At 37.2% G+C, this 59,085-nt stretch overlaps 1 protein-coding gene across 1 annotated transcript; it reads right to left on the minus strand.

The window, feature by feature from the left end:
- Positions 1-1,053: 1,053 nt before the first annotated feature.
- LOC113058015 (actin-binding LIM protein 3-like) lies at positions 1,054-36,457 on the minus strand. Its single transcript, XM_026225685.1, has 21 exons — positions 36,358-36,457; positions 32,710-32,893; positions 28,288-28,403; positions 27,402-27,528; positions 26,705-26,798; positions 23,245-23,332; positions 20,919-20,977; positions 20,751-20,822; positions 18,229-18,384; positions 16,918-16,947; positions 16,561-16,690; positions 15,094-15,192; positions 9,892-10,029; positions 8,038-8,108; positions 7,608-7,761; positions 3,036-3,065; positions 2,660-2,715; positions 2,503-2,563; positions 2,369-2,376; positions 1,725-1,805; positions 1,054-1,208 (listed from the first exon to the last, which is right to left on the minus strand). Exons 1-21 carry the CDS (start codon positions 36,455-36,457, stop codon positions 1,095-1,097), a joined length of 1,968 nt encoding a protein of 655 aa, XP_026081470.1. The 3' UTR covers positions 1,054-1,094.
- Between the last annotated feature and the right edge of the window lie 22,628 nt (positions 36,458-59,085).

Here is a 59,085-nt window from a genome sequence, read left to right on the forward strand (position 1 = left end):
AGGGTTACAGCTTGTTATTTGTTACTTCCTTCAGTGGTGTGATAATGTGTTTTTCATCCAATAATATGACTGCGAACATGTTATCCATTTTATTGGCCATACAATTCATGTTTACTCCCTCTGCATTTATTTAATTACTAAATCAGGTGACGTAATCGCCCTGGCATGACCCAAAAATTTATTAAACCCACTTAAGGTATCACAGCATTTCCTGATCCATCCTTACAAGAGTGATGAAAGTAAACTGGTCTAACCTAACCAACAGATCTCTTTTAAAAGAGCATAACATCTCAGAAAGAAAGAAAAACATTGCACCTTAATTCTTTCCTAGTATCTGTTTTGTCTTCATCATCTGTATCAGACACAAGCCATATGTATTTCTACCATCACAATATACAATGTGTGTTTCAGCAATATTACTCTAATAATCCTAAAGTCTTCTTGTGAGAAAAGTGTACATTCAGTATGAGTTACTCAATGGAAATGACCTGAACAAAGTACAGCACCGTAGTGCTCAGTTTCGTCTGCTTACTTCACAAATAACAGTCAGACTTTGGTATTCTTTGTCAAGCACATCAGCTCTTATTTCAGTCCACCTTAACTTATGTAGTCCTTGTAAAATAGTGAAATAAAAGGACAGAAAAATATCATTTTATAACCTTTCAAATTAAATATTACTTAATAATGTACTTGATGGGTGATTTCAAATGATTCATCCACTCTCATTATAGTTTTATTAGTCATATTTACATTCTGTTCACTCACTTTGCTGGTGCATAAATGAATAGAGAACATAAGGCAAAATTCAAATCCTTACAAATCCTGATTCCTTCGTCTTGTCATTCAGAAACAAAATAAAATGTGTCCTAGAACCACTTTACACTCAAGTAAAACTAAAATGTTCCCACCCTTCTGTTTATGTTATTTTTTTCTGTCTTTCTTTCAGTTTTTTTTTCTTCTAGCCTGTCTGATCATATATATGCATCTGTCACAAAGAACAGCAGCACTTTTTCTAGGTACAGACCAGTCATGACTATATGTTAGTTAGACTGGAACAGGTATTCAGGTCTCTGTGTGCGTGTGGGACAGAGATGTTAGAACAGCCGGGCTTGTTTCTTCATCTCGTTCCTCTTCCACAGTGCCAGACGGTCAAACTCAACCATCGTCATCCCAAACACCTGATAGAACTCCTCAGGGGAAAGATGTCGCTAAAATGAAAAGGAAAATTCAGTATGTCCATCTAGTCGTCCATGTGTTCATTATTTGTAAGCAATTATTAAATATCGTTATAATATTACATATTTACTATATATAGAGATAGCTAGATAGATCTTATGTTCTCTCATGCTGACCAAATCTACAATAATTTAATAACAAAAACAGTAGAAATAATAATATTGAGAAATATTACGGCAATATAAAATAATTGTTTTCTGTATATAATATATATTTTAACATGTCAATTATTTCTGTAGAAGAACAGCGTTCGTTTTAAAAAGAAATCTTTTTGTAACATTGTAAACTTCTTTACTATGAGTTCTGATCAATTTAATGTATCTCTGCTGTATAGTAATTACTTATTGGGTGGTAAGTATATTAAGAATGATTTTTCTTTCAAACAATCAAACATTTGAACAGCAGTGTATTTATACAATATATCGTTTAGAATTTATATAATACAAATATATTAAAACTGTTACATGCTGTAATAATACATAGTTTACCTCCAATCTGGCCCGGTCTACATCCTTTGGTAACCTGTTACGCCCCCTGGAGGTCACAAGAAGTGCTTCATATGAGTAGATCTGTAATGAAAGTTAGCCATGCATTTAATTAAATTCAAAATACGTAAATATTGAAACTTATATTCATTTATTTACAAATAACTGTCCTGGCTCTGTGAAATTTTCTTTCATAGATTGGTAATGGAAAGCTAAGCATTGTTCTCAGAGCAAGCTGTGCATTGGTGGACCTCCTTTTCCTCTCACTTTCAAAGTATCTGGCACAGAAGCTATAACTGAGACAGGAAGCAGAACAATATATTCCTGACCAACCAGAAGCAAACGGGTCAGACAAACTCCTGCCCTCTCCATGCCCCCTGCAGTCTCCAACTCACTAAGGGCCAGCTGGGGAAATGACACTGTGACCTTATGACCTGGAAGCATTAATTTTCCATCCTCTGGTTTCTGCATGCTTTGACCAGCATTGCTTTGACCTATCATGATTCATTAGACTGACATACTATGGCTAGGTTTTCCTCTGGAGTGGACAGTGGGCTAATGTTTCAGAGGTGCCTCTGTATCAGGATGTTTTAGTGTCTCTCTGGGCCCTCTTGAATCCTCTGGTAATGCTAAACCATCATCCTTACCTTGTACTCTGTTGGGAAAGAAAATAAAAAGCTTTTAATGTCAGAACTCATTTCTGTACAAATAATTTTATTCTCAAATATGTCAGCAAAATAAGCATTTTGTAAAAAGTAGGGGAAACAACTCCTTTACTTACCTCTGTTTCCCCAGTTGACTTCATTGCCACTGTCATACTGATAGTAGTCTGCACTTTGTGGCTGGGAGATAAATAGACAGGCAAACAAATTGTGGCTAAAGGTTTAAATGACATTTCCAACCCATCTGCTTTAAATGCTCTGTTTAGTGAAACTTACCCTGTGCAATCCATTCCTGCCATATCCAGGCAAAGAAGCTGACTTGGATATGTAGTCTTCAAATAGAAATAATAATAAGACAGAACAATTAACATACATTTATGAAACAACCTCACTATTTAGGAAAAGGTTTGTTAAATTTTGACTGCTTTGTCCATAAGTGCACAGTAGAGGGCGCTAGCGACCAGGCTGGAATCTGTGTCGACAACTGCAAATATTTATCTGTTTTTTTATTTATGCAAAATAAATTAACTACAGACTACAGACACAGTCTCCCTGGGGTCAAAAGCCTTGCCAAATAATTATGAGAATCACATATCTTGCCAAAACCATAATATGAGCACCCAGCAATTCTCAGGAGTATATGGCCACTCACCATTCTCAACTGCAAAGTTTGTCCGAGGAGCTGAAGGAAAGAGAAATAAATATTATAATCTCTTCACTAATCTGATAATTAATTCTATGTTAATAATAAATTAAAATCACTAAATTGGGTCAAGTGAAGCAATAGCAGTTCACTATAAGAAACATTTCCCCTTAAACAAACTAACATGTGCATAGTGTGCAATAGGCCAAATATGCAGTTATTGGTACATAATGTGCTGCTGTGTAGACTGGTACTAAGCTCCTTATGTCTGCCATCAGGTCAGACCTCTGTGTCTGAGTCCGCTGCGTTTTAGGACCACAGAAAAAAACCATCGGAAAAGTCTCAAAACGATCACAAATAGAGCAGAGAGTAAGCTGCTCACGAGTCTCACTGAAACACGGCACATTAAAGCGCTCAATGAGCCTGAAGAATGCTGATGAATGGAAAAAAAGCCATGGCAGTGTACAGAAAAAAAAGAAAAGGATAAAGCAAGGGTAACAAAAGGAACGTTACGGATGAAAAGGAAGAAACTCAATTAGAAACTTGACATGAAAAAGTGTGAATATATATTTAACCGAAAAACTTTTGGTAGCATAAATAAATTAAAACATATACATATTTCATGCATATACAAATTAAATATGAGATTAAATGTTCATATCCTGCCTGTCTTAACCTTCCAGGATGTCACCACTGTAATAAAGTGTTTTACCTCAGTTGTATGAATTGGATCTACAATGTTACTCCCAAACTTCCCCTTGATTTATTTCCTGTGCTGTGCAGTAAATACTACCCATTTCTATTCATGAATAAAAGAAGACATGGGACACCAGCATGGGTTGCACCAGGCATTGTGAAGTGTAGCGATGGATATGGGGGAGGGCAAAGCAGGAATAGTGAAGCCAGATCCATGTACAGACAGGGGAGGAAAACAGGGAACTAAAGAGAGGGAGGGGATGAAGGGATAATTCCAGATGCATCATGCACTTCCCCATGAGATACACAGAAATAGAATTAAGGAGAGCAACCCGCTCACATGCACATGAGGAGGGATGAAGAAAGAGGAAAAGAATAAAATGAGATGAAAAAAGAAAGAGTAGGGGTGAAAGGTGGGTTGTAATGTAGGAAAGTTATTAAGTGAAGACAGATACAGTTATCAACCCCATTTATCAAATAAATATGGAAAATATTTCACCACACACACACACACACACACACGTTTGTTTTTAGTGAAAAGTGGGGACATCCCATAGGCGTAATGGTTTTTATACTGTAGAAACTGTATATTCTATGGCCCTTCTCCAACCCTACCCCTAAACCTAACCCTCACAGGAAACTTTGTGCATTTTTACTTTCTCAAAAAAAAACTCATTCTGTATGATTTATAAGTGTTTTGAAAAATGGGGACATGGGTTATGTCCTCATAAGTCACCCTCTCCTTGTAATACCTTTGTCATACCCATGTCATTATACAGAGTTGTGTCCTGATACAAGAAACACAAAAACAAGAGCACACACACACACACACACACACACACACGATGTTCATTTAACCAACTTATGGTGCTTTTGGCAGTGTGGGCAGGTGCCAAATTCTGCTGGAAAATGAATTCCGCATCTTCAAAAAGCTGGTCAGCAGAAGAAGAATGAAGTGCTCCAAAATGTCTTGGTAAATAGGTGCAGTGACTTTGGTTTTCAAAAAATACAATACATTTCATCCCAAATCATCACAGACTGTGAAACCTTAACACTCGACTTCAAGCAACTTGGGCTATGAGCTTCTCCACCCTTCCTCCAGACTCTAGGACCTTGGTTTCCAAATGAAATACAAAACTTGCTCTCATCTGAAAAGAGGATTTTGGACCACTGGGCAACAGTCCAGTTCTTCTTCTCCTTTGCCCAGGTAAATTCCTTGACACGTCTGTGTGTGGTGGCTCTTGATGCCTTGACCCCAGCCTCAGTCTGTTGCTTATGAAGTTCACTCAAATTCTTGAATCGATTTTGCTTGACAATCCTCATAAGGCTGCGGTTCTCTTGGTTGGTTGTGCATGTTTTTCTTCCACACTTTTTCCTTCCACTCAACTTTCTGTTAACATGCTTGGATACAGCACTCTGTGAACAGCCAGCTTCTTTGGCAATTAATGTTTGGCAACCTCCTAGTGAAGGGTGTCAATGATTGTCTTCTGAACAACCGTCAGATCAGCAGCCTTCCCCATGATTGTGTAGCCTAGTGAACCAAACTAAGAGACCATTTTGAAGGCTCAGGAAACCTTTGCAGGTGTTTTAAGTTGATTAGCTTATTGACATGTCACCATATTCTAATTTATTGAGACTGTGAATTGGTGGGTTTGTGTTAAATGTGAGTCAATATCATCACAATTAAAAGAACCAAAGACTTAAACTACTTTAGTCTGTGTGCACTGATTTTTTTAATACATGATTTTCACAATTTGAGTTGAATTACTGAAATGAACTTTTCCAAAACATTCTAATTTATTGAGATGCACCTGTTATATATATATATATATATATATATATATATATATATATATATATATATATATATATATATATATATATATATATATATATATATATATATATATATATTAGTGGTGGGCATAGATGAACTTTTTTAATCTAGATTAATCTCACTGTAACCTTGGAATTAATCTAGATTAATCTAGATTAAAATGGCTCATTTGAGTTCTGCCTAAGGCATTCAGAATATTTATGCTACCCAAATAAAATAATGACTAAAAGTAATGTTAATTCTTTGAGAACGGGTTTCTCAAGACAGGTGGTGCATTAGACCAGGGGCTCATCTCCTGTTTCCAAAATGCATCACAAACTGCTTGAGAAAGCTGTAAACTAATTCCACAGTGCACAACGTGCAAACAACCTTATGCCTGTTTCACACATCATCCGTCTGCAGTGCGTATGCGTTTTGTATTTTTTTATGTACCCATGTTAACAGATTCCAGCGCTCACACAGTTGCGGTCCGCAGTGCGTTCCAGGAGCGGTGCGTCTGCAGCAGTGCAGCGATCGTTCACGTACCGAGTAGCGGACTGCAAACGCATCCTGTGTGAAAGCACAATGAGTAGGAGTCCGTGCTGCTTCTGCACCACATACACAAAAACGGACTGCATACACACTGCAGACAGAGTATGTGTGAAACAGGCGTGCGTCTTGTTGAGGTTTCTATTGGGAAGCTTCTTAAAAAAAAAAAAAAAAAAAATCCCTGAAGCAAACCCGGCGACATCTTACCACGTCACGTTTTCACAATAATTTCACAGTAGGCATACACACAGGTTTTAAGACTCATTCTTGCTCCCTACAGATTCGGCTAGGTATACATCTGTTCTAAAATATCAAGGTGAAAGTCATCATAGCTTGCCTAGTATAGACCCAGCTCCTAACCCAATTTTGAGAATAGATTAACGGCCATATTTTTTTTTATCGCCCGATAAGAGTCTCACGTTAACGGAGCACGTTAACGGAGCACGTTAACGCCGATAACGGCCCACCACTAATATATATACATACATACACACACACACACACACACACACGCATTTACTAAAATATTAGGTTGTTGGATATAGAAAGGTCAGATTGAGTGTTAATATAAAGCAACAGGGAGAAGTGTGTGTGTATGTGAAAAAAGAGCTAGAGACAAAGAAATAACCAGAACAGGTGCACCGCATTGCTGTAGTGTTGTAATATTTTATTTAATTTTTGCTGTGTCTGCACTATTCCTTAAACCCTTCAGAATTCCTTCTCCCAGCATCACAGTCCTACAGTATATCATCATATGCTGGCCGTGTCACCATTAACTAAAGTCTGCCTTCACTGTAAAGCGTTCCACAGCTCCACTGCCTTAATTAGATGGCTCTGTGCCAAACCTTCATTGACCATGCTGCCCTACGCTGAATAATGACAGACATACTGAAGGCAAGCAAAGCAACTCCCATACTGCATGCAGTCAAAACCACACCGGACCTGTTGCTGTCCAGATCAAATGTAGGCCTGTGCAATTAATCGAAATCGAATCGCAACTGCAATTTAAGATGTTGCAATTTGCTAATCACAAAGCCTGTGATGTGGACACGTTATTACTCTGTTCCAGATGATATGCATGACTGCCAGCCTTGAGTGACAGACTTACTAACCAATAGAGTGAGCACACATTCGTTCTCCCCAATCAGCTCTGCTCTAGCCAACTGCGTATACGCCCACCATAAAAAAGAAAAAGAACACAGAAAGCTGGAGAGAGACAGAGTGGGATTATGGTGTCTACAGGGTCAAATCGATAATTAGAATTAAAGAAATTAAAGAAAAACGTATGCAACTTAAGCTTCGAAATGACAGACAACGAACAAAAAGATAGTGATAAAAAAGTGGGTAAGTATACTACAACAATATTATATAACAATATCAACAATATATAATAAGTCTTAATCAAATGCAGTGACCAATATAATATGCCATGCTCTGTTACTGATGACCCTTTAGCAACCCCCTCCGAACACACATCTCTATAATCTGCGGTCATACAGCATCTCAAGTGAAGTACTTACAGCCGTTAACTGTGTTGTTGTGGCCCATGCTGTGCAACATCTCCCTGCTCCCACTGCGGGAGTTCCGTGCGCTGCCCCAGGGGTCGTTGTCATAGGAACCGGAGCGGGCTTTCATCTCCTCCTTCAAGATCATCCTACCGATACCACCCTGAATCTGAGACACAGAGAGAGAGAAAGAGGAAGACAGAAACAAATTAAATAATGAGTGAGCATCCTGCGATACTAAGAGTGATCAGCACTTGATGCTTAGTGGCTAGATTTAAAAAATGGTTAAATGTAAATCTCAGTAGACAGATGGGCTTTAACTTTATGACAGATCATAGATTATCAAACCCAGGCAAGTTATATGTAATTATTTAATTAACCCAAGCTTTAATTACTGATTAGAGGGCACTGTGAAAGTAAAGAGACGGGTGCCTTATTGGCTTACTCTTTGAAGACCGTGACTCCAGCCATCCTCTTCTCCACCTGATGAGTACCTTCTCCGAATAGCACGTAAAGCTGAGAGGGAAAGATATTATGAGAGAAAGAGAGAGTGAAATAATTTGTCTTGGTGAAGAAAAAAAAACAATTGTTTAAGCATCTAAAGGGAGAATGACAGTAAAATATGCTATACAATGTGTGTGTGTGTGTGTGTGTGTGTGTGTATATATATATATATATATATATATATATATATATATAGTGGTTGGAGGAGCAAATGACAAACACAGTGGGTGTGGCGTCAGGCCTCGGAGAGGCTTTTATTAACAGAAAATAAAACAAAAAGAGGTAATAAACGTGGCCAAAGGGGAAGAGTGTCCAAAATAAACAGGGGATCTGGTGTCCTCATCATGCTTTGGGGCTTGTGTGGGTTGGACAGTGTTCATGAAGGAAGGGTCCAGGTAATGGGTGGAGTCCGGTGGCCAAACGCGCTCCCCTCTTCGGTCCGGGGTTCGTACGGTGGTGGCTTCTTCTAGCGGCCGCGTCCTTGCACTTCTCTGGTGGCGTGGGAGTCCTTCAACGCACCCTTCCTGGACCCACGAGGACACCAGTGTACATGCACGGGGAAGAGACCGGTCTCCTGAGGCGAGGGGCGTTGGGCTTTCAAACAGCGGCAGTGATGAGGCTCCATTTACGTCAGGTGTGCCCCATCACAGGGGTGGCGATTTAGGACGGGATGCTGATGATTATCAGGGAGAAGGCAGCTGACTCGTCACAATATATATAGATAAACACCATTTAAAAAAAAAAAGTTTCCGCCGAAATCAGTAATGTATCTGGTCGGTATTGAAAAGTTTTATTTTATTTTACGCAAAATGGTCATGTTTTCTCCCTTTTTTCCTCATGTACTTTGTACTTTGTGTTCAACAAACAAAAATCTGCGGTGATACAGCATCTCAAGTTTCTGTATTATTCTTTTTTTTTTGGTAAATTAATAGTTTAGTTTGGCTTCAGGTTTAGTATAATACATGTCCTTGTCAAATTAGATTCGCACAATTTTTTTATTAAAATTGAATTTTTCTGTAAAACAATTCAATAAAAAAAGAAAATTTGCTTTTGTGTGTTTATTTAGATGTTCTTGATTAGTTTGAGTATTCCAAATTATGGGTATTTATAAAGCATTATTTAGTGGAACAGGTTAAGCAGGTTAAGATATTTTGTATTAAATCACTACTATGCATATGGGACTGCTCAATTGGAAAAGGAACTGCTCTGCAATATAATACTGTTACGGCCCCTGTTTAGTTTCTTTGCCTTTTGGTTTTCCTTGTTCCCGTTCGCCTGTGTTTATGCAAGTTAGTCTCCTTGGTTGTTAATTAGTTCTCCAAATCTGTTCTGTTTCAGTTAATTATCATCTGTCTTTTTAAGCCCTCAGGTTTAATAATTTTGCTGAATCTTTTGAACAGCTTCGCGTGAACCGTTTGGGGATCTCTGAGAATTGAGGTAATTTTAAAATGATATTTTGACAAAATGACAATGTTTTTTAACCTTGGATGGATTTAAACCTAATGTACAGGACTTATAAACAGTGATAGGAAGCTTAGAATTTTCATCTTACTGGCTCTTTAAAGACTGTGTGTTGGGATTCTCCTATGTTGTGCGCTTGATTATCAGCAACACATAAATGCATTATTATTATGACATACTTAATGTACTCCATATTCAGAGACTATAGGATCTTTATTGACGTCCCTGTATTTGGAACATTTTGGAATGATTGTGGCAGGTGGGAGGGACAGGAAAGCGCTGTGAGGCCAGTGAACTGAACACATAGGACATAATGAATACATTCATCACTTACATTTAGGAGAGCTGGTGTAATGGTAGTTATCAGACTCTGAGTGCTGGTAGTGTTCAGGCGAGTAGGCTGATGGTAATTTGGAAGAATGGACAATGTCCTCACTGGTCTTGCTCTTGGTTGCTGGATTGCAGTGATTGCCTGTGGAGAGAGTGTGTCAAGATTATATCTTTGAAAAAGCTTGAGATATAACAGCACATAGTACAATCAAGCCCCCTTTACATCTAACATTAGTATGCATTTCAGTGATCGCACAATCCACATCAAAAACCAGCTGTAAGTGCAACCAAAATTTTTGGTGATCATGAACATGACCTACTTTTAGAAGGTCCTAAAAGTATATCTCATCACCTGATTTGAACATTATTCAATGCATTACTCTGAACTGCAATTGGAATCTCATTTTGCTTCTCAAATCCTCAGTGCTTTTTCTAGTCTATTTTCACACGGACACCACACTTTTTTCCCCCTTCTAGACAATATTAACGTCCTTTATTGGTGAAATTATTTAATATACTGTAGGTAAACAGTAGATAAGATAATTTTTTTTTTCTGTTCAAAAATAAAATAATGCTACAGTATACTGTTTTAGTTTTTTTCCTGTCAAAATCATTGTTTTGCATTTTTAATTATCCGTTAAAAAAATTCTGTGTGGGAGACTAGGGGCCCTATTTTAACGATCTGAAACGCAAGTGTCAAAGCGCGAAGCGCAAGTAACTTTGTGGGCGGGTCTCGGCGCTGTTGCTATTTTCCCGGCGGGATAAATGGCTCTTGCGCCCGGCGCAAATCTAAAGTGGGTTGGTCTGAAGTAGCTTCATTATTCATAGGTGTGGTTTGGGCGTAACGTGAAATAAACCAATCAGAGCGTCATCCAACATTCCCTTTAAAAGCAGGTGCGCAAGTTCCATTATGGATTGCTATTATTATGGCGTATTTACCAGGCGCACGCCAGGAGCGGTTCACAGCCGAGGAGACTGATGTTCTTGTAAGAGCAGTGAAAGACAGAGAAGTTGTGTTGTATGGGGATGGGAGAAACCCACCCAAAATACACCACAATGATTTCCGTCATCTCATGTGTTAATATTTTTTTTAGTGTAACAATTTATGATTTGCAAAAATAACTGTTGCATCTGTGTAGATTACATGAGCAAAGTGTATGCGCGTTGTGCACGCTATACATTATGGTCAAGCATGCGCCCTTAAAATAGCATAATGAACAACGCGCAACGCGCCACTGACTTTAGACTAGGTTTTTTCTGGTCAGTGGCGCAATTGTTTAATGGAACAGCAAAATAGCACCAGGGATTGTTTGCGCCGGAACACGCCTCCTTTTTTGCGCTGAACCGCCCAGGGAGCGCAAGTTCATTCACTAGTTTAGCGACGTGCTTCTGTGGAGGGAAAAGCGTGCTTTGCGCGGGTGCAAAATAGGAATGACACATGCGTCTGTGTACAAAGTCAATTGCGCTGGGTGCAAGATAGGGCCCTAGATCTCTATTCAATCATTAAAGACAAATTTGGAACTCAACCTACATAACGCTAATGCTAATGCAATGCTAGGCGTTAAGGGGGCATCAGAAAAAATAAAGAAAGAAAGAAATACAACGCTCACAAAATGTTAGGAAATAACTTTAACACAGTCCACAAAACTCAATATTAAGCATCTGTATTCATAGAAATGAGATATTGAATAAGCACAGAAAACACTTTATATTGACACATACATTGACATATTGCCTTTCAAATCTAAAGCAACACCAGTCAAAAACAGCACTGAACTCCCATCCATATATAACAACACACACAAGAAGATTCAACACAAATACAGAAGCACAGGCCTCACAGAATATTACCAATCCCTAATGGAAAAGACTTCACAGGGATGAGAAACGGAATGCAAGTGAGGGACTAGAGAACAAGCGAACAAACACACAACCCAAAACGCAGACAGACAGATGTGCAGGGAGAGAGAATACTTACAGAGTGAATGGTGACCGAGGAAAGTAGAGGTGGAGGGAATTGTATTTAAGGTGGTGTGGGGGAAAAAAAACAAGGGAAAAAAGAATAAGGGAAGAAATATTTGAATCCCAAAGAGTCTTCAGTGAGATTTTAAGTTTGGTACCCACATGGCAGAGAAGCAAAAAATCTTCTGCAGAAACACAGCTAGACATCTTCAACAATACAACACTTTTCACTTACACATGCACATCCACCATATGGGTAGCAAAATATTCCTTGTAAAGTGTTCATTACAGGCTTGTGACACGAGGATACACGCAAATACACACAGAATGTAAACTGAGCCAACAAGCTCAATTCTGACCTTTCGTAGAGATAACTTGATGGACTGTGCAAGTATCTGAACTGGCAAGTAAATAAATCTGCAGAATTAGTGCAGCTCTGGGCAAAACTCTGAAACAAATTAATCTCCCTTATGCCTTCTAGATCTCTGTGGTTGTATACTGTCCATACTAACTGGCAGGCCTACACAGAATCTCGGCCAGAAGCTTTGAAAAACTCAAACAGCCATCATTCAAAAACATTCTATACATCCCCTGTCCTCCATGTGTTTGTCTTTTAAACATTTAAGCTAATTTGATGCTGTTAGAAACCAATAAATGTCTAGTCTGCTTCATTCCATTTAACTCCATTTAGTATACTTCAACTCATTCCACAGATTTTATCCCTCAAAAAAGGTCAGAACTGCACAGAAAACTGACAGTATTGCACACCCTACCCTGTTTAAAGCAATTTCATAATTTTCCCTAAAGAAAATGTGGACAGAGATTATAGCTGGTCCTAGATACAGTATATATTACAGGACTCAATAGTTTCAAGCCAGCTGATTGCCGTGAAAATTTGCCTTTTGATATTTGCCAACATAAAACATGTTTCATTTATTATCATTATTTGTATTATTATTAGTGTTGGAGAAAATCACTATTAAAAGTAATGCATTATTATAATGCGTTACTCCATAAAAAGTAACTAATAACTTGCATTACTTAGTTATTTTTATGCTAAGTATTGCTCTACATTGCTTTTGCGTTACTTTTTGTCATCTGGGTTGGGCGTAGTTATTTGTTTTTTTAATAATAATAATAATAATAATAATAAATAAATAAATAAATAAATAAATAAATAAATAAATAAATAAAATATATATTTTGTGTACTCTTAGAGCTTTCACACCAAAATTGATATTAATAAGGTATCAGTGAATAAATGGGAAAACAAAGTAACTTGCATTTACTTATTTCAAAAAGTAATTAATACATTTTTGTTCCTGACAAGTATGAAATAATATTTTTTGGATTACATTAAAATACATAACTTTTTGGTGGTGTGAAAACATTGGCATGACAAAAAAATCTGAACTGCTGAGCCCAGAAACAATCCTGAATATTGAACCGTTTATTACCCATTAACCAACTTTATTATTTTTAAAACATATCAAGTATAATGTTATCATTTTTTATTTTGTTATAATCAAAAACAAGGATCATAATTAATCATACGTAAAATGGCACAAGCCTGTAATGCACATTTGTACAGAATATACACACATAAATACACACACACAGACATGCAGTTAAGGGAAAGATGTACTATTACTATTGTTGAGTTAAAGGGGGTTAGAGTTCATGGCATTTTGAGGACATACCAACCAATGTACTTGACAAAAACTTGTGAGATTGTAAATGTATAAATAAACAGACAAAGATATGCACATAAACAAAAATCTATCAAAGGATTGCCACCAAATAACTAACAGAAGTAGTGTAGGTACTACCTAGTCCTTACAGTACATGTAACATACAGTGTGTTATCAGAAACAATATTGCTGCCATTTGAACTCTGTGAACTACCATAGGATGTTTAGACTTTCACGCTTGCTCATGTCATGCTTAAACAGGTTTGCCTTCCTAACAGCGGTTTCTCAACAGCGTTGAGTATAATTCAGTGGGGCTTCTCTGTGGTATCTAATGTGGCCACTTCCCCATTGATCTTCAGCAGAGGGGGTCATGTCCACTTTTAACCATGCCTCAAGCAAGTCTCATCCTTTTTTCATCACCCTCCTATAGAAGCAAGGATGCGTTCGTGCCAGTTCTACAGTCTTCTGTCATGCAAGAAACGGAAAGCAGGATGCACTCTGATACTTAAGCAGAAAGGACAATTTATTTTTCCTTTTTTTGCCTAAAATATACAGTTCCAAGAAATAAAGAATGTGAATCCTTTTGATTTCTATGGACTTCTTAATATATTGGTCATAAAATAGTAGATAAACACAGTTTGCTTAAACGAATAGGCAAAACTTATTTTGACCATTGCAGGTCTGCAATTATAGAAGTTGTGGTAGTTATATAAGAAGCATTTATTATATATTTAAGTATTTACATACTTTTTAATTTTGCACTGGTTCGCTGAAGATGTATAATAGTTGGTCTACTATTTGTTTAAGCAGACTGTATTCATCTATTCAAATTCAATGACCAATTTATACTGAATACTAGTTGAATCTAAAAAGGTTCACATACGTGTTCTTGCAACTGTATTAGGCTTCTTCTAACGTGTGTATCATGGTATATACTTCATTTCTGCCCGCCAAATCTTCTAGTAATTTAAAATGAGCTGTTTTTCTTCCTCATTTGCTCACTACTTCTACTACTTACTTCGCTTAAAGTATTTTAGACTAAAGGGTTTGCTGGAGGACAGCTATGGAGGACACTAACACTAATCAGACACATCTTTCCCATGAGCTCACACAGCCTCAGGACTGAGCGTGTGGGAAAACAGGCCAGAGCAGGCCGAGTACACTATACCATGTCTCTTATAGATGGGAGGCTTCCTGTAGATGTTGGGCTCCCCTGTTGCTGAGAAGAAAGATGGGAGAGATTAGAAATAAAACGTGGAGGAGATGTAAGTGACAGGCAGAAGAAAGCAAAGTAAACGGGGCAGGAAATGCTTTTTTGTTCTTCCTTTTCAGGCTTCCAGGGACCTTTAGGGCAAGGTGGAGGAGAGTGGAACGGTTGAAGAGAACACAGAAAAGGAGCACAGCCACACTATAGATGTATAGCATAGACAGATTCAACAGTTACAGAGACTTTGATTCATTAAAGACACTTTAAATTATATTCATATATACTGCTGAATGAATATGACAATGTAGACTGCAGCCAATGAGGTGAATGACGAGGCCTGGCCTACCTGGAACATGGAAATGCTTGGGAGCTTGGTTTGTGGTGGGCGTGCCGGACCGGGCATCTAGCTGATTGTAATAGGGTGAATTTCTGCCACTCTCAGTGCCTGCAGCAAGCCCAAAGCCAATGACAGTAACAGAACCAGAGCATGAGTGCACTCTTCCTGTGCGCCCTAACCACACACACTCAATCATCACACCGGCGATCATTAGATCAATGATCCAAGATTAGCCAGGCAGGGACAGTATGCATTTCAAAACAGAAGAAAAGACATACTGTGCCAGACAGAGGGGTGCATAGTATGTGGGTGGAATGGCGGGACACACTCCCAAATAACAGCCAAACATATCCCACATAAAAAAGCCTATAAAGCTAATTTTGGTTAAAGTCAACATGAAATCCCTTACTGAGCTCTTGTTGTAAATAATTAATCACAATCTTATTATAAAAAATGTATTGCATCAAAATTGAATAACATTTGGGGTGACATCAAAACTTTAAGATCCAATCAATTCCAGATGAATAAAGTACCGTCTTTCGCAGTGTTGATATTAACAACTAAATTAATTTAAATATATTTCCGTTGATTTAAATAAAGCTGATTCAAAATCAAATAATAACAAATGAGAATGGAATTGAGAAACGTTGCATTGGTGACTAAATAAAATAAGTTGAAGTACTAAAAGTACTAGAAAACTACAACTGAAATAAAATAAAATTAAATAGAAATATATAAAATATAAAATGCTAAAAACAAAAACTAAAATTTAAACTGAAAATAAAAAACAAAGCTACTTCAAAATATGAATAAATACTATAATAGTATATAAATAATATGTCCATGAACATCCCTTTTTCTTGTAAATAAGTCACATTACAGAGGTAAAATTGGTTGTGAATATCATTTCATGTTGACTTTAAAATCACTATCAGTACTCAACATCAATCAATACACTCTCATAAAAAAGTTACAAAAGCTGTACTGGAGTGAAGATAAACCTTCATACCTTATTTACCCATAAAGGATGCATACTGATACCTTAAATGTACATATCAGTGCCTAAAATGTACAGTAGCCTACCTATTAGTACCTAAATGCAAAGGTACTGCCCCATTAACAATACTCTTGCAGAAGGTTTTGCACTTTTTTTCTGAGAGTGTTTGCTATGTCCTTGTTATATAATGGCAAACCACAATTTTATATATACAGACAAAGCAAGAATCATGAAGTATATTTTCCACTATACTGCATATTCAGAATAGTTCTCAAGCCATTCCAGCTGAAAAGACCAGCTTAGACCAGTACGCTGATTCAAGCTGGTTAGTGCTGGTCCACTATCCATGTTGTTTACCAGCAAGAAATGCTGGTCAACTTGCATAGTTTTATGATGAAGCCGCAAGCTGGTTACCCCAGTATCCCACAAATCAGAGATGAAAGAGTATTTTTTGTTCCTGCTCAGCAGCAGTGACTCACCGTATCTGTAATAGTGCTGTGGAGAGCGGGGCATGATGGGAGACATGCCCTGTCTGCTGTGAGTGGGGGAGTCTATGTACCCCGGACTGGAGGATCTTCTCATCCTCATGTCCATACTGTCATACATGTCCTAGTCACATAAAATGTCATTATTCATAACTATGTCTGAGAATATTTTCATATCATTTTTTTTTATCATTTACTCAGTGCCCAAAATGATTTATAGAGCAACAACAACTGTCAATTTAACACACTTAATCACACACTTACATGCTAAACCTATTTTAGACAGATTGATAACTTGGTTGCAAAATACATTGCTGTGGAGTAACAGTAAATTTGACTCAAAACTTTTACCTGAGAATAAGGGGAGAGTGTGCCCAAAGACTGTGGAGACAAAAAAGGAGAGAGTGAGTACAACAGTAAATCAGAGATAAACCTTAAGCCTCTTTCACCATGACATCTAATGTGTAAGGGGAGTGAAAAGAGCAAGAGGACAGAGGTTATTAAAGGGTTAGTTCGCCCAAAAATGAAAATTATGTCATTAATAACTCACCCTTATGCTGTTCCAAACATGTAAGACCTCCTTTTATCTTCGGAAGACAGTTTAAGAAATTTAATTTATTAGAGATGCGAACCATTTAAAACGATTCAGTTCGATTTGGTGAACTGAACGATTCGTTCGCGAACCGGATATCCAGACTGCTTTGATTTGAACTCTCTCTCACACAGACACGGAAGAGAAGACAACGCTGAATAAAGTCGTCGTTTTTGCTATTTTTGGACCAAAATGTATTTTCGATGCTTCAAAAAATTCTAACTGACTCTCTGATGTCACATGGACTACTTTGATTATGTTTTTCTTACCTTTCTGGATATGGACAGTATACCGTACACACAGCTTCAATGGGGTGACTGAGAGCTCTCGGACTAAATCTAAAATATCTTAAACTGTGTTCCGAAGATAAAAGGAGGTCTTACGTTTTTGGAACAGCATAAGGGTGAGTTATTAATGACATCATTTTCATTTTTGGGTGAACTAACCCTTTAAGGAGCCACTGTGATCAGACCAACCTGTTTTGCATCTCCTGCAGAACTGTAGAACTCACCATTATCTACTCAGCAAACATAAATTCAAGAGATAGTTCACCCAACTATACATGAGTCTCATGTCATTTAAAACTCTATGATTTTTCTTCTATCTACCACAAACAAAATTATTAAGCTGCTTGTGGTCACCGTTTGCTTCAAATTAAAAACCAGAGCAGCATCGACATTCTGTTCAACATCTTCTTTTGTGTTCCTCAAACATCATACAGTTTTAAAACAATATGAGGGGGAGTAAATTATAGAATTGCACATTTTTGGGTGAACTGTCCTTTTAAGCCACATCACACAAATCGCTAACATTTTTCAGAGAGCTTGCCAAAAGCAAACTAAAGCAAGGTGGCTCAACCAAAAGCACTCATATTCACTATTAATAGTGGGAGGAAGTCACAACATAGTGCTTCAGCAAACAAATGCATACAGCCAGCCAACGGATGCAACATAGATGAGAAACTCAAAGCTAAGCTCGGCTAGGGCTAGGACTAGGACAGTAGATCCGGTAACAGGGGGAGACATGCTAGGTTGACCCAGAGTGGCTCTAGTGGTACTCTAGGGCAGTACCTCCCCATAGCTGAGACGCTCTAGCTTGTCATCGGAGCTGTATCTGTGACTGGGCTCATAGGACCAGAAGTCTGGCCTCTGCACTTCATAAATGGCTTTAACTTTAGGTAGTGCTGCCAAGTCTTTGTAATCAAGGATCTCGTTTTCCATTTTAGCCTGAGGAGGAGGGACACATGACAGATAAACACACTCATACGTCAAATGCAATGACAAGGCCTGCAAAAACAGCAATGATTACAGGCGACGACAACATTAACAACACAATTAAGTTTAAGAATAAAGTTAAGTAATAAAGTTAATAAGTTGGCGCTCTTTTAAAGGGGGGTGGGGGGGGGGGGGGGTGGGGGTGAAATGCTATTTCATGCATACTGAGTTTTTTACACTGTTAAAGAGTTGGATTCCCATGCTAAACATGGACAAAGTTTCAAAAATTAAGTTGTACGTTTGAAGGAGTATTTTTGTTCCCAAAATACTCCTTCCGGTTTGTCACAAGTTTCGGAAAGTTTTTTTCGAGTATGGCTCTGTGTGACGTTGGAGCGGAATTTCCTTATATGGGTCGTAAGGCCACTTCTGCCGGAAGAGCACGCGCTCCCGTATAGCGAGGCTGAGCACAGACATTTCACTGATCAGAGCGATTCAATGATCAGAGCGAGAGCATCGCGAAAAGTCACAAAAGAAGTGTGTTTTTGGTTGCCAGGGCAAGACAACCCTGCACAGATTACCAAAAGAGAAACAGCATTAAGGGACCAGTGGATGGAGTTTATTTTTACAGAGCATCAACGGAGTTGTGCAAGTGTTTTTGTTTGTTCCCTGCATTTGAAGATGCTTGTTTTACAAACAAGGCCCAGTTTGACGCCGGATTTGCGTATCGTTTATTTCTTAAGGATGATGCAATCCCAACGAAAAAGGGTCACGATCATGTGTTGGAACCGCAGGCGGTGAGTAAAACTGCTTAAAATATCTCTGCCTCCTTGTTAGTGCGTCCGCCTCCCATGCCGGAGACCCGGGTTCGAGCCCCGCTCGGAGCGAGTCGTTGCTGCTGCTGCTCTCGTTCAGTTTAAGCCTCGGGATCTGATTCTGGATCATAAATAAACGGCTGAATCTGACTGTAAACCATGGTTTGTTTTGGATGATGGTTTTTCCCTCACGGTAATTTCACAGCTTCCACATGCTCTCAACGCAAAAGCCTACTGGCACTCGTGATTCTTTAGCTCCGCCCACACGTCACGCCTCCAGTCGGTCGTGTTTTTCTGGGAAAAATCGGTACAGACTATCTTTCTCTTATGAATATAATAAAACTTAAGACTTTTTGGAGTTATGAAGGATGCAGTACTACTCTATAGGTACTCAAGATTAACAGGATATTGAGTGAAAACGAGCATTTCACCCCCCCCTTTAAGCAAGAGCCGTTAGAATACAATTGAGCTCATGATTGAAACTATATATAGCACATAAATATAAATGTCAAAGTGGATTTGATAGGCTGTTTATGACATCATTTTTGTGGGCTAAGTATAAAGTTAACATGCAAACTGAAGTTACCAATTATCCCAGATAGTATTTGAAGGGTTTCATTTCTATATGAATCACATACATGTACACGGTCTCACGCTTGACCTTTAGCAGCTGCAGGGCTTGACAGTGCATATGCTTACAATGCCTTATGAATACATCAATCACACACTCACTGCACAAAGGTTACACACTCGAGCCGGCCTTTAATTCCACACGTGATGTTAATGACTGCACCACTGCAGAGCGAGCGCAAACACATTATGAACAAGCCAATGAACTCAAGCACGAGAGTCATCCATCTTGGGATGGCCAATAATACTTACATTTATGCATATGACAGACGCTTTAATCCAAAGTAACCTTCAGTGCATCCAATCTATACATTTTATCAGTTCATGCATTCACTGAAAATCAAACCTGTACCTTTCAAGTGCCATGATGTACTAGTTGAGAAAACACAGGAATCTTCATGGCACTTTACACTACCAATTTTTGGGGTTACCAAGATTTTTTAATGGTTTTGAAAGAAGTCTTTTATTTGAAATAGGAAACTTTTGTAACATTATACAAGTTTTTACTGAAACTTTTAAGATCAAGTATTCTCTCTCTCTCTCTCTCTCTCTCTCTCTCTCAAAAAAAATAAAAAAAATAAAAACTTACTGACCCAAACGTTTACTTCTACATTGTAACAATAAAATAGCAGTTCATTCAAAAATTGACATTATGTCATTATTTATATAATGTGTTATTTGGTCATAACTGTATGGTGTTTTTGTGTTCCAAAAAAGAAATACAGTCAAATAGGTTTGGATCAACATGACAGTGAATAAAATATGACTGAATTTTCATTTTTGGGTGAACTGTCCCTTTAACTTGTACTTGTACATGAACACATTATGTCAAAACAATGACAAAAATGATCATAATTGAAAAATCAAATGTTCTGATTTTGTATTATTTACAGATGTGTCATTTTCATTCGAGCTGGACAGTGAATGGCTACTTACACAGATGACTCTGCTAGGTGAACTAATGCTAGAGCCTGGTGGAGAGATGGAGGTTTCTGATGTGCGCCTGAGCTGTCAAACAAGAATACAAAATAAGAAAACAGAAGAGCTTCAGAGTGAGATCTGCAAGCATTTTGTGTAACTCTTAAAAAAAAAAAACACATTTACTCTGAGTTTCCTCTCTGCTCGAGATGCTTGTTTGCACACGGGATGCCACACCTCTGAACCTGAGAAACAGAGCCAAACAAAGAGGAGAACATTAAATATAGCGCATAAAATCCAGCATATGTTTTTGAGTAGGCACTGGCTCTATGTCCTTTTTTGAAGAAAATGTCCCTGATGGACTTGCACTATGAGATTTTTATTTTAAATTGTATTCAGTCTGGCATCTTAGACCTACCTGCCAATCACATTACTCCTGACCTCAGTGGTGAGTTTGAGATTTGGAAGCAGATGGATAACTCAAGCTAAGGCAAATACATTTAATGTAAAGACTCCATGAGAAGAAAGGCCAGAGTGCATTTCAATTTCAAATTGATGGGTTTTTTAATTTGATGCTCTGTCTCTGCCTGGCTCATTCTCTCCCACTCTTGTTCCCTACGTACCTCTCTCTTTTTGCGTCATAGTAATGTGCTGACGGCCGGCTCTGCTGACTTTTAAATGCATTTATCTTGAGACATGTTCGCTAGCCTGTAACACACTTACACATCTCAGTGCTGAATGTGAAACGGAACAGACAAACAGAGAAAGACCTCCGGTGCATTCTAATGTCCAGCCGCTGGCACTAGAAGTCATATGAGCGATCACAGTTTCACAGAGGAAATCTACTGAACGGGGCATTAAGATGGATCAAGATGAGTTTTTTCATTAAGGGCCCTATCTTGCACCCAGCGCAATTGACTTTGTACACCAACGCATGTGTCATTCCTATTTTGCACCCGCGCAAAGTGCGCTTTTCCCTCCACAGAAGCACGTCGCTAAACTAGTGAATGAACTTGCGCTCCCCGGGCGGTTCAGCGCAAAAAAGGAGGTGTGTTCCGGCGCAAACAATCCCAGGTGCTATTTTGCTGTTCCATTAAACAATTGCGCCACTGACCAGAAAAAACCTAGTCTAAAGTCAGTAGCGCGTTGTTCATTATGCTATTTTAAGGGCGCATGCTTGACCATAATGTATAGCGTGGACAACGCGCATACACTTTGCTCATGTAATCTACACAGATGCAACAGTTATTTTTGCAAATCATAAATTGTTACACTAAAAAAAAATATTAACACATGAGATGACGGAAATTATTGTGGTGTGCCACTAAGATGTGAAAAAATAGGCATAAATCTAGCTTACAAATTATTCAGGCTACTTGTAGTAATTAAGGATCAGACCTGTTTGCCCAATAGTGGCAAGACATATATGTATATAAGGACATCTGACAAATTGTGGCTATTTCCTCCCACGCCTGTTTAACCGACGCTATTTTGGGTGGGTTTCTCCCATCCCCATACAACACAACTTCTCTGTCTTTCACTGCTCTTACAAGAACACCAGTCTCCCCGGCTGTGAACCGCTCCTGGCGTACGCCTGGTAAATACGCCATAATAATAGCAATCCATAATGGAACTTGCGCGCCTGCTTTTAAAGGGAATGTTGGATGACGCTCTGATTGGTTTATTTCACGTTACGCCCAAACCACACCTATGAATAATGAAGCTACTTCAGACCAACCCATTTTAGATTTGCGCCGGACAGAACACCAGGCGCAAGAGCCATTTATCCCACCGGGAAAATAGCAACAGCGCCGAGACCCGCCCACAAAGTTACTTGCGCTTTGCGCTTTGACACTTGCGTTTCAGATCATTAAAATAGGGCCCTAAGTCTTCATATAAGTCTCCCTCATGAATCTCGCAAATTGTTCATGATGGCCTGGTAATGAAGCTAATATTGATAGATTGTCATGGAATATTATATAAAGAGCTCTTTTATTAGCAAAGTGCTCATCTGCTGTCACAAGGATGAGCTTGTGAATGAATATCTCAATTATTTTTTCTAAACAAAAACATTATTAAATAAAGTACAATTTGATAATTTTGTTTGAGTAACTTACTTTAATCAAAAATAAAATAAAAATAAAAGTATCTCTCATTCGTTTCAGAAAACATCTTTCACTTTATATATTATATATTTTATATTATATTATATATTTATATATTTTTAATGTTCATTGTTACAAAACCTTAAACTACAGTTAGACATTTCCACATTTTAGTAATTGGAAAGCTCTTAGAAAATGATTAGTAAACAAAACCACTTAAATACTTTGTAGTTCGACCACTTGAGGTTTACAATCACCATTTTCTGAAAGTTAAGCAACTTTCTTTCACTGACCATTTGTTGAGAAAGACAAAAAAATCACTTCCTTATTTGGAAGAGTTTCAGAGCCCTACTTTGCACCCTATTCATGGAAAGTGGCGGCTGTTGGCCTCTGTAACCTCTCCTCACCTGTGAGATACATCTCCTCTCCTTCTATAAACACCATCTGACACCTGGCACAGCGAGCACAAGTCGGGTGGTAGTGCTTCCCACCAGCCTGGACAGAGAAAGACAGGGACAAGCAGAAGAATAAGACCTGTACAAGCACAAAAATGCTTCACCTGTAAAACCCATTATCAAAAGTACAATAAACACAGTAAACATATATTTGTTTCAATAGTATCCTCCATATTAAGCAACAGAGCACTCCTCTGCTGTTTTAATACTGCTCAAGACTCATTTCAGCTCTACAGACGTTTAATGACTCTCTGGCTCACCGTACACACATTTAAAGCTTACGTAGATTCTTCAGTGCCAAGAATCAGTAATTGAGAGAATTGTTCCACTAGGCCAGTTAATATATATATATATATATATATATATATATATATATATATATATATATATATATATATATATATATATATATATATATATATATATATATATATTTACACTGATAGTTTAAAGTTCTAGTTGAGGAAAGGGGACACATTAGATTGAACAGAAATGTCCCCTAAGTGAACGGTGTAAAAAGGCATTCATGTATTATAATTAAAATTATACAAAACTAACTTAACCTCACAGTTTGTATTTTACATTGTTACACTGGTAGGTGGTGACGAGTGACTTTATAAGTGAGTCACTGGAATTATTCACCCAGTTGATTCGCTCAAAAATAGAGATTCATTTAGGAACTACACAGAATGTGTTTATGAATGAATCACTCAATTATTTAATCTTTAACTGAAATGACTGATTCAAATCCAAACAACACATGTGACTGTCTTTGTAAACAAGACATTGAATCATTTAATCACTTGGCTCAGATCAAGACTAATAAACTGGAATTTTTCACTGAATGAGCCACTAAAACAGTTTGTTCAAAACACTGATTCACTGAGAACGAGACATGTGTCTTTGTTCACGAATGAGTCATTGAATCAGCCACTCAAATGATTCATTAAAAATATTCACTCGTTCAGGAAAAAAACATATGACTGTCTTCCTGAATGTGTCATTCAACCATTTAGTCACTTACTAAACTGATTCATACAAAACTGGTTCATTTGTAAGGAATCAAACGGCTGAATCATTCACTCAACTGATTAATTTAAAACTGATTAATTTAACAATGAATCATGTAACTGTTTCAATGAATGAGTCATTGAATCAGTCACTCAAACAATTCATTCAAAACACTTACTCATTCAGGAACACAACGCGACTGTCTTCAGTGAGTAATTTGAATCATTCACTCAAATTAACTGTTTAAAAACACTTAATTGTCTGAACTGCTCAAAGGCACAACAACATATTCTTTTGTAAATTTGTTTGGAACAATCTACATTAGAAGAACGAAGACCAAAAAAAAATAATCTTTCTATTATGTATGTAAAATGTAAGTAATTAGGCCCCGTTTACACTAGTGCATTTTCGTTTTAAAACGGCATTTTAGAATTAAAACGATCTGTGTTTACACTGGTGTTTCAGCTGCGCTTCAGAAACGATCTCCATCTACACTACGTAACCAAAAACGCATGTCACATGACCATTCATGCACACTGGTCATGCACATAAAAGTGTAAACATGAAGTCAATTGCTAGTCAAAAAGCAAGGTAAAGCAAGGATGTATTTGTGTGGACAGATGATGAGGATCTCTGTTACTCCAAGTAACTAATGATCACAAGGTGGCCGGAAATAGCGACACACTCAGAGACATGATATGGTTACATGGTCGTCAAGGATATGCAGAGATCACGTGGGCAGCCACACAATCATTTTTTAAAGTCTCTGTTTTAGTCCGTTTACACTAAAATGCAACCCCGGAGTTTTCGAACTAAAACGGGGTCAGCAGCATTTTAAAAAGTCTCCGTTCTCACACATGGAAAATGCCGGAGTAGTGTAAATAGTGTAAACAATAGGTGTAACCGTATCAAAAGTTATGCGTTTTAAAACGAAAACGCACTAGTGTAAACGGTGCCTTAGACTAGTATGACAGTTGCTATTTATAGACAAACACTGCAAATACACCAAATGTTGTCTCATTAGGAAGCCCAGAGAAGAAAGGGGGTTAGTGGAGATGAGGCACAGAGCAGGTGGCGAAAGAAGGCCAGTTTATGAGCTAGAGACATAGCGTGTGCAGTCATTGCTCCGGGAACCAGCGAGCTGTCAGCTTCTAAACGCTCAGAGGCATGTGGTATCACTAGGTGTCTCCTAGGGGGAATGAGTGCAAATCAAATAGGCAGATAAAGATAAATCAGCTTGTGTCCCACTAGCTATAAATAACCTGACTTGAGTTCTCGCTGTAACACGGAGCACTTCACACCAGCCACTCAGACTGGGATGAGAGCAAACAGAGCGACAGGAACGAGTTTGTGTGTGAGAGTACACACACATCTCACTCAAATGCATGTGCATTAGCATTAAGCTTCATCAACTCTGAAACGCTCGGCTGGCAAATTATCTCCTTTCTTATTTGTATGTAAACTACCTCATCATGTTTCTCTTCCCCTGCGACCGTCACATTACTCAAAGTCTCTCACGTTCTATGTCTCTCTCTCCATGACTCCACAACCCTACTCGGGAGTGTATTCTCTCAGTAACTACCCATTGAAACAGTGGTAAAGAGCCTGAACAATTATCGCTCCATATTGGAACATACTAGTCTCTCAAAGGTGTATTCTTTTGCCATCTGTTAACCATAAATGGTGAATTGTTCTGACTGAGAGAGAAGAAAGTGTGTATTTCTGAGGGAAGAGAGCTTCAAATGGTAGTTTTATTCCCCTGTCTGTCTAGACTTCTTCATCCATCTCCTTATATTTAGACCTTGATCTTTTCATGATGGAGGCTTGCTGCCTGCTTAATGGATCAATTCATGTTCTTTTCAGGTGTAACTCAACGTAATCACTGTCTCTTCAGCAGATTTCTGAGGTAATTCAGAGTCAATAGCAATCAAAGACGGGTCACTCATCACAAAGAGCTACAGTCTGTAGTATGTGAATAAGTAATGAGTAAATTGCTCAGGTTCAGTTTTCTCTACATGGAGTCCACAAAGGTATCACAGGTGGTCTGTGGACAAGAATGAAACTTGCATTACATTTCTAACAAATAACACTACACTACCATTCAAAAGTTTGGGGTCAATTTGCGGATTTCTTTATGTTTTTAAAGTCTCTTATTATTTTCATCATTGTTGAAAACAGTATTTTTGTAAAACCCTGATAGATTTTTTTTTTCAATAATTTATGATAAATAGAAAGTTCAAAAGAACAGCAAGAACTGCTTTACAAATGTCTTCACTATCACTTTGATCAATAAGATGTTATAATAGGCAGATTTAACTTTTCTGTATTGGTGGTTCCTGGGCTGAAGGTCTGGGGTGGGGGGTACATTGGACACTGGTCCTGTGGTGGGATATAGACTCACCTCCAGCACACGTCCACTGATGTATCTGTTGCATGTTTCACACTTTATCCCAAACTGGGCATGGTAGTCTGACTCACAGTAAGGAACCCCGTCTCTGCATGCAAATTAAGGTTCACATGACTTAACACATTCTTATACTGATACCAAAAATAAAAAAACAGGTGCTTAGGTTTTGCAAAACCAGAAAAACCATGAACTTTGTGACTCTATTATTATTTTCATTATTCTCACTAAAGTCCTTAACATGAGCACCTTCTTATCAGTAAATCAAATACATATACATACACATTACCATTCAAAAGTTGAGGGGCCATAAGACTTTTAATGTCTTTGAAAGATGTGTCTTATGCTTACAAATCTGCATTTATTTGATCAAAAATATAGTATACCGTGAAATATTATTACAATTTAAAATTACTATTTTAACACCATTACTCGCGTCACATGACTTTTGAACGGTAATATATATACAGTGAAAAGTGTCCACACAAATTTCTGATTCTAAATTGAACTTTATATATATCCACACATTTTATATCTACATATACCAATGATACGAATACCTATTACTGGAAGCAAATGTGTAAAATATTGCAGAGTTAATCTGGTTCCAAACACAATAAAACAGGCTGCTTTGTGCAACAAAATGCATGGTTGAAAGAATGCCAGCAGGTCAACAGAAGGAGTGTTCACTCACTTGCTGATGTACTCTCCCGTCAGGACCAGGCCGCAGGTCTGACACCTGAAGCAGCTGACGTGCCACTGTTTCTCTAATGCCAGCAGAGACTGACCCTGTTTAATCTCCTCCTTACAACCTGCACAGTCTAAAAAGAGCCATGAGGAAAAGAAGAGAGGTTATATAATGGACTTAAGGATAAAAAAGTCTTTCCTGTGTCCAGTCGGCCTTGACAGGCTTATAAAAAACACATGAAATACAAATCAATAAATCAGTATTGATGTTAAGTTAGCAGAAATACACAGTTGAGCTGTGTAGGCCAGCAAATGATGTATGACCGTAACAGGATTTTGAGCACAGAAAGGTCAGTGCATCATTTGTTTTTATTTGGAAGAAGTTCAGCTATGTTTAGAGTATTTGCACTGTGACACAGAGCACGGCTTTCTTCAGTTCACCTTCACGATCTATCAGCTAAATCTTTACACAGAGACAGATGTTAAAGTATGCTTTCACTCTTAAATTCCAACAGTTTCTTTCCTCCTTTTCCCTGTAGCAGCTGTGATTACAAGCGTTTAAGAGAAACAGAAGACAGCTCATTCTTGTTATATAGTAACTTTTGGGAAGTCATTTGAAAAAAACCTTTTGCTTTGCTTTGAAGAACATAAAAGAAGGTATTTTGGTATGGAGACTGTTGGTAACCAAGCACACACACACCCACACACTCAACTTTTGAGTGGCAGATTTGGCAAAATACTTATAGTATATACGATTTACTCTACTTATTTATCTAGCCCTTTTTATTTGTTAGGACCCTTGGCTGGTACTAATCTACATGAACACACAAACATGTGGGCCTCATGTCATGCAAATGAACAGGAAAATGTTTAAACTGAAGGATGAGACTTACGGCTGGGCCCATGGATTTTGATTGGCTCATTGGAATTAACCAGTTTGAGGGAACAGTGCTGACAGATACATTCTTTACCACTGAACGTCACTCTGTCCCCAATTGGAAAAGGTTTCCTAGAGAGGGAAATACAGACAGATATACAACATGCTATTAAACTTAGTACCACACATAAGTAAACCAAAGCCTTAAATTAGTACAGTCCAAATAAAAAATGATCCACTCAAATAAATTCAGAATACTTACAAAGAAGACTAAATTACATAGTAGAGAAAAGTATTGGCAGGTCCTCACAATAAATGCAATCCTGACCTACACACACTAAATATCTAAAAGGACAACAGAAATAGCAAAATTAAGGTTTTGGTATTTTAATTAGTAATATTACTGTTTTTACTGTATTTTAATCAAATTAATGAGGTCTAGGTGAGCATAAAAGATTTCTTAGAAATCTTACTGACCCTAAATGTTTGTACTGTAGTGTAAATGTCTTATATTGAAAAATCGGTATGTTTATTGACAAGTATGGTAATGGAAGCCAACCAAATAAGGATTTACTAATAACCGAAGGCAGCAGATGAGCGAAGGCATGACAGAGTTCAAGTAACATTTAACCCCAAACTGAGTTGAGGAAGGCCACATTACCCACAAGCATTAAACAGAGACCAGTAATGACGGCCCAGCTATACCTAAGCACACTGTCTTCCCTTCAGACACACTGAAGCCACAAACACCACTGAAATAAGTGTCTCACATCACATAATGACTTGACATTTTTGAGTGATGGGGGATAACAAGGGGCAATGTGGACAATGTGGGATCTCTCCCCATACTAGTTTTGCTGGTGAACAACATAGCTTTGCTCAGCCACCAGACAGTCCAGGATAATCCAACCTGGACCAGCATGGAAATTCATTGTATATGGTCTTCAGGCTCTTCCTCAACATTATAGTCAAATCTTGTACCAAAGACCTCTGCAAACCATGAATGACGCCATGTTCCACTGTATACACAAGAGTAGATTATGCTTTAATAAATGCATGTGTCTCTTCAGCACACATTTCCGCATGTCTCATGATAGCTTGCGTAATCCTTTGTGTCCACAGCACTGCTTTATCTGCTCAGTAATCAGCATGACTGGAAGCTCCTAAACCACGAGACAAATCCTATTACAGTAGTCAATTCCTCTACTAATGCAACAATTATAAAACAATCCATTTACATTGAACCATGACCTTAGAGGAGCACAGGCGCTGCCACTTTACATGATTACTGAACAGGTCCTTTAAAAAAAAACAGGTCATGCATGACTTCTGTCACTGTTAACATTGATCAGTTTTAACATAGAAAGAACATTTATAAGAAATCTCACACTTTCTCACATAAACGCACACCAACACACTATTCACTGGGCTATGTGAAGTATGGCATGACTAACTCCTCCACTACTGAGACCACACACAAAGATGTCTTTGAAATCGAGAGTGAAAGTTGACAGGGTAAGTGGGCAGACAACAGAAGCACTTACAGAGCCCTTGTCAGACACATGGGTGGAATAATTCCTTTAGTTTCTGTAGTGTTTCAGTATAGCTGATGCCAATGAGAGCAGGATCTCTGGATCTAATCTTACACTCTCATATCCTTTATTCTCTTTTTCTATCTGTGTTTTATTCCTCCTCTTTCACACAACCTACTTTATTCTATATTTATATGTGTAAAGTGTGTGGGCTTCCTCATGAGGCTCTGTGCGTGTCTTTCCGTGCAGTCTTTGCATGACCTTGGCATTACCGCCACATCACACTCCCTCCAGACACACACAGCATTGTCAGCTCTTCCTGCTCTTTAAAAATGTAGAGTTTTCATGTTTTGCTGCATTTATTCTGTCCACGAACACAATCTTGCAACTCTTTCAGGACCTCAAAATTAACCTGTGCCCTCAAACTAAAAAAATGAAGCCCTCTTTATCTGTAACAGTTATGCTCTTTTAGTTTCATTATCATGGTTCCATTGTTCTTTTAATTTGTTTCTCATCACTTTCCTATGTCCTTTGATCTAGTTTTCCCGCCAGTCATCAGTTACCATGGACACTCATTAAACAGCACACCTGTTCACCCTTTAGTGCATTGTCACTGTGTATTTAAGTTCCTCTTTGTTCACCTTTCATTTGTCTGGTATTGTTTGTGTGTAGCACTCTGTCTCACACACTTAAATTATTTAGATCTTCTTTGTTGTTGGAATTTAATTAAATAAATAACCTTTTTGTTGTTATCTTCATCTGCCTGAAACATGACATCATCTCAGTGAACTGCAACAGTTCCTCAAAATATCAATTACAGGTCCAGAATGCTGTACAGAAATATGAGTTGTACCATCATAAAAGATTTTCAGCATATAAGGGCTATAACATGTCTTATGAATAATCATTGACAGCACTACTCTGATGATAGCCTACTAAATCTAGAGTTTGTTTTCCACACAGATGTTCTAAATATTAAATGTAACATAATCTAGCTCTCCTGTCAAATGTTTACTTCTTGTTTGGGCCGATAGATGTCTAGGTGCCTCCTGCCAAGAGCATCCCATTGGGCCATTTACTAGCCCAACTGGCATTGTAGTCCAACAAAGCAATCCCAGTCCTCTTTGAAAATGCCTTTTCCTACCCAGATATGTTCATCAAGTGCTAACTCTCTTTCGGGTCCTAATTAACTACAGGAGAAGGGGCAAGGTATTCAGTGGAAATAATTTCCTGTAGATCAGAGCAAACTAAACACATTGTAATTACAAATGGGATATAACAGATATAACAGAGACATTAGCAGCTAAACTCACAGCACTATAGTCCAGCAAAGTGTCCACATAGGCTTAACAAAGAATAGAACAAAGTGAGGAAAATCATATGAGAGAAAAGCGAGAGCAGAGGTAATGTAAAAAAATAAGCCTGCCAATGTGAATACTAAAGCAGTAAATGCAGAAAACATCCAGTTCTATTAAACCCATTTTTTTTTTAGAAAAGAGGTAAATAACAAGTTTTTATTGCTGGCCAGACAGATAATGTGTCTCTGCATGGATATCTTACAGTACCTCTCAATTTCTTGCTAGTCAGTCTGAGAAAAGGCCACAAAAATAAAAGACAAGAGATGGTGTTTTCAACCACTGCATTTAACTACTCTTCATTTGCTCCTTTCAGTCTGTGAGGCAAATATTCACCTCTAGCCTCAGCAGTTTCTCAATTTACACTTTTCTTCCCTTTGCTGCTTGCTTTCTGGGCATTATTGCATATTTTAAACTCCAAACCACAGCTTTCTTCCGCCTTGACTCATGTTACAATATCCTGCTTCGTTCTTCATTGATCGCTCCTTCTCCACTTGTGGTATTATACTCTCCAGGGCAATTTAGTCAAGAGAAGAGAAGAAGCCTACACACAGGGTCCAAAATAAACACCCTACAAGCAGCAAATTCAAGTAAAAAATGGCTTCGACAAGTACATTAAAGTTATTAAATTAAACATAATGTATGCATTAAATCACAAGAACTATACTTTGACCCTGCTGTTTTAATATCTGAACTAAACAACATGAGTAAATCAATTAAAGATAAACAATGATCTGCTATAGATAAATGATGATTAGAAATGCACGTGGAATATTTCACTAACTCAAACATGAAGGAAGAAATTACATGCATCATGAAGACATATTTCAGTGTACAGTGAGAACTAATTTTGTATTATGTAAATTTTGGCCATAAATGTTTATCTATAAAACTTACCACACATAAACTGCTTTTCAGTATATTTTAATTCAATCATGCATTCATTCATTCATCTATCCATCTACTCTTCCTATCATTACTGATATATGCAACACAGTTTACACCTGGTAAGACTTAATGGCAAGTAAATTTACAACAACAACAACAAAAGTTAATTTTGGGCGTGTGGATAGATATAAACCGTGACACTGCATGTCTGCAGAAGAGGTTATATATAAAACACTGTCCTAATTAGCCCTTCTGATAAGACAGAATGTGGCACAAGAAATCAGAGTTTACTTTTGCCTTTCTACATATGGTCCATCAAATCCTTTTAATTCAATTAAACTGAAGATATTCCTTAAGCCTAAACCTTTTCACCCATCACACACCCTGAATCTCTTTAAAAGAAATTATATAAATATAAGCAGTCTTGAAATGTCACTTGACTGATCAAATTAGAAGACCGAAACTAACTGTAGTATAATTGCTTAGTATATAGACGTGTGGGGGTGCATATAGCTGTCAGGGAGTGAATAAATGAGATTCAGTCATCAGCACATTAGTAAATGAGCATCATTTACCAGCATCCCACCAGCGTTCCTCACATTTAATCTGTCTGAAGGGTCTATTTCCATAATGACATTTCAGTAGTCTGTATAGAGGGCTCACCTGCATATGCTGCAGACGAAACACTGTGGATGAAATGTGCGGCCCAGAGCAGAGACCACCTCTCCTGAGATAAAGTCCTCACAACTGTCACACTTTGTGCCGTACAGGCGCTGGTAGTCTGCTGTGCAGATGTACTCGCCACTTTTCTGGAAGAATCCTGAATGTGCCAAATCACAGCCACATACTGGCAGAAAGAGATAGAAAGGAAGAGAAATCAACATGAGATAATTTTTTCAGTAGAGGAAATGACAGTGAGGAAAAAAAAAATGGGATCAAGGAATGTTGCAAGCCAGGATTGAACATGTGATTCCTATATGAGCACCATATAGTACACAAAGTAATAAGGTTTGCACTCAAGATGAGTTTTTTGAAGCTACTTTCAAGCAGATGTAACAATAAACAGCTAGAGAGCCAATTAGACTAAATTAGGGCCTTATTTTTCGTGCGCCAAGTTTCTGTTTAAAATTCTTTTTGGGAATTTTGGGATGCTGATCATAGACTTGGAATTACAAGTGACACATAAACAGCCATTTTCAGATGGAAGTGTTTGTTGTGGGTAATACCGAGCAATGTTACGATAGTTAACTAAAACTAAAACCATAAAGCAGGTCTTGTTACTTAAAATAAACTTGCTAACAAAATGTAAAATTAATAGAATCCAAATGATATTGAAAAGACCCTGATACTGAGAAGTGTGACAATTTACAGTGACACAGTACAATCATTGCAAAATTAGAAAGTTAGCAAGAGAAGGTCAAACATAATTCATTAGAGATTAACGACGCACGTAAACTTTAAAGTTCTGAATTTCAGTTCTTTTCACAAGGAAAGGGATTTACTAAGTTCAGTTTACTTATATGAAAGCAAAAACATCTCAAAATCACACCCCACATAAAATAGATCCTGCAAGGTGGTCATGGAATGAGGATCTGTGTGGCTTCCTGCAATAATTAAAAGTAATCTGAGGATCATTCTTTTAGCACAAATGAGGAAAAACACTTCCTGAGCATTTTGTTTCAGCTTGACCTAAAAGCTTCACAGCAAAAACATCAAAAACACACATACACAAAGCAATATGGCAGTGCCTTCAGTTCTTACAGACCACTTACTCTTACAGTATATTGTGACCGCTATATGTAACTCTTTAACAAACTGAAGCCCGGGTGAGATGTGACACCGTTGCATGCAGCATGACCATTTCAGCATGCATGCCAGAGATCACATACTAGCATGCCTGTGAATCTCCCTGATCTCAGCAGAATTCATATGGCATACTGTTACAACATCATACACACACACACAAACACACACACTCAGTCTCTCAGCCCTCAGCATCCATCATCTTTTCAATGACCGCTGTTATTGGCTTGTGGAATTGGCAATGATTGCCTTTTGCAAAATGCGTCACTGTACCGTAAATCATTAATTCAAAGTCAGACATCCTCCTAAGTCATTCACATGTCATCTAAGTCCTGAGTTCGAAGGAGACAGGAAAGAAAATATTCCTATGAGGGACGTTCTGCTGAGGTCATTAGGACAAATGGTGGTAAATTAGGAGATGGAATCTGATGCTCGCTGATTATGATAACGTCTCTCTCTGACTGAAAGAAAACATAAGAATGCAGGAGTGAAAAGACTTTATCAAAGCGCTCGTCTGTCCCGAATTATGCGATCACTATGTCATTGAGCTGCTTGTGTGATTATGAATAGCTGCTAGAACTGGGCAATATATCAAAAATTGACAATATATTTGCAGTGGATCCAAAGACTTTATTAAACTTAATAAAAAATACTCAAATGTTTTTTGTTCACTTTTAAGATGTTGAGTCACACACACACAGTATATAGATAGATAGATAGATAGATAGATAGATAGATAGATAGATAGATAGATAGATAGATAGATAGATAGATAGATAGATTATAATGTTAAATTATAGATTGCCAAATACTGTGATTAGGTAGGTCATAAAAAGAATATTGCTGGTAAGCTGTACGTCATTCCAGAAACTGAATGACAACCTAACTCTATAAAGGAATCTGTGAATAGAGGCAGAGTAAAAGAATAAAAGAGGCCAAGAGACTTATCAGAATATTATATCGCCAGTGGGCACTAGGACTGCTGCAAAATCTTCACTGTGGGCCAGCAGCTTCAACAGAACTGGGATTTCTACAGAAATCTGGAGTCTTTGGCAGTGTAACCACATGTGCAGGGAAATTATAGCCCTGCTGTGAATGTCTGTGTGTGTGTGTGTTTAAGACAGACTCTGTGCCAGGCAGCCACATTTCAGACAACCACAAAACAATGGCATGTTGCTTCAAATGGCCCAACTGGATTGAAACCCTGCAATTACAGAGAGAACTCTGGAACACATGACATTTGAAGCCTAATGAAAAAAAAAAAAAAAAAAAAAAACTCTTAAGACCTTTTCAACTCAAACAACTTCCAGAGACAGACAGTATTAACATTTCTGCTTCAAAAATGCAAAAAGCATGAACTGTAATACAAAAACCATGACAGATGAAACAAACACTATAAAGCAGTCAGAAGCAAACAAATAAGAGACAGCAGAAAACACAGAGTGGGATCTCATTGGGGAAGTTGCTATGAAACTGTCAAGTTACAATCTACTCATATTTTAAAATCGTAAGCTATAGTTTCTTTTAAAACAGTTGTTCAATATAAGCAATTGATATATACAATATACTGGGCATCATATCAGTATCGGCTGATATATGTTAATATTTACTGTTATCATTATCGACCAAATAAAATTTGCCCGATATATTAAAGCACATAAATAATTTCCTTCAGAAACACTTCAGATGTGCACTGTTCACCACTGTGGTTTTTAAGTGCTTGAAATATGATTGGAATCACTTCGAAAAGGAAAATAGAGTTAAGTGCAACCTGTGCCCATGATATAGGCTACATAAAATTATAATGAGAACATTACTACAGAATAATGGAAATCTTTGTGTGTCTGTGTATTAGAGCGATGTTACAGGATGAGCTCATCCACAATGAATCTACACTTTAATGACTATCACAGTGAAGTTTGCTTGTGTATTTGCGGCCTTATATGCAATTGTATGTTGTAATATTGTGCTTATTTTATGGTGACTGATTGGTCAAAGGTCACTGTTCTGAGCTTATGCACTTCAGTTTTTTTTTTTTGAGTTATTTGAGAAACATTATTTGTGAATAATTTTATCAATGTTCACTCAAAAACTGAGGTGCATAAGCTTAGATCAACGAGGCCTATGATCATTCATTTCCAAAAATAAATAGAAAATGTAGTAATTGAAAAAAAGTTGACCAGGAACACCACAAGAACTCTGGTCCCAAGAAATCTCAAGAAATTAGGATTTTTACAAGAATAAGCATTACTCTCACTTAAGGCGAAAGCCACAACCTTGAATAGGTATTTTTTTCTTCTGAAAAATATTTAAACGGAAAAAAAAAAAACACAACAATTAAGTTAGAAGTGCACCAGTGGTACTTTTCTTTAATTGTCTCTATTTCAAGCCTGAATGTCAGAGAAAAGCTGCTGCTTAGTGAAACGAGGACTCATTATCCCATCGATGATGCCGTGGCTCATGGAGTTCCCAAACCGACAGCTCTTCACTGAGATATAGCAAACAGACATGCACACTGGGCCACGTGGTATGGAGAGAGGGCACAGGGTAAGAGGGTGAGACGGCATGAATGAAGACCCAGAGGGCCCATGCTTTGTTCTGGAGCCATGCCTACTTCCACAAGGCAATAATCCTGAGCTCAACTGGATAGATGAGGATGATGGAGCTCTTCGAGGCTCAGCATGAACAATATAACCAGAGGCCTTTTAGAAAGAGATGAACCGGTCACTGCTGGTCCCTGCAGAGGCGCTGAAAGGCCAGATAGAGTAATGAAGTTCTTGCGAATATTCAGACTACACTGTGAGAGCACATTCAGAGACTTTATTTAATATATTTCTTTATCAATGGACTGATTAACTGGTGGAATGCAAGAACAACGCATCTACACCACTTATATAAAATAGAGAAATTAAAAATACAGATTTATTTCCCCCTCACACCATTTCCATAGTATTGTGTCATGAGAATGAAAGAATGAGAACAATCACAACAAAAACATAATTAAGCAAATGCATTTATGATTGCCTGAAATGGATCAGTCAGACGAATCTAAATGCCTTTTAATGGAGTGGTCAAGTAATTAATGAAGAACATTTCAGTTCTGATAAATGGCGCTTAGAACCGCAGTTCATTGGCTGAGAGATTGTTGGGAGGGACGTCCTCTTTCACAGTTGCCATAGGAAACCTAAACCTTCCACGGTTGCCCTAGAGACAGCAGGGTCCCATACAAAACGCCTGAGGTGTGAGATTGCTTATTTGTGTGGCTGTCCAAATCACTTTTAGACAACATGTGAAGATCATCTTTGTGTCATGTGGAAGGCATGACTAATGTCAGCTCTAATAGTAAAGTCTATATTAAATTGGTGTTGTGTGACATCCTTCAAGTTGGCTTCAGGATCCTGTTCTGAGGTAGAGTGTGTCTGTTTGGGCTGGTGGAAACTGACTAGGGGTTTTTGATGGCTTGGAGTAACTGCTGTACGTTTAAATTAGGAGCACATGGAGAGCCAGTTTAGCCCTCCTAAATACCAGCTAGCTTCACTAAAAACTGTTACTGACGTTCAGTTATTAAGATGATATTTGAGAGGAGTAGAAAAAGCAAGTTTTATAAGTATTGTAAAAACTAATAAAAAGTGAAATGGTTAAATTATAAAGATAAAATAAGATCTATGGGGTTTGTCAAAAACATATTTGAGAGGGAAAAAAAGTTTTGTCATTTGAGGGAGTTATGATAAACACAATACAAATAGATGTGGAGTTTAATTTATAACATTTCAATTGATTATGTTTCTCTGTAAATGTATATACAGATACTTTTTCCTAATAATATTTAAACAATTTGAGGTGAGGTGAAGTGACATTCAGCCAAGTATTGTGACCCATACTCAGAATTTGTGCTCTGCATTTAACCCATCCGAAGTGCAATCACACAGAGCAGTGAACACACACACACACACACACACACACACACACACACACACACACACACACACACACACACACACACACACACACACACACACACACACACACACACACACACACACACACACACCAGGAGCAGTGGGCAGCCATTTATGCTGCGGCACCCGGGGAGCAGTTGGGGGTTCAGTGCCTTGCTCAAGGGCATCTAAGTCATAGTATTGAGGGTGGAGAGAGCACTGTACATGCACTCCCCCCAGCACTCCCCCCACCCACAATTCCTGCCGGCCCGAGACTCGAACTCACAACCCTTCAATTGTGAGTCCAATTCTCTAACCACTAGGCCACGACTTCTGGCTGATCATCATGGAGTACTTTACATCAGAAACACCTGCTCTAAATCACAATATTCTTAAAATTAAAAGAAAATTATATATATACAGCAGAACTGATACGTTAGCTTGTTCAGGGAAAGTCATTTATATATATACTGTTTCCGAGTCTCATCCTCTCTCTCTCTCTCTCTCTCTCTCTCTCTCTTTTATTCACTGTGTTCAGGCATTCGCTGCTCAGAACTGTGGTCATTAAAACAGAACTGATAAAGGACCAGCGGGAGGGATGACTGATTATGTATTTATCAGCAGCCAACAGATGCAATTAAAATTCCCTTCTTCAGGACTTTCCAGTACCCCGGAACACTCAGTACACTCCTATTGCCCCTTCTCCTCTACTCCATGCTTCAACTCTCCAGCCTTTTTTTCCTAGGATTTTCTTTTTATTGCATCAAGTGTTACAATTACGTTTTATCATATTTAGTTCCTCTTTTACAGAAGGCAAAATATGATAAAGTTACTACACTTTATATAAATAGTGGTAGCACTTTATTTTACAGTCCTGTTCCTTATGTACATACTATGTACTTATTATAGTAATTACAATAACTATGTAATAACTACTAACCAGGAACCTACCCCTAAACCTAACCCTACCCATGTAGTTACCTTGTGTTACCAGAACGTTCTTGGATAAATACTAGAGGTGGGAATCTTAAGGCACTTAACGATTCAATCCGATTCCGATTCTGGGAGGAACGATCCGATTCCCAAAATGATTCTTAATTAATTATCCTGCTGTGCAAAAAATACTCTAAACTTTTTATTTTAACCAAAATTGGAGTTACTATGCTTTTTGTATATAGTTAGAATATCTGTTTGACAGTATTGCCAAATTAAAAATGATTATGAATATTTCTTTTTCAATACTTTTAATTTATTAACAAAGTTATTTTCAGGATTAACAAACTCTGAATGAATGGTAAGCCATACAATTGCAATGAACAATCATTTGTATGACAGGGAGAATTAGGGATTCTAAGATGTGATCTTTACACTCACTGTAGAGTGCGGGGACAGCCGTCTCACTAAAATAACGACGCGAGGGCAAAGTGTATCGTGGCTCAAGTACCTGTAACATCATGCGAAATCATATAAAACCCGCCACTGATCGGGTAATTCGTTTTGCCTTTTCAGAATTCGGTGGAAGCTTTGCTACTTGATCCAGGGTCCTTTGAATGTAACCGGGAGTGTTCATGATTGGAAGAGAATGCTGTTTCTCCAGCTCTGAGTGGAACCGCGTAATATGTTTCTTCATGTTAGTCGTGTTGCCGAAATATTTGAATTTGGCGCTACAGACTTTGCACACAGTATGGCTTTTATCAACGACACCTTCGGTGTCTTCAGAAAATCCAAAATGTTGCCACACATCCGATTTTAAATGAGATGGTGCAGGTCGTAGTTTGTCCATTTTATCTTAAACGAAGCGAATTCACCAGCATATGAACGGTCGTCCATCACCGTCTTTTTTGTTTGGTCACGTGAGTCTTGACAGCGCTCGCATTTGAATTGAACACAGAATAGATTCTGAATTTTTGAGAATCGATTCTGGTTCGTTAGATAACGAATCGCGATGCATCGATGCATCGAGCTTTTCTCCCACCACTAATAAATACACGGTAAGTACACTATAAGTACATGTTAGTACACGTACTGTAAAATAAAGTGCAACCTAAATAGTTATACTTTAGTGGGGTTCAAAAGTCTGAGACTATCAGGAAATATCTGGATATGTACATTCGAAAAATAATTTAAACCTGGTGTGCTATTTCTAAGGAAAATAAAAACAGTTGGAACTCATTGTCTGTGAGTATTTAAATTTATATATAAACAGTGATCTATAATACATTTTATACTACATTGTCATCAGCTATTTCAGTACAATTAATGATTATGCCAGTTATCTCACCTAAATGGTTTTGGAGATGATGCTCTATGATTCACAGCACAGCATGTGGCTTGGTCTATGACAACGGTTCCCTTCTCTTTCTGCCCACACCTGTCTGTGCCTCTTTCTACCAACCGCATCGCTTCTGTGCTACCTTGCTGGTGCTGATAGGAATCTCATCAACTGTAATTAATGTGCTGTTTTGACTGAATGAAAGATGGAGTGAGAGTTTAGTGAGAGAAGAGGAAGCGATTAGTCCCCTCAGGGCCCTCCACTGAGCAACCAGATGGTCTTTTGTGGAATCAGTGAGTAACAGCAAGAAATCAAGAGAATGACAACAATGAAATTATGCATATGTTGACAACAGATAAATACAAACAAGGAGCTGGGGTTTCCTCAGAAGTGAGATTAACTCTTAGGCATTTTCCCTTAAGTACTTATCTTCTGTAGTCTATCTAAGGCATAATTTAATATTCCGAAGCACCAGTAAAAATGCAGTAATTAATGACAATGCTGTACCCACAAAGATTCACAAAAATCCACCTTTTGGTTATCTACAGTTTTTTTTATTATTATTATTCTGCTAATGTCACTTCTGTACATCCAACCAATATACATACAAACCATATGTATACATAAACTGTCACTGTATCCCATTGAATAAATAAATATATAAAGCATTATAAGCTTATTTTGATCATTATATTACTATCCAATAAAATAGGAGTGATCTATCAAAACAGCCACTTCTAACTCTTTTTACAATAAAATATTTGATACAATAAAAATTATATTAAATATTAAAAATATTGAAGTAAATATTCAAATATTAATTTAATAAATATTCATTATATTATTTTATAGTACTGCATACTATATAGTGTAGTACAGTATATGGTATAGTAAATATTATCATAGAGCGTGATGTTATTCTACATCTAATAATATAGAAAGAAATATGACATAAAAAGAACCTAACTACTTTAACTTGAATAAAGCAGACATTTTACTCAATTAAAAAATAGAGGTTATCACATGCTGCCAAAATGTTAAAACCACATCACTGCGATCAGCGTACAGTTTCTCTGCACTCAGTGAATTCCTGCTTCCAGTTCAACCCCTAAATCTGATTTAAACAGGGTGATATAGTGTTTTCAGCAGGTCGCGCTCTGTTTCTGTCTCACTCGAAGGCTGTTCAGCTGCTTTCATTAACCCACTAACCTCTCTGAAAAATGCCTAATGATGCAGTAGCCTTTCAGGTATAATAAGACAGGCAAAATTCATTCCTCCAATCCAAGCTTAACCTCACTGATTTGAGCTCTTTTAATCTATATTGATTTAGACTAACATTTTCTCTGACATGAGCCATGTGGCAAACACAAAGTCACATGTATATCTATTCACAGGTTGTAGAATAAATGCATATTACTTTATTCATAATAAATATAGATGGCCCAATTTCCAGTCTGGGGTTTTGACATGTGCCAGGCTAATCCATGACACCTTATCTAGATCTTCAGGAAAACACAAAGGAAATTCAGTCTCTAATACTGCCACTGTCCTTTCATCTGTGGGAGAAAGTCTCCCCAGCAACTATCGCATGGGCTTAATGATTGGACGGGCATATGTTGCCATAGTTACGAGAAGCTCCCATCCTGCTCAGTCTTCCTCCTCTAGCGGCTGACAACTCGGAAAAACAGGGGCTCCACACATATACCAACTGATTGTTCTACTGACTCCATCACAGCTGCTTTATAATACACAAATAAAATAGTCTTGAGTTCAGAGCACCTCACATTTGATTATCCAAATGTTTGTTTGCTTTACCAGTTTTACAATTACATTTATGCAAAACACCTATAGTTTGAGTTCAGTTAATTTTGCCAAACAAATTAAATTTCTATTAATCTGTATATGTTAGGGGTGTAACGGTACGTGTATTCGCAATGGACCGTTTCGGTACAGGGCTTTCGGTACGGTGCACGTGTGTACTGATTGAAATTAGTTACATTTTCGTGTATCCAAACGAACATATTAAGTGGCGGAAGTCTCCGTGTTCAGCGCAAATCCCGCCCTGCACCTGATCCTAAGGCCGGTGACACACTGGCTGCGTGGCGTGAGCGTGGCGTTTCTGCTGCGTGTCAGTTGTGTGACGGCTGCTTCGCGTTTTCTGTATATATATATATTTTTTTTAAATATGAGCAGGCCTACAAGCTGGGATTGGTAATGCTGCACTGTAATCATAGTTATTTATTTATATTTTTCGATATTTTTTATTATATGATACTGGTTTGAGACTGAGATTATTTTATTTAGTGGAGAACTTTGCAGCAGTATTTTATTTCTTATTATTTTATTTTATATATATTTTATTAAAAAGTATTTAAAAAAGTGTAAACAAATTGTAAAAAAAAGTTTATAGTAATAAACAACCTGCAGTTTAATGTTTGCATTTCTTTCCCTTATACCGAAAATGAACCGAACCGTGACTTTAAAACTGAGGTACGTACCGAACCGTGATTTTTGCATACCGTTACACCCCTAGTATATATATATATATATATATATATATATATATATATATATATATATATATATATATATAAAATCTAGTATTTTTTTCAAATTCGATTAGGTTGATGAGACTTGCATGTCATTATAGAAAGAGATCTGCATATGCCTGGAGGAAGGAAAAAAAACTACATTTTACACGGCCAATTAACTCTCAGCTTTTAATAAGATCTGTTTTGACAGACATCTTAATGACCTGCCAGTCCTGTTCAGAAGAAGCAGTGCTGAAAAGCATTATTTGATTCGTAAAGTAAACTAAATGCTCACAGCTCTGAAAAGAATTTGTTGACAATGACAAAACTGTAGACATCTATGTTTATTCAGCAGTAAAATTCCATGAATTTGACCCTGAAATTACAAATAACTTGCAGATGCAGACGACTTGCTTAAGAATTGATTAGGCATCCACCAATGCACCAATAAAAACTATTTTTATGTTTTGGCCAATATACTATAAACTTAATATTAAAATTCTATACTATTTTGTCTAAATAAAAAAATAAACCAAATGATTTTTTTTTTTAAATCAATCATTTTAAATGGTAAAAGTAAATGTAGTCGTCCCAACATTACAATGTACAGTATGAAAAATGGATAATGTTTTTAAAGATAAACTTTAAGTGAGCATATAATGATGGCAAATGTAAGATAAATGCCAAAATAGGGAAAGGTACATATCCTGTAAATATCCAATATTAAACAATACAATTTCTGTAATGTAATAAACATTACTCCAAGTTGTCAGATTTGAAAATCTATACTTAACTGGTGAGTGCTTATTGCAACTTTTTCATAAAAAAAAAAAAAAAAGACATAAACTTTCTCCCTCTTGGAAGCACTACTTTGCCAATTTGCTCAGAACCATGTCTTTATCACACAGAAGAGCAATGGAGAGAGAATGGAGCTCAAGTGGAACTATAACTTAAAGGGATAGTTTACCGAAAACTGAAAATTCTGTCATCATTTACTCATCATTTCATATATTTTGAAACATGCTGGTAACCAGACAGTTTTGGTTATGAACTTGTCCAATAAATGGATAAAAACACTGAGGGATTTCTCAAAATATCAAATTTTATGCTCCACTGAAGAAAGAAACTTATGCAGGGGTGAGGAAATGATGTCAGAACATTCATTTTTCTGTGAACTATCCTGTCTGACAGTTTATTGATGGTGCTCATACAGTACTTGTGAGTCACTCATGAGCTGCTCTATTTATTGTTGCATTACATTAGACTCAGACATTCTGTCAAGATTTCAAATCAAATGCTTCACACTTCGAGTTAAAAAGCAGCGGATTTGCTTACAGAAAGACCAGAAAATGTGTGTTTCTCTCTTAAAGTATTTATCTTAACAACTTTCATTCAGTCTGCTAAATTTTCCATATGATGAGCATTTAAAAATCATTGCAGAACATCTGAAATGATCTACTTTAAGAGTATACTTGTGTTACCCTTTAAATCACTTATTTAAAAAAAAATGTATGTAATGCAATGATATTGTTACTTTTCTAAGTGCTGTACAAATACATTTTGGGGCCACCATTTGTCTCTATTATATCAATAGTTGCACAGCTGTGTTCATTATCTGTTTGCATTGATGTAGGAGAGGGAGAAGAGCCAACTAGAAAGCTAGAAAGGCTTCAGGAGGTCAGGACAAGAGTGTGTCTTCCATTCCCCACTGAGAGCTGTTACTCCCCAATCTGACTTTTATTTGAAAAGGGAAAATAAATGCACAACCAAATAGAGATTTAATGAGTTTTCTGTGTTGCCACATCTAACAAGATAGAGTTAGCATGTTGCTAAGCTAATGGTGCAGCACTCTAGTTTGAAATTATCAATGTATTTTTTTTTCTCTCACTTTGTCCACCATCCTGGAATTATTACCTTATCTACATGTGACTCTGCCTTAATGAGTCAAAATGTGTAGGCAGCATAATATTTAAAGCAGTCTTTGCATCAGTAATATATCAAAAATAGCTTTAAAAAGCTGTCTATGTAGGCTACTCACTAGGTTTTTTCAAATGGGGTAGGGCTGTCATGATTCCTCTGTCAAATTGGAGGACTTGAATATAAAAAAATCCCCAACTGCATTTTGCCCATGCAGATTAACCAGCAAAATACTTGAAGTGGCGCATTCCACGGACAAGAATTCATGAAAAGGCTGCATAAAATATTAAAACCATTTAAAATCATAAATAAGCATTGTGCAATTTTGAATTCGCAAAGGCTATAATTCAATTAAAAAAATATATGCTTGTTTTATTTATGTGTGTAGGTTATGTGCCTCTCATAGCGGCTCTGTTCAAAGTAAATTCTGCTCCACACAAACAGTTTACATTTACATACACGGACCATCTTAAACAACATCTTTGCATTTGCTGTGAGTCTGAGTTGCTTGTAGTGTTCATCTGGGAACAATGTGCACCATTCTATCAGATTTATAAGGAGAATACAGGAGAAAACAGCGAAGAATACATCATCTTTCTAAATATGCTAACTGTTCATCGAGACTTCAAATAAAAAATTTAAACCATCACCCTGAGCTTGCATGTTTTGATATCCACATATTTCTTGTAATAAATTACTGTAGTGGCTGTAGCATTACTATCATAAAGAAGTGGCCAAATATTAAAAATTAAAGTGGACATTTAAATTAAATGTTTAGTCATTTTTAAACAACAATTAAATTGCGCTGTAAAGTGTAAAAACAATCGTCAGGCCGTTGACACCCTCTGCAGGCATTAGATATAATACATAATGTACATAAGTTATGATTATTGTTTTATTGCATTATGTATTTTAATTGTTTTGTTTAATAAAGCCATATGATTACTTGCTTTTTATACTTCATTTGAATCAATTATTATTGCCTCATTGCTACCAATTACATATTTTAAGTCATCATAAAGTCTATTGTTTGCTTAGGTCTATTTTTCTTACCACAACATTTTTTTATCAGATTACTCGATTAATCACCAGAATAATCAACCTTTTACTCGATTACCAAAATAATGACAACCCTAAAATGGACCTTATGGCCATTTATGTTTTAATGTGGATATGTGCATGCATACACAGGAAGTTAGTACTACTATTACCCCTGACTTCCCCCCTCTTTTACGTAAACTAACTACCGGTGTGTCCTTGGAAACAGCTGGTTCTCTCATACCTGTGTGTACAGCACCCGCCCATTTTCATGGTCAAAGCCTGTGTAAATTCCCCCTGAAATTATCTCCACTGCCTCAGCTTCAGCTGTATCTACATGACCTTGGCACACATGTTTCTTCCTGTGTGCTCGAGTGCTTGCTGTTTCAATTAACTAGACTATAATTCCAAAGGCATCTCTTTTTTTCTTCTCCTGTTTGCAAAGCCACGTCGGCAAGTAAAGTCAACCAACGTAATTTACTTGCAGGGCTCCAGAGTGCATTTTGGCAAAAAAAAATTCTGCCATTCCGAGTAATTTTTGTGAGCAGTCGTATTGGCGCAACCACCATGATGTTCAACTCATAAGCACTGCCATTTCTGTTGCATATGAGAAACATCAAACGGTAAGCAAAAGCAAAACTAAATTGTATAACTGTATAACTTAAACTTAAACATAATATCTTTTATCTGCCCATGTTATGTTATGTCTTAATGTATTTTTTTTTGATTCCTATAAAAAAAATTTTTCCTTTTATCCAACATTCTCTTATTTCTTTAACAACATTTGGAAATTAATGATTTAATTAATATAATGAAACAAGCTTAAAGTGTTTAAGGGAACTTAACATTATTTTTGTTATATGAGTTTCAGCTTTGACATCTAGTGACAAAACCTGAGGGGCTTTTTGTGCTTCTAATTACCAGAAGACCAGAAGCACTTGCTACCCTGGTGAATAAACATTTAATAATCTAACATATTATATCATTTTAATAAACCATTTTACACATATAATATCAAATGTTTATTTATGATGAAGCTATGGCATATACAGAGGTATTTTTATAAACTAAGTTTCCAGAAAGTTTCCAGTAGGCGGAGATAACAGCGCTGGCTCCAACATTAAGAGCCAGGAAGGAACACATATGGATGTTATGGGGTAATTCATGGGGTAGTAGGTAGGGGTGCACCGATCAAGATTGGCCGATAGTTATGCTCATCTCGTCAGTAAAACCGGTTCTCTAATCAGCGGTAAATTCTCTCAGGTGGATGATTTCACATAGAGCAGCTGTTACTACACAGAGCCGTTGTTAACTGAGAAGCTCAGTTTTGACGTTGAAAAAGGAAACGTTTTTTTTTTTTAGACATGGAAAATCGATTTTACAATCGATTCAATGAACATTAATGTCTTAAAAATCTAAAATGATTTTTTCACAAAAGTGACAGCCCTATCTGGCAGATGGGGGATCCGGCAGAACCAATAGAACAACAGTAATTCCTATTGGAATAATGCTATAAACAAAAAGGAATTTTGTAATGGTTTAATGGAAACTGTAAGAATTTCTGGTTTTTTTTTTTTCGTTTTTTTTTTCAGCAGGGTAATGAGACTGTGCTGCACATTATTGACAATATTGAGCTGAAGCTTGCCTTTTCTAAATGTAAAATCGCAAGTCAAATCGCAATCACAATATCTGTCAAAAAATTCGCAATTAGATATTTTCACCATATCGCACAGCCCTAATACATGTAATGATTTTTTTTTTGTTTTGTTTTTTTTAAATATTGTGAACAAAGCTCTGGTTTTATAAAAAAACAAAGGATTCTTTCATACACATATTTAGGAAATTGTGATCATATATATATATATATATATATTAGGGGTGGCACGGTTCAACTTTTTCATGGTTCGGTTTGTTTCACGGTTTTAGAATCACGGTTTTCGGTACAGTTCAGTATGTGCTATGTTTACAGAAAAACTATACTTTCTAATAAAAAAAGAACAAATTAATTGTATCATGTTCAAGTTGGCCTTTTGTTCTTCTTGATCAAGAGTGGTATTCATAAAGATGTCTTTTTTTAAGGAAAATATCCATATTAAAAGCGTAACAATCACTTTAATTGGACACAGAAGCAGCTCCAGGCTGATGACGTATGAGGTTGGCATTGCACATGCACCGGTAAGTCTAGTGAAAACTAACGTTTGTTAACAGGAGCAAAGGAAGCAAAGTTTCCTTACTTTAGCAAAGGAAAACCAGTCTCCTCTTGGCTTATATCGAAATCCTCCAACAATCTTCTTTACAAATCCTTGTTTTGTACTTTTAATTAGTGACTTGTTGTTTTGCTTTGATCTCTCCCCTGCGCTTCTGCGTTCGTCCCTTCTTAGCAGCGCATGCGCAAAGCTGACCTCATACGTAATTCCCCCGGAACGGCTTCCATGTACATCAGTGAGCTCAAGCTAGATTAAATTGATTACTGTATTTTAAATATGGTTATTTTTCTTACAAAAACACATCAATTCGCTACAGGAGGACTTTGTTCACCACCCATGCCACTAGACATTTCACTTTGAAAGTGTCGCGAAACAAGTTAGAACCAATTTAATCTGATTTTGCAGAAATGTCACCACAAGCACATTTTTCCATTGAACCTGTATTGAATAACTCAGTAAACAAACAATCACATTATGGGCATATAAAATCAGCCACGTTTGTTTTTTAGCTTCAACAAAAGGGCTGAAAGCAGACTGTCACATGTCTACGAACTCCAGCAACTGCGACTCCAACGTGGCCCCTCTGACCTGTGACAGTCCATGCGGGGTTTCCTGTGAAACACCCCACAAATGTTCTTTGTCCAATTAACTGGGGCTCAAAGCCCCACAGCTCATCATCACACTCAGTTGTCCCATCCAAACAAAATTCCCAGCACGCACGGAAACCAAGCCTTCAGTCACAGGACTGCAACAATGAAATGGCAACAATGCAGGAGATATGAGCTGCTGAAGAAGCATTTGGACTTCCTACACACATAGAGCACAGTTAATACACACAATTATACATGGCAAGAATCGTGAGATAAGGGGTGGGGTTGAGTTAGAGGTGAAATACATTATCGCTTGAGGTAATTTTTATGGAAGATATAGGCAGCGATGGGAGAGAGGGTGAATTTGAGAGAGAGGAAGCAAAGGGTAAAAGGACTGTTATTGTTCAGTAACTTCATTTGCTCCAAGGCAACTTGTGATGTCATAATGGTGGGAGGGAAACTGCCATTCTCTTTCAATTGCTCCCACCCTGTCTCCATCTATGAGCCCCCCCAACTATGCCCCAGGGTTTATTGCTATTGGCTGTCGGTTTGATAGTGTAGCTGAGAATAACCACCAACCAGGGGAAGGGTGCCCCTCGACACAGTTTCCACAGCAACCCCTTAAATGCCATGCAGGGACCATGTGGCTACACCAGTTTGGGTGTAAGCAGGTAAAAGTATACAACCTTTTTTAAAGCTCATTAAACCACAAATTAGTCTTTCTCTCAAGGGTTTCACTTCCATATTATTCATCTTACATAATCTAAAGGTGACAGTACTTGGTCACATCATATTCACATTAGTTTTACATTTAAATTTCTTGATGTCACTAATGTCACTGATAATGGAGGGCAATGCCATGGGGCATCACTGAACAACCATCTTGACAATGTGAGGCCAGTGGATCTCATTGCGCAACAGGTCCCTACTTCAGACAGCCACATCATTAAATCAGAAATCCACTACTTCTAACGACTCAAGCTATTAGGTCAGAGGTAGAGAGCTCTTCTTTATTTCTCAATAAAGTGCCATTATGAAACAGAATCTATTGGAAATTGTATATCTGAAACAAATCCAAGTCAGTATGCAAGCTTTTCCCTTAATTAAAACATGACTCTGAGAGGTCACAGAGTTTACAATGCATTGCATATGGGCAAAATACTCTTACCTTGGCAGGTGAAGCATTTGATGTGAAAGTGCACATGCTGCACTCGTACCACCTCTCCTTTACACACCTCCCGACAGCGAAAGCAGTGGATTGGTCCGGAGCTCCGTTCACTGCTGCATGAGCTTTGCTGATAGGGTACTACTAGGAAAAAGACAAAAAGGCACTAAGTGACGAACATCAGATGACATTGGTTACTGGCTGATATTAGACTTTTTAAAATATTTTTTTAAAATGAATTAATTACTATTTATTATTTTTGGTTGACACAGAATCAGTGTTAACAAAACAACAACAACAACAACATTGTTGGAGTACCAAAATTATTAAAATTAAAACTTTAACAAAAATTACAATGAAGGTAAAACATTTAAAAATAAGATTGAATTAAAATGATTAATAATTAATATAAAATTATAATACAACCACTAATAATTTAACCCATACTTTTATATCTAATAATACTATTAAAATGTAATTAAAAAAAATCTCAAAATGAATTTTTCATACTTTAATATAATGTTGTAATATAATGTTGTGATGGTTTTAGAAAAAGATTTTAGGGAGGAAAAAACACATTTACATGACCTATTTTTTTTTTTTACATTTTCTTGTCCCAAAATAAATCATGACAAAATAGTAATCTTTAAATATCAGCCATAACACAAAAATAATTACTAATAATTAAATAATTATAGCCTTATCTGTATCAGCCAGAGTTTCAATATAGGTCATGCTTTGAGTACAATGTTTTAAGATAAAAGTGATGGATTTTGCATTGTGAAACCAAAATTTGTATTTGTAGTACCAGTATTACAGCTGTGAGTTCTGTGTTCATCATTATAATGGGCCTGAGGGTTACCTAAATTATTTCCTTTTCTCTCTCTCTTTCTGTGTATTGATGGCTGGAGGTTTTGTGCTGATTGTCCTCATATTAAAGATGCACAACAGGCATTCAAACACTCAGTCAGTGAATAAATCAATTACTGTGCAATCACTGTAGCAAGTGTTGTTCTTGCTTTAGTCTAAATGGATTTAACTGGGGGGAAATGTTGAAGACAGCAAGGGCGCATGCCCTACCCTGATCTCCATTGTTTCAGCTACAATGCTGGCAGCAGGGCAAAACTGTCGGGCCTGTGATCAGATTCATCAGCACCATGTTCCCACAGCTCCCTGAGAAACAGAGCCATGTGACAACCATGAACACGTATTAAAATGGGTTTGGACTGGTAGAGCATAATGGGAACTCTTTTAATAAGGGTTTTGTGTGCATATTGGAAAAGACGAACTTAATCAGCGAGCACAATGTTTCAATCCAGGAAGTGATACTGATCAGATAAACTTGTGCTGGAAATTAAAAAAAAAAAGAAATCGACAATAAATCATAATTATAATGAATATTTACATTTTGTAGCAGATAACCAATAAACAGCCAATACTGAAATTATCTGAAACAAATTTTCTAATAAATTACAAATAGAACTCTAAAAACTAAAATCAATCATTTTAAATGCAAGTGAAATTATAATATAGTGAACAGAACATGAAATATTCATTTTGAGATTTTCGAAGTGTTAAAATAATAAATAATATTGTAGAAATATTATTGAAATATCTACGCACTGATATTGATATTGATATACCGGTCTAGAGGGCAGAAACGACTTTTCCACAGCAGAAACAGCAAAAACAATGTCTTGTATTAAAAGGTTTTGAATTTCGATGTATTATTTTGTCAAAATAAATGTAAAACAAAACAATAATAAATCATCAATTTAGATGCTGTAACTGGAATTAGGCATCAAAACATTATAATTAATCAAATACATAAAAGATTCTATTCATTCTGACATTTGCTAAAGACTATATTCAACAGTGTTATTCAACTACAAAAATAAATAAATCGAAATATCTGTGCAATAAATACAAAGCACATTGGTAAGTATCTGAGAGCTGAAAATAGCATTTTTTAATTCAACAATCAATGAATTATACTAGAAAATCACTTTGCATATTGTCAATCTATTGTAATAGTGGATTTCATTGACTTTTCTTCTTCCACAGCTGAAAAACAATGATCCATTAATGCTGTTATGCCTCCTCCAGTGGCTCAATCTCACACTGGTAATATAGTAAGCACGTATTCCTTTGGCAGAGAAACGCACTGCCTGGCCGACTTCCAGAGCTGTTTTCTGAATTCTGTCTCTGGCCCTCAGCCCACAGTCTTTTGTCAGTGTAGAGGACAGTACAGTCATGATGCTGTTAAAAGCAGATAACAGTCACACAAGAGAAAATAAGATGTTTTGTATTATCACAAAACCAGGAGAATTTATGGCAATGCATGAGAGCTATTTCCCCCAAATCATTGCTTTTCTTTGTACCTCAAAGATTGCAAACACCCCATAAACTGTCACATACAATAATGCACAAATAAACAGAGGAGACCGCTCAAAAGGGAATAAACTACATGCCTTTAAAAGACAATGTGTCTTTCAGGCATGCATCATTCATCTGTCATTTGTGGGTATAAAGGAAGGTGGGTGTAATCAGGCTGTGTAATCCCTGCTAAAGTAGCCTATATCACGTGCACAGATATCAGGGGAGGACATGCACACAGGATTAAAGGTTTTAATGGCACCTACATTAGATACCTAATGATAGCATTCAGGTTTCAGTGGTAAGTATTTCTATAATTAAGCTAAAATCTAGATTCAAATGAATAAAAAAAAAAGAAAACGTCTATTATTAATACAGACTTGACAGTCTTCACAGTTCAAATAAAAACATGATCCCCAAATCCCAAAATAGGTCACTCTGAGTTTCCTTACATTTTCAATGACTTAAACATGTGTTGCCACAAATTCCTCTCGGATTTGGCACAGTTATAAAAATGAATGAAAAAAAAAAAAAAAGGAGATTCAGAGATGCCTAGTTCTTTTGAGAAACTTCAGCGTAATAATGCTGAGCAATTCTGTATAGCAAAGGTCCAGTAACATCCGGCCGAGGTGTAAGGTGATAACCACAGGACATAAGGGGCCGTTGCTATTTCTGCCCTCAACGGAGGAGCCTCCTGTGGATTATAGTCACACAGGATTGTGGGAGAGTGGAGCTGACAAGGCTGCTCTCAATTCCTATAGCCAAGCAGAGGAGATGTGTAAGCAAGATCTTGTGGCCAGACAGAGCCCACTTATCCTTTATAGTAATGAGCACTGGATGAAGACCTTTAAATCCAGTGCTAGAATTAATGGTTAAGTAACACTCTCGTTTCCTGAGTCAGAACAATTACTGTACTGACTAGTACAGAAAAAAAAAAGATTTTGGTGGTTGTTAACAGCATGGTTTACTGAAAATAACAAAATATGTGTAATTACTTGCTTAAACTGATCAGTTTCAGCATATCGAAAACAATATAAACTGCATTTAGTTTGATATTGTTGAAACATTTGGCATTAGTTGAAAACAGATGTTTTTAATATTTCTGTGGAAACCATTATATATATATATATGTGTATGTGTATGTATGTTTTTTTTTTTTTGATGAACAGAATGTTTAAAGGACTAGCTTTAATATGAATAAATATATTAAATTGTATTTTTTGACTGTGATTATTGTCTTTTATAGATTTAAAAAGACAATCAAAATCTTTCCACATAACCCCTGAAACCTTAAAAAAAGTGGTGGTGTTCAAAGAGATGTTTGCAGTACGTGGGCCTCCAAGGAACCTGACCAAATATGATATATGACTACTGTAACAAGCCAACATTGCTGTAGCAACAGGAGCTGAACTGACCCTGTCAGACAAATGATCACTCAAATAAGCTAAAAAAGGTCAGACATAATGAGGTCAGAGGACCTCAAGGACTTCCGGCCTTCGATCTGCTCTCAGGGTTACTAATGATTTGGGTTTTCAACAAAGTTTAGATAAATGTGTTGGGTCAGGGTCATCTGATGAACATCACTAGTGTAACTTTATGAATTATCTATCGGCATGTCTTTTACAGGAGATGATTCCTTTGCTTCTTAAATTGCTTTAGGAGGCTAGATTGCAAACATTTACAATGAAAATCAGCTGGATTTAAGCATTGCTCATTGAGCAGACAGACCGTACTCTGACACCGTACTAAAGATATAAGCTTGGCCCTCTAACAGAGCCTGCCAAAATCCCTCTGATAGGAAACTGGAGACTATAGAAAAGATGAATATCACAGAGGAACACAAATGCATCCTTAACGGATTAGAAAATAAAAATGCTGAATAATGATCAAGAGATCAATTAGCATATTGTAAAAAGTAAATCTTTCTATAGAACATGCCTTGCAGTTATCGTACTGGAATGATAGTGAAAGGCTCGGTGTCCATCTGCTGGCTTTTATATCGTGGACCTATAGAAAGAACTCCCTCAAAGATATCACCCTGTATATGAAATACAGGGAAAATGCAAGGAGAATTAAACCTTTAGAAAGGATCTGTGGGAAATTCAACCCTGACAAGTGTTAACATGCTTGTGTTTCACTTTTGTTCCCAGTGCTGCTAAAGCATACCGTTGGGTTACAGGAATGACAAATGGGTGCTGACTCTTGGCCGGACTGCACTCCAGATGGGATGAGAGTGTGTTTACGGTGCCATAGAGGGTCTACGTCTGCTGACACACTCGCTCAGATCAAATCAACTCCCAGGTAAAGCTTATGCATTATGCAGATAGATGCTACAGAGCAACATCAATGCAGATGCATTGTGCATAATATTTTATCTAGGAAGCTGCCATTATAAACTGGAGGGGGCAATTTTTACATTTTATAACCACTACTTTTTGGGAAATAGTCATTAGACTTTAAGAGTTTTGGCCACCAAAACAAAATTAGACAAACAACCTCTAGTAACCTCTTATCTTAGAGACCCCCTGTGGTGAAAATAAAGTTAAAAAATATATATATAAAGTTTTAAAAAATATTTAAAAATATGCTTTCACACAATCCAAGTGCAAATTCATCAATCAACATTGCTGAGCATTTTCTCCGTAAAACTGCAGTGTAACAAAGACAGTCTCAAAAATACAGCTTGAAAAAGACAGTTTCACACGGTCACACAAACATGTAAGCAATCCCATCATCTTTCAGGGTGTGGCTTTTTTAAATATACATATTCATGTCCAAGTACACTAAATAAGGTAAGGGTGTAGAGTTATATAAGCCTTTTAAAGGCTTATTTAAATATTATTCCTAATATTCCTTTATATTGTTTTTTATTATCACAAACTCAACGTCAAAAGAAAATGTGCATTAATTTTGCAGATGGCTAAAAAGAGTGCCACAGTTGCAGTTAACTGTTGAGGAGGTCTGAACATTGAAGGCAAGTTTGGTTCCAACTTCCACCTCATTGCTCTCCACAGGGCTGGCATGACAGGACAGTGGTGACAGAGGCACTTCTGTCAGTGTGTGTGCTACTGTGTGTGATTGATTTGAGGTAGAGTAGTGAATGCTGACACAGGAGGAGCAAGGTATGATGACTAACCTTAGGATAAACTCACAGTCACATTCATTGGGCAATTGTTATGTCACTTAAATAATATTCAGGCTTATAAAATATGTATGTACCCTTGCTCTCCTTTTTGAATCCTTCCAAAGTCCCTGATAATAAACAATCACTATATATCATTTACTAGGATCTCTGAGGCACAGAAACCCTTGATATTCACTCAGGAGGATCAAACAGCAGAACAAAGAGAGGCAGAAAGCACAGGGAATGGAAAACAGATTGTAGGAGCATTCCACTACCCAATTGTTTGCCTGTTCTCTCAGTGGTGCAGAAAATAGAGGGCAGGTGATAATGACAGTTGACCATAAGAAATGTAGGGAGCAGCAAATGAAGAGAGACCAAGTGACCTCAGTGTAATTGCTCAGCATTTTCACTGGCTCAAAGCAATCATGCCCAATGCAGTGTACACCATGCCATTGTGCACGGCTATTGCTCCATTCAAATGCCATATGTCTGCATGGGTGGCTATGAGGCAAGTTTGAGAGTGGTGTCTGTCAGCCAACGTTCTACTGAAAGAAGAGCATGTCTATTTACTTACTAAAAATTATATGCCATGTGCTTTACATACATGTTCTGCAAAACACTCCAGGTCTCTTGTGGACCAGTCATGCCTGTTCATGTGTTGGTAGTTCTCCAGCTAGTCCCTTTTTGCCATGAGACACAACCTTGCCACTGCACTCATTCCCTTGCCATCTGTCTGCATCTGAAAACACTCGCTCTCCATACGGTAGCATGCTGGTAGCAGCCCCATTCCCAGCTTCCAGGCAAAACGCTTTGAAAGAGTGAATAAGTCAAGCTCAATTGGCTGATGTGACTGTTTTATCAGAGTGTGCTGCTACTGTGAGCTGTGCGTCCTGAACTAAGGGGAGAATAGTGGAGGGATTATTTCAGAGAGTTGGACACGTGGACAAAGCTTGTCCATCCGTTCATCAGCTGAGAATGCAATTTAGCAGCTTGCGGCAAGAATGCAAATCATTTCTAATCGCAGAACAGCACGGCATTAGTCAAGTAAGTATAACAAACAGGACAAAAACAGGTCTGTTGCCCATCAGCTTTGTTATTAAGGTTCTGAACTTTTCCCATAAAAGGACCTTTATGAGAAGCAGCGGTCATGCCCTTGCAACATCAGCTGACTGAAGTACAAGCCTCAAAGGAGAGCTGGTCACTAACATGAGCTCGCACTGGCCGCCTCTCTGTCTTTCATTCTCTGTTGGTGTGCATCTTTTTATCTGGCAGATTTCTGCAGCATGGAATCAGTAACAGTGATTTCATTAATATGATTGGATGAAAGCTGAATGAATGCAGCCAAGCGTATCTGATTGGCACCAAACTGAACACTGGTGACCCAAGCAAGTTTTTTGAATTATTTTCTGCACTTTTGTGCAAAACGGTCAAACATCTTGTTGAAAAATCAACTTCAGAACAGTTTCTTTGATGACCAAAGTCAGTTTCTATAGAGATTAAAGGAATAAATCCTATTTATCAATCTTCAGCACAAGACTCATTTGTAAGTCTGAATAAAAATAATACTATCAATAATATTATCAGTAATCATAATCGCAATTATAATATTATAAACATCACATTTCAAATTATTTTATGAATATTATATTTATAATAAGAAAACATTATTATTATTATTATTATTATTATTATAAACGTCACATATCAAATTATACGATTCATATTATATTATTATAAGAATAAAGAAAGCACGATTATTATTATCCCAAATACCTGATTCAGCTATATTGTCATTGGGACAGGTCAGGAGCAAGAGGTCAAATGCTTGAAGACAAATTGCTCTTATTTTACAAGGTTAAGATAAAGTTTATATTATTTTAATATGAGATTTTTATCTGCTTTGATTATTTCACATTAGTATTTCATTATTTTTTGCAACTAGATCAAGGTAACAAAGCCAAGAATTTACTCACCACTCGTGCTCATGATGCTGAGACAATAATCCAAGAGTAAAATTTAATATCCAGGCAGCAGCAGTCGCCTTTTGTTCCACCGATAAAATCCAGTTATTGAGCCTCAGTTTTAAGTCAGAGTCGAACCGGGTAAAGTTGGATATAAACTCGAGAAATAATTAATAAAAATGTTAAAGCTTCCAACGTTATTCCCGGATAACAGGAGGGCAGTGATCACTTGATTAAAATAATGGGAACGGTGGGTTTAAAGTACTGCATCCCGTGAGAGCAGGGCGGACGACCGGCTTCAAATAAAGCTGGATGTTCTAGTCACATCCCATGATCTGCTGCCATTTCTCGCGTGTAGCCTGAGATAGTGCTGAGCCGCGCTCAGTGTTGCGTACAGTGGACGAGGCGCTGTCACTGTACTCTCGCGCTCGCATCCATGGAAGCGCGCGCAGGGGTGACGTCAGGCAGCGAACAGAGCAGCGTGTTTCCTCACAACACACCTACTCTGCAAGCGCGCGGCCCTGGAAACGGTCTTGTCGATTATAATAGCAGTGCTGTGTTTTTGTCTTGTCGCTAGCGGGGGATTTGAGGTTTGAGGTCATGCAGGGGGAAAGTTAAAGGGTAGGGTGGGTTTTTGCAGATTACGGCATTTACTGTATATGGATTTATAGCGCCCTCTTATGCAGAGTGAGAAAAAACACAATGTAAATACAGCAGACAAAAATTGGCTTAATGTAAGAACCTGCCAACCAGCTTCTCACTATGAAATCAACCCGATTAGAGAATGTTCCAAAAAATAAAAATGACAATTTCTACTCTATAACTGCAGCCACAAAAGATAATCAATATGAAATCCAGTTCAATCATGTTTAATATATAAAGGCTAAATAAAATAATAGCAATACAAAAAATAAGTGTAGCCAAAAAGCTAAAATAAACAAATCATGGAAAATTACTATAATTTTTACTATAAAAATACTATAATTACTATAAACAGCTATGGACAATGTGTGTAATATTTTCTATTGGCAAAAAAAAATGTTGGAAATATGTATAGGCTATATATATATATATATATATATATATATATATATATATATATATATATATATATATATATATATAATTTCTTTTTTTTTTTTTTTTTTTTTTTTTTTTTTTGAAGCCATACAAAAAGTGGAAACAAACCTACCCTGAAAAAAATATTCAGTAGAGAATTTCAAAATGTTTTATGTAAAAATAAATATATAAAGATGGCATGCTAACTTACTGATTCCTGATTTATTTTATTTGTTTATTTTTTTTCTGCACTGAATAGTTTTTGAAATTATTTGTTGGTGAAGTATTCTCAAATCAAGGTCAGTGGAGAAAACCTATTGCTATTACAGTTTTTTTTTATTTTACTCTTGACATACACTAGTAGTCACTCTTTCATCATTTTACATCTCAGAGGTTTGTGCTTATTGCACAACCTCACAAAATCTGCCCAAGCATTCATTCCTTTGTGAAAGAAAAAAAAACTTTCAGTCTAAATACACTGTAGCGCACAAAGAAATAAAATACTTTACACCAGTGCCATTTAGAAAAGTAATAAATCACATTCACAAGTTCACTGTTCAGCACGATACAGACTCACAGACCCATGAACTGCACCTTGGTTAATCTGTCTTATTTTTTATTTATTTATTATTATTATCTTCTTTTTTTTTTATCTGAATAAAAAATCCTCGGCCCATGGGGAGGCAGACAGGCAGTTAGTTTTAACAGGAAGTCTATTATTTGTAAGTTGCTCTCTTTTGTGTGTCCTAACCTAAAGGCTCTGTGCGTTACAAGTATTTTACTGTCATGTGTTCATAGAAACAAAGGCCAAGAGGAAATGGCACAATGGAGGGATGTGACAGGCGCCTCGCTCACTCTACTTTTCTTCCTCGCTCAGTCAGTCTATCTCACTCCATTTGCTCTCTTTGCCTGACCGTGCAGTGCTCTTGTTCTGACAGTCAGATAATCTGACAGTGCCATAAGGTTAGTGTCTGAGACAGACAGTGTAAGCAGTCAGCATTGTTCTGCCTGTCAAAGCATCAGCAGTTCTACACTGCCATCCCATCTGTATGAGATGA

Source organism: Carassius auratus, chromosome 39, assembly GCF_003368295.1.
Source record: "Carassius auratus strain Wakin chromosome 39, ASM336829v1, whole genome shotgun sequence".
NCBI lineage: Eukaryota > Metazoa > Chordata > Actinopteri > Cypriniformes > Cyprinidae > Carassius > Carassius auratus.

Excerpts from the sequence above, each read along its gene's own strand:
- LOC113058015 (XM_026225685.1), bottom strand. The coding sequence starts at position 36,457 with ATGGCTCCAGAACAAAGCATGGGCCCTCTGGGTCTTCATTCATGCCGT. Across the intron at positions 8,109-9,891 it reads TTACACCAGCTCTCCTAAAT|CTTTACGTGCTATTCGGAGA; the intron begins GTAAGTGATGAA and ends TTTCCCTCTCAG. Across the intron at positions 2,564-2,659 it reads GCAGGAATGGATTGCACAGG|CCACAAAGTGCAGACTACTA; the intron begins GTAAGTTTCACT and ends TTTATCTCCCAG.